Source organism: Struthio camelus, chromosome 5 (genome assembly GCF_040807025.1).
Source record: "Struthio camelus isolate bStrCam1 chromosome 5, bStrCam1.hap1, whole genome shotgun sequence".
Taxonomy (NCBI): domain Eukaryota; kingdom Metazoa; phylum Chordata; class Aves; order Struthioniformes; family Struthionidae; genus Struthio; species Struthio camelus.
Window position 1 is genome coordinate 58,918,086 of NC_090946.1, and position 60,948 is coordinate 58,979,033.

At 40.7% G+C, this 60,948-nt stretch overlaps 2 protein-coding genes across 5 annotated transcripts; one reads left to right on the plus strand and one right to left on the minus strand.

The window, feature by feature from the left end:
• Positions 1-23,747: 23,747 nt before the first annotated feature.
• Positions 23,748-35,289, plus strand: CIPC (CLOCK interacting pacemaker). 4 transcript variants are annotated; one of them, XM_068946650.1, is made up of 5 exons: positions 23,762-23,956; positions 25,479-25,572; positions 27,000-27,174; positions 28,088-28,257; positions 31,223-35,289. In XM_068946650.1, the coding sequence occupies exons 3-5, from the start codon at positions 27,102-27,104 to the stop codon at positions 32,090-32,092; spliced, it is 1,113 nt and encodes a 370-aa protein (XP_068802751.1). In that variant the 5' UTR covers positions 23,762-23,956; positions 25,479-25,572; positions 27,000-27,101; the 3' UTR covers positions 32,093-35,289. The 4 variants fall into 4 exon arrangements, with proteins under 4 accessions (XP_068802750.1, XP_068802751.1, XP_068802753.1 ...); XM_068946651.1 differs by lacking the exon at positions 23,762-23,956 and adding an exon at positions 24,256-24,510; XM_068946649.1 differs by lacking the exon at positions 25,479-25,572 and having other exon boundaries at positions 23,748-23,956.
• Positions 35,290-49,640: 14,351 nt separating this feature from the next.
• ZDHHC22 (zinc finger DHHC-type palmitoyltransferase 22) lies at positions 49,641-57,352 on the minus strand. Its single transcript, XM_068946653.1, has 3 exons — positions 57,059-57,352; positions 55,978-56,553; positions 49,641-51,648 (listed from the first exon to the last, which is right to left on the minus strand). The coding sequence occupies exons 2-3, from the start codon at positions 56,537-56,539 to the stop codon at positions 51,383-51,385; spliced, it is 828 nt and encodes a 275-aa protein (XP_068802754.1). The 5' UTR covers positions 56,540-56,553; positions 57,059-57,352; the 3' UTR covers positions 49,641-51,382.
• Positions 57,353-60,948: the final 3,596 nt, after the last annotated feature.

Sequence of the window (60,948 nt, forward strand, 5' to 3'; positions counted from 1 at the left end):
TAAATCTCATAAAACTACCCTTAAGTTTTTTTTTAATAGATTATAATTTTACAACTTTTTTCTCTTCTATGAGAGAGAAAGAGGTTGGTTCTGACTACCAATCCCTAATACTGGCTTTTAAAAATATAGTCCCTGACAAACTGATTAGTTTCACTGAGTTTCAGTTTGTAAATTCAGAATTCTTCCCAGTGGTGTTAAAAAACAGGTACAACATTTACCTCTACATAAATATTTGATAGATCGCAGTAACTTATTTCTGATTTTTAAAAGTAGACTGAATATTTTATTAGCAGCTCAGCTACTTCAAGATCTCTGAAAGAATTTAAAACTGGATACAAGGTAATGTTATTCCCTTCCATTAGAACCTCTTGCATGTCTTTTAAACTCTTCCTTACATCTTACTAGCTTAATTAGGGCTGTATTTCCCTTTTCTGGAATTAAAAATACTTATTTGTCTTGAATTAACACTTGAACTCCTTCACTTAACGCTATCCTTTACCATTTGTCTGGTTTGGGGTTTTATTATTACAATCCCTTTTAATGTAGGGAATGATTTTATACTTTAGCTCATATTTAATACTAAAGAAATAGAAATATCAGTCATAATAATTTAATAACAACATAAAATGTGTGTCAGCACAATGTGTCTTAGAAACTGCTCACTGCAAGATAGCATGATGATGATTATAAATATCAACTGTCCCATAATTTAAACGCACCTCAACTTTCAAATGCTCAAAAGCACACAGTTCAGGAAGGGATGAAGGATATCATGCTTAGTTCAAACTTAAGAGGGAATGTAGTCAGTCAGCTGGAAACTAATCACAAAGTTATAGTTAGCTCCTCAATCTCAGGAAAGACGCTACTGTTCTTTAATAAAATCAAATAGCAAGGAACTCAGATTTATTCTTCATCAATTAAACAATACTTTCTGAATCATAGTAACTGTCACATCAGGATAAGGCATCTGTTCAACACTGGAACACAAAACTAAGAAGGACATCACAAGCAACCTTGTAATGCAGGCCATCAGGGTCCACAGGAACACCCATGCTTCTTTCCTTTTTCCAAGAGTCACTCCCCAATATCTTACAAAGATAGCAAGGTACTTATATTACTCAAAAACTACGGTATCACAGAAAGCTATCAAGAAAGATTTCAGCTGCTTGTAATGCCATGGGTCTATAATTTCCCTATAATGACAGAGGATTTGTTAGGTGAAAGAAACCCAAATGATCCTAAAGCGAACCACTTCCCAAACTACAGGGAAAGTCAAGACCAATAAAAAAATGTTCTTTCTGACCTGGAATACGATAATTAATTTAACCTTGAGCTTCACAGCAAGGCATGCAAGACACCAGACTGACTGCCAGTGCACTAAATCTGAAATCCCATCAGTGCTGTGGCCAATCTCAACAGAGAACAATGAGGGAGTCAAAAACAACTCAGAAGTGAAGTTATGGTACCAGAAAAGGCGAGAAGAAAGTGAGAAAATTTTTCTTCTCCCCTGTGGGTAACTAACGGCATCTCTGAAGCATGTCATACATCAATTAAATGCCACAATTAAGTACAGCAATTACTATTCAAAGCTCACAGGACAGATGAAGAGAAGAAGGATCCTGATCCAGAAAGAGATGAAGAACCTAATTTGCTGGGATGGGTTAGCCCAATCACAGAATCACAGAATGGTTGAGGTTGGAAGGGACCTCTGGAGATCATCTAGTACGACCCCTCCAGCTCAAGCAGGGTCACCTAGAGCACATTGTCCAGGATTGTGTCCAGGTGGCTTCTGAATATCTCCAAGGAAGGAGACTCCACAATCTCTCTGGGCAACCTGTTCCAGTGCTCTGTCATCCTCACAGGAAAGAAGTTTTTCCTCATGTTCAGATGGAACTTCCTGTGTTTCTGTTCCTGCCTGTTGCCTCTCGTCCTGTTGCTGGGCACCACTGAGAAGAGTCTGGCCCCATCCTCTCAACACCCCCCCCCCTTCAGATACTTGTACACATTGATGAGATCACCTCTCAGTCTTCTCTTCTCCAGGCTAAACAGGCCCAGTTCTCTCAGCCTTTCTTCAGAGGAGAGATGCTCCAGTCCCTTAGTCATCTCAGTAGCCCTCTGCTGGACTCTCTCCAGGAGCTCCATGTCTCTCTTATATTGGGGAGCCCAGAACTGGACACAGTACTCCAGGTGAGGCCTCTCCAGGGCTGAGTAAAGGGAGAGGATTCCCTCCCTTGACCTGCTGCCAATGCTCTTCCATTCCTGCTCATGTCCCTCGGATCCTATGCTAAAACACGTTCTTGAAAAGACAATCAGTTTGCTTTTGTGGACACACCTGCTATCTACAGGACAAAAAAACACTCCAGTACTTAGTCTCTCCTTTTACCCAAGGAGGTATCTCATCACCAGCTTCTCTGGTTTCAGTCTCTTCCATTTATCAGCTTTACATGTCACCAACTATTTCCTGACATCCAACCAGCTACTCATAGCAATCAAATTTTCCTTCAATGCTCTTGCAAGAATGACAGCAAGCCAAATGCTGAAAACCTTATTTCACAAGCTTTACTTTCCAACTTCACGATCACACCTTGCCCGTCATTATTTTATCAAGCTTCACCTTGTCAGCCGTTCAGATTCCTTGCACCCATTACTCTGTTTGGAAGACAGTTCCAGAAGTTCATTTCTCTGATGGCTAGAGAACTTATTTTAAATTCCTCTCTAAATGTATTGTTGATCAATTCATACCCATCTGATCTTCTCTTTTAACTTTAATTGTTCTTCTCCCTCCTTGCTATTTACTTCCAAAAGTATTTCTAGAAAGCAATCACATCCTCTCTTCATTTTGGTCAGTCAAAGCAAGCCATGTTCTTCTAATCCCCTCTCAAAATACTTTTTTACCATTCCATTAATGAACCTTGGAGATAGTTTTTGCATATTTTTCAGTTTAAATTCACGCTTCTTCAAATACCAATGGTCAGACTGATACCAGTAATTCAGATGAGGTCTTAAAAGTGCTTTGCCCTAATCATATCAGTATTTTCCAGTGTCCACAGAAAATACCTTGCTGGCATACTCTAAAATTACAGTGGCCTTCCTCGTGGCTGAAAAATACTATTGATGCATTTACCATAATAAACCCAAAGGTCTAATTTCCTGCATCATTGTCAACCAGAGAGCCTCCAGCTCATAGCAGAAGTTTTTGCTTTTAGTCCCTAAAAGCACGACTTTGTACTATCAAATTTTTCTGATTTGATGATACCCATTAAAACAGTCATCTCATTCTTCCTATTTGATAGGCAGATTCTACTGAATATTAGCAATACCTTCCAACTGCAGGTTATCTGCAAACTTCATATACACAAACCTAGTTTTTGCAGTAAGGTCAGTAACTGGAAATATTAAACAGAATCAGTCCCAAGATCAATCTTTGAAAAATAGCATAAATAAACTCCCATTTTGTAAACTCTCCTTTTGTTGTAAAAAAATTGTTTACAATCTCTTTCAAAATAACCCATTCCAAGTCTTTAGCCTGTTTCTTATTCCAGTTCCTATCCTCTCCCTTTCAAATAATGATTTCCATGAAGCAGTTTCAAATGTTTTTTGCTTAAATCTAGATAGATTAGGTCCATTGCATTGCCCTTTTTTAAGAAGTCTGATATGTTATCAAAGAAAGGTATTATGTTAGTACGACATGATCTACCTTTGACGAAACCATCTTATATTTTATCCCATTTTCTATTTACCTCCATTTACATGATTTTGATTAATCCTTCCTTTCAGATCTTTTCTAAGACCTTGCACAGTATCTAGCTCAAAATAACAATCCTGTAGTTCTCCCCTCTCTTTTTAGAAACAGAATCAGTGTTTGATACTGCCAATCATAGGGTACCATCCCAGAACTGAAAAATTAATTGAAAATCCTTGCTAGTGGAGTTACAATTTCATGTGTCAGTTCATTCAGTGTTTGAAAAGATAATATGGGTCTCCAGTTGCATCAGAGTAAGAAGTCTACATTTTTCTTCCATATTGGTAATAGTAATTTTGATTAAATTATCATTATTTCCATTGGGTATACTATCATTGTCCATTGTATGTCCTCGTCTTTATTCTCCATCTAATTCTCAAAGCATGAAGATCTCACTTCTTCCTCATAAAATGTCTTTTCATATATAAATATAGTAGGTCATAGGTCCAAACTAAGGGAAGTATATGTCTTATATCAGTAGTATGGTTAATGTGATATAAGGAACAGGCTACATGATACAAAGCAGTATAAAGGAAACTCCATGGACCTTGTTTGGCTCACTACTCAACATCTGAAGAATATCACTGAAACCAAGAAAATTGCGACACAGTAAAATTTCCACTAGTACCTTCACCTGGAGTGCCAAGGTTGTTGCAATTTTTCTCTTTCACCTGAAGAAAAAACTATTAGTTTTTTTTTCTTTTTTTATTTCATGCGCTGGTAGACAAGTTAAACATGAGCCAGCAGTGTGCCCTTGTGGCCAAGAAAGCCAATGGTCTCCTGGGGTGCATGAGGCAGAGTGTTGCCAGCAGGTGGAGGGAGGTGATCCTGCCCCTCTCCTCAGCCCTGGGGAGGCCTCACCTGGAGTCCTGTGTCCAGTGCTGGGCTCCCCAGTACAAGAGAGACGTGGCGCTACTGAAGGGAGTCCAGCGGAGGGCTACCAAGATGATTAGAGGACTGGAGCATCTCTCCTATGAAGAAAGGCTGAGAGAGCTGGGCCTGTTTAGCCTGGAGAAGAGAAGACTGAGAGGCGATCTCATCAACGTGTACAAGTATCTGAAGGGGGAGTGTCAAGAGGATGAGGCCAGTCTCTTCTCCACGGTGCCCAGCAACAGGACAAGAGGCAACGGGCACAAACTGAACCACAAGAAGTTCCACCTAAACCTGAGAAAAAACTTCTTCACTGTGAGGGTGACAGAGCATTGGAACAGGCCCAGAGAGGTAGTGGAGTCTCCTTCGCTGGAGATATTCAAAACCCGTCTGGATGTGATCCTGGGCAATATGCTCTAGAGGTCCCTGCTTGAGCAGGGAGGTTGGACGAGATGATCTCCAGAGGTCCCTTCCAACCTAAATGATTCTGTGATTCTGTTGAGAAGAAAGGTGTGGTAGAGGAAAACAAAGCAGGGAGAAATCAGCTAAGTTTTATGCAGTGCAACATTCAACAGTCCACCTGATTGCTTCTCTAAAAGTACTTAGTCTTCAAACAAAAAAGTGAATATCTTCTAAAACACCCGTTTATAGTCTACAGTAATAGTAAACGTATTAGAAGAACCTAGAGGTTCACTGCCTTGCTATATTTGCTTCTTACTATTCCACATTGTTTGGTTTTTACTATTACTATTCTATGGGAGAGACACATTAAGTTCTTTCTCATGGAGTATATAGGCAGGAAAACCTTTCCTATGCTATTATGTGCCACTGAGAACAAGGAGCAATCACTGAAATTGTATGATACTTGCTCTATTTTGGTTCACTGTTTTGATATTCTTGCACCTGCCCTTTTTGGCCCATAGATATGTGAAACAAAATACAAAGTTCTCACTGTTCTTATCTATGTGCTCGGGGTAGTTTTCAATCATTCATAAGACAAGAGAACCATGTACATGATTTACAGAAATGCCTTCTCTTCCCTTTCATTCCAACAGCCCCAAACTTTCACCAAGCTCTGCTCTGCCAACCGATTACGCTTGGGCAAACAATGTAATTGATCAGTCTGGCAATTAGTTAAATATAATAGCCTTTAAGGTTTGTCCTAAGTTATCTATGACAGGACAAAGAAAGTGAAGAAGCAGGTGTATATAATTCTTTTGAAAACAGAAACAATCCCTAAAGGAAGTCACTTTTCTTTTACAATATTTTTAAAGCACTATACAGCCTTCTCAAAGAAGTCTGATTTTAGGATACTCTTTTCCTATTTGACTGCCTTAGCCTCTTTCTCATTCCTTTTCAGCCTCCCTGCTCCCATGAAAGGATCATGAATGTTGCAGAGACAAGCTTTCACAAGCTGGTAAATGCTAGCAGTAGGTTTTTTCATGCATTAGAATTAATTCATAATTGCATGATCACATAGTATTTCAGTGGTACTGTTCTGCTACTCTAGCCAGGACACTATGTCTTTCTCCTTCCTTTGTACCTTATCCATTTCCTAAATACCTTCCAATATCTATGAACATGTAATGGACTATCTCCTAATGCACAGATAAAATAGTTTAGAGTCATGTTTGTCCAGGAAGCTTATATTCTGTTATTTCATTTTTGGAATACATAACTTAGAACTTTAAAATTCTTTTAAAACATTCTTGTATGTAAAATACATTTTTTCTTAGATTCATAGGTCAGAAAAGACTTTTAAATCATTCAGTTGGACATTTAGCATATCATAATGTACTAAATTATTTTTTACTAAAGCATATGTAAAATACGGATCCAGTTTTGATTCAAAGGCTATTCATATGTCTTCAGAGAAACTTTTAAACCTTCATCTTAGGAGACGAAGAATCCACATCTTCCTCTGTAGTTTATTCCCTCACTGTTAAAAAATTCGAGTCTTGTTTCTAATGTAAAGTTGTATGGATTCAGGTTCCAGCACAAAAGGATGCTTTTGTGCTATGCTTATCTCCCCTAAGGCGAAGAGCCCTTTAGAATGTAGTGTTTTCTCCGCAGGAAAGTATCTGTACTTTGTAATCAAATCACCTCCAAATCTTTTATTTTTTTCTTTTTTTTTTTTTTTTGGATGAACTGAGCAATTTGGGCTCTTCAGTTTTCAAGCTACAAAGCATTTCTCCAGAATCCTTTCTGTGGCTCTATAGCCACTCAGAGTGCTCACTGCTCTTTTCAAAAATCAAGCCTCAGAAACTTATTCAGGATTCCAGTGCCAATTCCATATGCAAAATTTAAATAACTTCTCAAGTGGTCTATTTCCTTATTCAAATGACCTATTTTTTGCCACCTATTTTTTACTGTGGACTCTTGTTGAATCATTTGTTCACTCTGATCTTGAAATCTTTTCAGAATCACTGTTTTCAAGGAAACAATTCCTGTTCCAGTAGACTGATCTATGTCCTCTATCCTTAGATATATGATCTTGCATTTGGCTGTATTAAAATGTAACTTTCTTTGAATGGGTATAAATTAAACAGTCCAGGTGGTCCTATAAGACCCGGCTTCATCAGCATTTACTAGTTCTCCAGACTTCACATCATCCAAAAATTTTAAAAGTATCTACATTTATTTACAAAATATTGAGGAAAATACTGAATAGCATTAGACTGCCATTAGTCTACTGATAGCATTAGTATCAATTTCTGTCTGAGGCACACTTCATTTAATGACAGCGCTTATATTGGTAACAGTTCAACTATTGGCAGGTACTTTTCTGAGTTCCAACCTGTTCTTAAACCAGAACAACATGTGCCTTGTTGACACTCTGCAGGGTTCATTCTTAAATTGGAATGTTGTTTAGTACCAATTCAAATGCTTTATAAGAATCTGTATATATTACCTCTATAAATTAGTAAACATATAAGTGTCAATCAGATTTCTTTGACTAGACTGATTTTCTGTAAACCTACTTTGACTGGCATTCATTATATTTCTGTTCTTTAATTCTCTTTTAATAAATCCTGTGTCAACTTTCCATTATTTTGGCATAGATTGATGTCAGGCTAACAGAGCTATAATTACGTGGGTCAGTCTGCTTACCTTCCAGAATGTTAGCACAATCTTATTACCATTCCAGTTTTATGGAATAAATAATAAATTCAGGATGAATGCAAATTCCATCATAGGGATCTGTGTTGATCTCTATAATAATAGGGTTCTAGTCTTTCAATTCATAGCACATGCCTCCGTCAAAGTCAGGCTGCACTAACAAAATCACTGGCAATAACAGTAAACTGCAATATAGACCAGATAGTAGAGGGCAATGAGATTCTCTTTCCTAGTAGATTTCAGATACATCTTATGATAATGAAAGAATACTAGGACTCAGGTTTAATTTCATGTTCTTTAAATTAAGGAATTTCTTTTTATCCTTTTTGTTTGTCCATTCAATTTCTGCCTCCAAATACTCACTTCTTCTGTTCTTCTCACGTCTTGATAAATATTGTACTTCTATGTGGCCCAGGACCATCCTTTCCTATTCTTTCCTTTGTATTCCAGATAGGCTTCTTTCTCCCTCCACCATTTTTAAGACATAAAAGAAAAGGTCTTCCCAGTTTCCTCTCTGATGTCATGGTGCTCCTGAAGAACAATGTCTAGAAAAGTCATGGTCTGTACTGGATTCTGCCCAGAGGGCCTTTGGAAATGGACTATTCTTGCTCCTTTTAGCACAGAGTCCCATAAGGGGAAAGGAAGCTCAGTACAGACAGTGTTCAGTGGATTTGGCTGCCAGAATCTGACAAGCTTTTCCTGAATATATAAAAACAGTGATTTTCCGAGATTAACAGTTCAGCCAAATTCATTTGAGTTACCATACTAAGCTCACCAAACAGAACTGTAGCTACTTTACAAAACTGACATCTTTCAGAATTTAAGTATCTAGCCACTGTGATTCCACTTCCATATTTTACTACTCTGACACAAATTGTGATATAACTTCTTCCCAAATATGTCAAATAGAAAATCTGGACATCTTAAAAGGAGGAAGAAAAGTGGGCTTAGAACCTCCTTAATACACTTAGGGTTCTTTTTCTTAATTTAGACTCAAAATCTGACATTTGTTCTTATGATCAGTGATGCTGGTTAAATAATATTTCTCAGTATTAAAAAAAACCACCACCACCACCACCACAGAATGTTTTTTTCCTTGTGTGGTTCTAGTTGTTACTTAGATCAAGCTAGTTTTCCGCTGTGCCTGTGACAATAGACTTATACATCTATAACCTTTCTATCTCTCAGAAATGCTATTTAATAGGTTTTTAAAATGCAGTACCTCTGTAAAGCAAAACCAGAAATGTCTGTTTTGTTTCAATCACAGTTCACTTTTGGCTCAACACAAATCTGAATGCTCATGCTATTTCTGATGAAATTATAGAGACTTTTTAGATCTGATTCCCTTTGACATAAATATAATTTTATATGGCTTTGATGGTGTAAAATGGATTTACAGATGTGTTTAGGATATTTCATGCTATAAAAGCCATCATCTTACTGTAAAAGAAAATAAGGCCAACAATTTTGCATAGAGTTCCTCTGAATGCTATTGGGAAGATGGAGCATCAATCTTCTTTTAATCAACCAAACATGAGACTGATGATGCAGGACAGTATCTGAAATTCTGCAGTGTGCCATAGGACAGCATCAGATGCTACATTATTTCACAATTATATTTTCAAAGTATATTGAATAATACCCCACAAAGGTTTAAAGTGATTTTTAATGTAAATAGCTTTAATCTTTTTATTGCCATCATAAGAACAAATGAAGAGACCCTTTTTCTTGCTTTTCTTTTGTACTAGTAGGCAACAGCTCTAGTAACCTGGACACAATATTCTTTGATTTTCTTTTCAGACATAAGATCGATAGCATTAAGTAGGAACTCATTTTTCTCTATGGATACTCGTATCCATTATTGGATCATTTCTCATGTGCAACCAACCATCTGCTTTAATGTCAAAGTTGATTTTTTCAGTTGTTCCTTTAATTTTTTTCTTTTGTCTCTTCACTTGCAGTATCTGATATGAAACCACAAATTTAAATCTGTCTGAATGAGTATATTCAGGGCAAAGTGCTTCAATCACTTTTAAATTGTTCATTTTGTGCTACACTGAAGGTGATGTTTTTAGAAGAAAGGAAGGTTGCAACTTTCTATCAAGTTCAAGCCTTTGCCTTCATTTCTTTCTTTTCTTCCTTTTTCTTTTTTAAGGTGCAGTCACCAATTGATCTGTCATATTGCGGTTTTCAAAGATGAACTGAGAATGTTCTGAAAGGAGGATGCAGTTGAAGAGCTGCTGGAAGACCTCGAGTAGGGAATTACATTTTCATTGTGGCTAACTTTCAATGACACTGAAGACGTCTCACCTGGAAGATCATCAAACCCATGTTTTCTCTTCCACTTCAACAGACAAAGCTTCATTCATTTGATCTGGAGAATGTGAAGAAACTAATTTTCTTTTTGAAATAAGTGTGAATTCTTTTTATCTTGGGATTTAACAACTCTTTACAATGCTTACATTTTACTTCTGAAAAATTGGCTATTTTCATAACTTCAGTCCTTCTGATCATTTTTTGCCACCAAGTCTTTTAGCGTTAACTTTCTCAAATCAGGTTAATATGCATAGAAATTTAGTAATAACTGTATCTAAATCATCTATTTGTTATATTGTAAGCAGCTTTCACATTTACTAAAATAAACTTTAAAAATAACTACTTTTTGAATTTAACATTGTAAAGTACGAAAACCAGATATGTTAATCATGTTCTCTAATACTTTATTTTCCAGTCAAATCTATCCCTGATTGCATGATACTCTTATCTATTTTCTCCTTCATAATACCTAACATTTAACTCCATTCCTGATCTCCAGTGATTAAGAATATCATGTAACCATGCTAATGTTTAGTACCCAAAAAAGAGTATTTTATACTGCTATAATATGCATTTGGCAAAGATTTCATGCACAGAAAATGAAACAGGCATGAAGTAAATGAGATTTAACTTCCAGAAAAAAGTATATTTTGGGGTGTTCCTCTTCTGGAAAAAAAAAAGCTTATCTTTTTCACTGATGATCCAGAACTAGTTTTCTATTAACCAGTCTAACATTCTCTGCATTGTGACTTAGCACCATGTTACTGAGCTATGAAAATAATGCTCTGAGCTGTCATTTTTTAGGTAGAATACTGCTAAGGCCCTATGATCTCCTATGATGAGAAAATGAACTCTAAAATTCTTTCACTTTTGCTAGTACTTTCACAAGTAATGCTTTGCACAGAGTTTGCAATTTCTCCCTGGACTACAGACATGACATTCAGAAGTTTGTTAGGTGGGGCTAAGAATTTCTTACTAAATTAGAAGCTGGTTTGAAGCTGCAAATTCAGTATTTTAAAAAGCTTGTGAAGGAAAAGCATGGGGAAAGGGAAAATGAGGGTAGATTATAGATGATGGCAACCTTTACAGCGAAAATCTGGAAGTTGTTTTTGGTTTTAATATCTACTGCATATAACAGGATCTGTACCTGATTCTACATGGTACTTAGTGGACATGGAGAAAAATCACCTAACATTTGCATTATGCAAATCAGGATTCCTGTTTCCTTTTTAGAAAGTTTTATTGAACTGAACATTGGTGAAAAGTGCTTGGTTGCCTTCACTGTTGTCTAAAGCATTTGATATAGCCACAAGAATGAGGCAGCCCAGGTTGGAGAAGGGCAAATTTCTGATGCAGCTTGACATAAGATCACACTGGAACGGACTTTGAAAGCTCATGTCATCTATTTACTGTTCAAAAGCAGGCTAAGAAACATCAGTAATATTTCTAAGACTAGGTAAAGTGAACATAAAGATCTCTAATAACCAAGATTTGACATCATCTCTTGATGTATTCCAGTGCTTTACTATTCCTACTTCTAGAAAATTCCTCCCAATATTAAATTTAAATTTCTCTTGCTGCATTTTAAATCTCTTGTTTCTTGCCCTATGCATGCTGAATGTGGAGAAAAATGATTCCCTTCCTTTGTGGGGTAGCCTTTTATATATTTGAAGACGTTTCCCCTCAGATTTTTTTCCCGTAGACTAAACAACACCAGTTCCTCAAACTTTCCTCGTAAGTCATATTTTAGGTCCTGATCCCTCACTGCTCTCCTTCAGACTCACTCCAGTTAACTCACATCCTTTTTGAAGTGTAATGCTAAACACTAACTACAATAATCTAGGTGAGACCTTACCCATGCTGAGTACTGCAGAAGTATATTTTCTTATGTCTTACAGGTTATATATCTGTTTTTACACCCAGGTGAAACCTACTTTATCCCCCAAATCCTTTTCTGAGGGACTAGCCAGTTATTTCCTATTCCGTGCTGTTAAAGTCACTTAGTTGCACCTAAATATGAAACTTTTAATTTCTCCATATTGAACTGCATCCAATTTTCCAAACTGGCCATTTTGAGTTCAAACTGTGTCTTCCAACTTGCTGTGATCAGCCTAGTATCATTTGTAAATGGAATAAACATACCCTGTATTTTATCCCCAAGTCACAACTGAAAATATTGAACAGCACTAGACACAGAAGAGATGCTTGTACAACGCAGTTGATATATCCTTCCAGTGTGGCAGTGAATCATTGGTAACTACTGTCTGAGTATGCTTTCCGAACCATTCTGCATTCATCTTACAATCATGGCGTTCTTATCAAATTTCCCTGCTTTGCTTATAAGAATTTGTTATGTATGCATGACATAAAAAGAATGCCAAAAACCTTACTGAAGTCAAGATACACAATACCTATTATTTCTCTTTTGTTCACAGCCCTATTAGCTCATCACAGAAAGAAAACAGATTGGTTTGATGTGAGCTGCTTTTGACACATCCACGCTGGCTGTTATCCATCTCTTTGCTGTCCTCCAGGTGTTTACAAGTAACTTGTTAGATTATTCTATTTGTTCTACTATTCTTCTAGAACTGAAGTTAAAATTGACTGATGCAAAATTCCCTGGCTCCTCCTTTCACTCTTTTAAGAGGAAACGCTACATTTGTCCTTTTTCATTCCCTTGGAACCTTGGCACGCATCTCCAGGTTCTCAGAGATGCCTGCTAACAGTTTTAAATAGCTTTGGCTAGTTCTGTAAGTAAGCTAGAGTCCATTCTATCAGGCTCTATAACCTCTTCGTTCCTTAGTTGACCCAAAGTCGACTAGCTTTTGTTAATAATTGCATTAGCCACCAGATTACAGTAGACCTTTTTAGTGAATACTGAAACAAAAAAAGACATTAAATGACTTTGCTTAAGAAATCATACATTACTATTTTTTTCTTTCAACTGAGTACTGAGTAGTTTCTCAGTCTTTCTCTTCTTCCTTACAGAATTCAAGTAGAAACCCAACAATCATAAAATTTAATGTTCTTTAAAAAAATATTTTTAAAGCTAGTCACTTATAAAAGATTTCTTGTTCCTCTTAATTAAAACTTCTTCTGTGCCTTGCTCTTTCTGATTTTTGTCCCCACATACTTATGCATTCCTTTATACTAATCCTAGTAATCTTACATAATTTTCATTTCCTGTATGCCTCTTTCACATGTTTGAAGTCTATATATATGATTTAGCCAGAGGATCTCTTGCTATATTTGCTATTCTTTCCCTACTTGGGGATCATTAAATTCTGAATAACTTGATTTTCACCAAGAAGTGCTTAATTCCTTTATTCCTTTAAATTTTTCTTCCATTAGATCTGATCTTCCAGTATCCTGAGTTTGTTGAAGTCTGCTTTCTTGAAATTCTCTTTTTCTATTTTGCTGCTCTCCTTCCTCTCCTTTAAAAGGATCATGAATACCTTCATTTTGTGTTCACACAAGTTTTCTTTCCCTTTCTTACTCTCATCCACATCCTATTTAGCACAGGTATTCTGTAGACTGTATTCTAACTTCTCTAGTTGCTTTCTTTACTTTCTGTACCACAGCTGTCACCAGAACATCTCAAGAAATAGAAACAGACACTCTGTGACTTGCTATATTCCTTTTCCACAGAGGTCTAGGTTAAAATTTTTTTCCAGTTATTACCAAGTTCTAGGCCTTAGATGATTTGGCTAGTTTCTCAAAGAAGAAGACCCCATAAATGTTCAAAACCAGTTACCTGCACAAAAAAGCCAAAACTAAAACCTATTGTATTCAGTAGATATTTCTGGTACAGGATTTCAACAGATATACCTCCACCTCCCTCTCCCCAATCTCAGAACAAGTGTATATATCCTTAATATTAAAGTGTCTCCTGCCCTCTTGCTCTTTCTGAACAAGCCACAATTTATGCCCTTCTACTCATTTTAGTCATATGAACCATTCCAACAAGCTAGTGTTATGTGAGTTGAGTTGGACTTTTGTAGCAAGTATTCCAGCTCTTCTATCCCTCTTCATATACCTGACTCCTATCTTTGAAGAGACATTTCTAGATGTGAAAAGACAGTAGACCATTCAGGCTTCAGACTCCCCACTTAGCCTTGCCATCAAGGGAGAAAATTAGCGCTCACACTCATGAAACTGTTTTTATTCATATTTTTCTTTTATGTGGAATAGAAATTTTATGTGGAATAGAAACTGAATTTCATTCAGTTCTATTAGATAAAGCATCCAAATTATACAAAAAAAAACCAAAAACAACCCTTTTCCTGCTGTGAATTCACTACTAGGGTTTCTACTAGTGACTGTCGATCTCAGATATGTTTTTTGCTGCTATATACTACAAGAGGAAGTGGCACCAGTACTCCAGATTTAGTAGTGTTTGCTATATACAGAAGATTAAAGGGAGGAATGGCAGTGCTGAAAATTGGGAAATAAATGAGAAATTTCAGGTTATTTTCTCTGCTCTGTCATTTATGCAGGTATTGTCTTAATATGGCTATAATCCTAGTGAAGACAAGAGAGTTATAGTATGAAGCCATGTTAAGTGGTTGAAGTAAACTCTAAGATTAAAATGAAATCTTATTTTCTGATGATGACACTACTTTAGTGTATGAACTTTGGCAAGTCTTTTCTCTGTCCTTTAATTTTTAGATCCCTAGCTGTAAAATGGTTATGTTATCTACTTCGTAAGTGAGGTGTTTGTATTAAAGAATATTTATAAATCCATTAAGATCCTCAGACGATAAGTACTACAGAAAGCAAAGGATTATTATTAATAATGTCCACTCAGTACGGTGCTAGTACCTTGGTGATAACTTTATCCCTAAAATCACTAGAAGAAGATTTAAAAGCCTACAGAAAATGCTGAAATGAGGTAAATTTTCTCTCATCTCTGTAAAGCATCTTGCTGCACTGAGAGCTCCAAACACACATCTGTCATCTGGAAGCCAAGCAGGCCTTCCACGATTCCAGGAAATCAATTCCAAAGACTGTAGATTGTCAGTTGCTTGTACACTGGAGGCCATCCAGGCATCAGATTAAATTGTATGAGAAAATTGTAGTAGGCTCTAGACTGCACGTAATGGAGACCTCCACTGACCTTTCTGAGGACTTGGGAAACATGCATTGAAATTACCAGCAGGCCCTTTTGTAGCACCAAAACTGAATACTGAACTTCTCTTACTCATCACACAGGGTCATTCACAACTGAGCTAGCTCTGAAGAAGAAAAACAAACTAGAAAATGTAATCACCATCCTTTCTTCTTGTATAAAATGCACAGGAATACCAGAGCTGCATTCTTTGTAGGAAAAAAAAAAAAAAAGAATGAAAGAAGCTGGCATTTATGAAAGCCTCAGCCGTTAGTAGTGTTTAATGGGGCTTCTGTTGCTGAATCTTTCACCCCCTGAGAGATTTCAGCAGAACACCCAAAATACTAGCCAAAATGATTGCTGATGCAGAAGGCTGATTTAGAAATGTAACAGTTTCAGATTTTTTGTTCTATTCAGACTCTGTTGACTACCCTCTGGTTTCTTGGTTCCATTGTCTCTAGAGTACCCTTGACATGGCCAGAATTCAAACTGCTAATGTGACGCTTTCAGTGCTGCTCACTTGGAGGTTCAGGCCTTGGTATACAACTCTCATTGTCCTGAACAGGAATGTTACATGTACACCAAAATGTAATCCCTTTTGAAAGTAGGGTTTGTTACACCAAGGAAGGATAATCTACATATTATTCTGCTTGTTACTTCTGATCAACCTATTGTTTCAAAAACTGGGGGGTTATGTACCTGAACTCTGCTTTTCCATTTATCAGTGGCTTGGTAGGCAAGTAACTTCCTCTCGCCCCTCACTAATACTCCTACTCTATAGGAAAGCTGCAAGGCTTGACTAGTATTTGTAAAGTGGTCTTTTTTTGTTTTTTGATTGTTCATCTATTAGAAAAGATTTATAGAGCGTTTTAAGTAGATGAAACGTTAGTGCGCTGGTCGGTTTGGGGTTTTTTGGTATTTTGAATTGCTCCTTTATATTTACCATGACAGAAAACTGTGTGTTTCTTCTAATAAAAGATCATATAGAATCATATCGAAAACCGCCCATAACTTAAAAGTTTTGTACATTCCTCCAAAGCAGCTGTTAGAAAGAGCAGCAGACTAAGCTAATTTGGAGTCTGATAGCAAGGCTGTATGATTTAGAGATTACAGACACACAAAGAGGGAAACTGTGGACAGAAACTGCTCTTACCATTTTTGAATCTACCACAGACTTCCTCTATGACCTTGACCAAGTTTTTTAATTTGTTTCCTAATTCCTCATGCGTTATTCTGGAGTAATAATTTCCCACGTCAGAAGTGTCTGAGTATAAATTCATTGCTAAATGTCTTTTATGCGAAAACTTGTAAGTAATAAAATATCTTTTTGCTTAAGCATCAATTTAGCATTGACTAAGTACAGATTAACCATATTTATAACTTTCTGCTTTATCAGAGATCTTGGTCTGATATCTATGTATATAATTTTCTACCACTTATATTTTATGCTTTACACACTTTTCGATCAACTACAAATGACTACTTTTGGTGTGTGTCATTGTTGAATTAAACCTCCTAGGTTCTAGGGAGGAAAGTTAGGGAGAAAGGTATGCAGTGGCAATACTTGCCCACACACAAAAAGAAAATCTATGGCCTGAATGAATGAAGAAAGGAATGAAAGGCATATGATTACGAAGAGGAGAGTTTCAAAGACTGTTTTAGCCACAGGCCTTTTCATGTCAAATATTTGGCGCATGCAAGCTGTAAAAAGCAAAGCAGGAATTTCTAGGATCAGTTTCACCCCTTTGACTCATCCCCTTCCTTTGCCCATTTGCTCTCACAAGGCAGGTCCAAAGTGTGCAACAGGAAACCAAGCAAAAACAATACGAGAAAAACCCATTTTAATTTTAGCCACACAGCTGCCTCTGGGTTCTTTAAATACACTCACCTCTAAGTGCTTCCACACACTAAGCTATCCAAGTGCTCTAGACAGGCTGAGTCTCAACTGCAAACTCATTCCACAACTAATCTCTGTCTGGCATTGTTACAGCAATCAAACCAAGTTGGTCAAATGCCCAGTTGGGGCAAACTGGGTCCTTAGCCCAGTGCCCTTTGGTGGCCTCTGTTATGTGGCTTCAAGCGATGAGTTGCAGTCTCCAAGTTCTTTGGGCAGGGACAAGTTTTCAGATAAGGATTAAAAACAGCCTTTCTCCTTATCCTCTCCCTCTGCACATTCATGCACAGCATAAGAAACCAAAAATATCTTTTGAAGTCGTGCCTGTGAGTGACGTTGTGCCCTAGTATAATGTAACAGGTGACCTATTCTCCTTGTGCTAGGATGCATGCAGCCTTGTTGTCTGGAAAACTATCTGGGGAATTTAAGGGCTACCAAGAGAAAAATGGGAAATCTAAAAGCTCAGTCACAACACTTTAATTCTTCATCTTGGATTATTTTTTACCTTTGGCTTTTGAAGGTGAAACATAAACCATCTCTAAATTCCAGAGGTTTTTTACTGCCATCAAGTGGAGACTGTCCTAAAAATGTAAAATCGTCTTCCCAGACCCTTGCTCAGGGATATCATTTTTCCTGCTCTTGGCAAACCAAAAACATCTAATTCAGTCTTACGTCTATGCAGGGCTGGTCCTGGAGCCACAAATGCCATAAACATCTGCTAAATATTCTACCATCTTGACTATACTTTGCTTTTTCCCTGCTGAAGTAATATATTTGTTGGAAAAGCAGAGCTGCTTAAGAGTGTGACAGTCCGGTTATGCTTGCCATTTCTGATGTTCCAACACAGGTTTCCTTCTGTGCTCCACAGGAAAGTAGAAACTTTTAACATCAATGCTGTTTCATTCCATGCAGCAATGATACAAAGGAAAACAATGTTACAGAAGGGTATCACAAATCCAGTTATGCAAGCTACCTTAAGATCAGAAATTTACATTCTTCGGGCATTACTGTTCCCGCTGTACAATCCTCCATTTTTTCTGACCACTATAACATTAGCATTTGAGAAACCTGATAAAAATTTTAAAACTGTTCCAGAACATTGGAAATATAGGAGGCTACAATAATTTTAGTAAAATAAGGAGCAAGAGTATTTCCGCATTTCAGGAAATTCCAAAATCTAAAAATTCCAACTAAAACCAATTTTAAACAGCAAAACGGAAGATCACCAAGTTTGTTTTCCACTTCGTTTGTTTCTGCTTTTATATTGATCAACATTGTATTTACTACTGTAAAAGACAAAACAAAACATTCAGGTATTTTTTTCAGCACACCTTTCAGCAAAACTGACACAGTTGCCTAAGAGATGTTACTTTTGTTAAATCAATACAGTCTGAAACACAAACACCATCAGAAAAATTTCAAGCATCTTTGCTTATTTCCCCAAATACATGCAAGGACTTTTAAACAAGTGGCCTCATTTTCAAAAGTGCTGAACCCACCAGTAGCTCCTCCTGAGCTACAACAGCAGAAATCAGCCTTGCGTGTGGTTTAGGGATCTAAATGGTATCTTCTATCCATTCCATTATCTCACCGGAAAAAGGATCCTAATTGTTTCATTGTTTCTTCCTGAACAGAAGCTGGTAAACATACCCATGAGGCTCAGTAAGATCCATAACTGACTGCAGAACAAAAGCACTTTCCAGCAGGTACCAACATTCTCCTGCACAACAAGACCTTTTCTGAAAAGCTGTTATACGTTTTGAAAGCTGGCCTGAAGACAGTGCTGTAATCAAGGCATTGCCTGTTGCTGGTCTCATAAAAATCCATTCAGATTTAGTTGCATTATAAACCACTGGAAAAATCAGCACTGAGCAGCTTTTGTCTTGATCTGCTGCTATAAGCTCTCATAGTTCCTTTAGCTTTAGACACAAAATGTCTCACTGCAATAATCTGTGCAGAGTAGATTTCTAAATTAAAGGTAAAATGGATCCTTCTGTCGTCGTTTGGCAGAAGGGAATACACTTTGCCCTGGGAACCAAGAGACAGTTCTATATTTGTCTTTTAAATGGCTCTAGTAATTCTGCACTTTTCACAATCATATTGTTAAGCAAAGCCTCAATCACTACTAAGAGAACCCAGATGAATTTAGCCTTCTAACATCACAAGCCTACAGGGAAAGTAACTGACTCACAGTGGCATCTGAGCTTCTCGGAAAGCCTATGTCCAGTCTATAACCTTGGCTCCTCTGCCTGTGCTGTGAGATGAGGCATAGTACATGGATATATCATTGTTACTGCATCATATGACCTCTCTACTGACTAGCCTGTAGAAAATTTTATCCTTCCATGTGTAAATAAAATAGCTATTCCTTCAATCCTCACTAGCAGAGGTCAGTACTGAGGGTTTAGGGTTGAAATTATCTTCTGCAAGAGGTATATTTTTTTCCTCCCGCACACAAAAAAATGAATTCTTGCCTTTTCATTTGCTTTTAAAAGTGATAGGAAATAACAGATCAAGATCCTTATCAAAATAATATTCTCAGATGTAGTTTTCTGTTCTCAACAATTAGAAAATTACAGATTTGAGATTGCCAGTGCAGCCTTAATTCTGTTACCTCACACATTTATGTCATGAACCTATCTTTACTTACCTACTGACATCTTGTTTCTTTCCACCAAACAATGTGTCATGCAATAGACTATGTAAATGTTATTGGTAATAAATCAAAACTGTGTACAGAATTAGGCTGTTGCTTGTAGTACCCTTACCCTGTATTTGTTGCCCTCGCTATATAAATAATGTTGTTTTAAAGTAATATTTGGGACTATTGATTGCCATTTTAAATAAATTAGATAAAGCCATTTAATCCTGAAAAAATGTCCATAGACAGTCCTTGATTGGACCAAGTTTGACCTTCCCTATAATATTTTAATACAAAGAGACACACGACACCTAGTGGCTATGCAAGATAACAATACAGGAATGCATAGAGCCATATATAATTTAAGGATACAGATCACCACTCTCAGGTTCACAAAATTAAGATGCAATCGCAAAACTGAAGACAAGTTACAGTCCATACTGAAGAGTCAGTTAAGATGGCCTTAACAGACTCCACATCTGCGACACAGACAACCCCTATCACCAATATTTAAAATACAAACCCAGATAATTTTTGGTCTATGGGAAAATATAGCATCTACCCTACTCTGGGGCGAACAATAGCTCTTTTATTACAACAGTATAAATTCTGTAGATTTGCCCATTAGAAAACAACAGTATCATGAGGCAATCTCCCTCACTGCATAGCACTAAGTAAAACCATACTTCTGCACCTCATAGTTTTCCACTTATCAGAGGCTATATTGGAGATACAGATAGATAAGGGGAGGACTGTGCATGAGAAGTGAGGGCGTGTGAAAGGCCATGCAGCCCTCCAAAATACTCTGGACTACTGAAATAGTCTGTTGCTGCACAGATTAAAAGCAGTTTCTGGGGCTGCTCTTTTCCATAGTTTCCCCAAAACCTCAGTTGGCTCTACAGTCTAGGAGTTGCAAAGGTGGTATTGCAGCCACCTTTGTTCTCCTTCAACATAATACAGTACAGAAAAGAGTAAAGAGCATTAGAGATACTGGCTTCTTGTTTTATTCTCCAGATGCCATCTCTGTTAATCATTCTTTGTGGTTAAATGACCTTTATTCTGCACTCCCTAAATTTGTAGACATTTATGGTAAAGATACACTTGCAGATAAATGAATCTGAAAGACGTATATTCTGAAAACAAAACATCACTAGATAAAGGTGAAATGCAGAAGAAGAACAAGCCAGTGTTAAAAGATCTTCTCCAGAGAAAAAAATCTTGCTAAACGAACTCTTGCGTGAAACTCTATGACCTGGGATACAGTTCAGGTCAAGCAGATGATCACACAGTATCCCTTTCAGGCTTTGATATTTATAAATAAGATATTAACTATTAACACAACCTATATATGAAATGTCTTTTAAAACAGATTTAGAGGTTTAATGTTGTTTTAATCTACAACCACAAAGCTAACCCAAATATAACAATAAATGTGTTTGAGATTTGGTGCACCTCTGCTGAAATGTGAAGCAAATACTTTATCCACATCTATTCATTCTTTGGTTAAGATCAACAAAAACTCAGAGGCATCATTTGAACAATATTCTTCTATTAATGTATTAAAATTATAGAAATGAATACTAAAAGGATCAAAATATCATAAAAGTTAGATTTTGCTTCAATAAAATAACTGGTATAAAACCATACTTTTGCATGTATGCAGATTAATTTTGTATTTGCAGATTAATTTAATGTAATATAGTACCTACTGAAGTATATTTTGACAGTGATAGCAAAATAAATAGGTCAGGATACAAAGAAAAAAGATTGACAAACACCTAAACTTTCCAGTTCAGCCAATGTATTATGAAATCATGTTCTTATTCTGACCTGGCTACGCTTTACTTCTGTAGTTTGCCAAGTATTTCTTTCTACTGTTGTGTTAGGACAAAAGATTCTTTGTCCCGTAAGAGTTTATGGCATCCATGCATCATCACCTTTATTAATTGTTCAGTAACCACACAAGACCTATTATTTAACAGCCTCAAAAGATAACTACTTGCTTTTGTCCCTCTTAAAGTCATTCTCAGAAAGCTGATTGCTGCATCTTTTCCTGAAAGAAGTGATTCAATACATTTGGTTTTGAATAGAAAATGCTGAAATGCCTAAACTCAGTAAACACACAGCCATACTTCATCTTTTAATTCTTCTCCTTTTGTATGACCAAAATAAATAGGGAAGTGAATGAAAAACTAGTACTCATTTGCCAAAACACTCGCCTTCAGGATAAACAAACAAACCACAGTGCAATATATGAAAAAAGGAAAACATCCTGTTGTCACTGACAGTAATCACAGAAAGCACACGGTAAATGAAACCTTTTATCAATGAAAAGAACACTTGTAAGGAAAGGGGAAAGAGGGAAATGACACTAGTATTATTAAAACACAGAAAACCCACATTTTAGAGCAGGGAAAATTCAGCTGTTGAGGTTCTTAAATTTAAGGTTTAATTTAGCTGAATTCTGAGAGAATTCACATGATAAGGTGCAATTTATTTAAAGCAGAGGTTAACCTAGACTATCCAAGAAAAAGTCTCCAATTATAATATAGTATTTCAGTTTTCCTACCTGTCGTCTCTTGGATGAAGGCCTGGTATCATCCAATCTCAATTCTGCTCTGAATCACCTCAACTGAATGGCAGATTGTCTCTCCTAAATCAGTCTCTGATGAGCTGTTTTCAGTGAACACGCACATGCACTCCATATCCTTAGAAATTTGGTCTCGGTGGAGATCTGTAAGGGTTGTTTCTGGGGATAAGGCAACCAGGACCATGCCTGAGCACATATCATGATGCAACAGCGTTCTTAGCATGCTTTTCCCTCAGAACCCAAACCTCATAAATGGTAAGAGATCCACAGTCTAGTTATCTCACACCTCGAAGCACTGTTTAACTGCAACTCTGAGCCAACTCTAGTATTTAAATACTCAAAAAATTACATTCTAGGAATATGTGTTACTGGCGTTCTCTCACAGCACTTTACATTAGGAGGACTGGAACGCATTCAGTGTTGGGCTTTCAAAATGACAGCATCACTTCTTATAATACCACACATTTTTGTTTGTTTTGCATGTGATAGGTCTGTTCTAGGCTGTGTTGACATTGAAACGTCCTTTTCTTATCCAGTCTGGAATCTATTTGACCATGTTGACCTTTGTTAACAAGCATGTTTCAGGTTCTTTAACAATACCACCATAACAATGAAAACATTTCTTTTCATCCATTTCTGTTCAGAGAACTCACTGTGTGCTTTGCTCAACCCTTCTCAGTCCTGTTTCCTGTAATGAAGTGGCTTTTCACGACCCAAAGCAAAATATTCTGATAGACTTCTGGGTGCTGGTGGTGTTTATGGAGCTCTTAGGACAAGAAGAGGTATTCCTGTTGTATACGCTAATCTGGAAGATCTACTTCCTCCTGCTTACTGGGCCTTGCTTTTCTGCAGTTCATGAAAAGTAAATCCATGCATTTCTTTCACAAGCTCATATTTACCAGCCATGTGGAAGAATAAGGGGATCTTTTACTCTTCATTTGCTTATGATAGCTCCTCCTTTTGCTATTCTTTCTCTCTTTGAGAAAGCAAGCCTAAAGCTTTTGGAGCTCTTTGGTGCTGCCTTCCTCATTTCGCAAGTGGCTGTCAGTCTAACGATTTTTGCTGCCATCTCTCATTCTTGGCATCCGACAGGCTCTAGAGAAACCTAAACCCCTGTGAGGGAGCGGAACTGTATTCTTCTGCGCGATACTTGGAAAGGCCAGCAGCATCCCTGGCCTTCGTCACCCTGCCTCATCCCTTCAGGAGCCCAGGCCAGGCCAGGCCAGGCCAGGCAATAAAAGGTTCTGGCTGCCGTGGCGGAAGGCCAGTGGGAGCTACCCAAGCCGCCCTGCGGGCAGGGTGCTCTTTTCTGCCACGTCCCGGCAGGCAGCTGCGGCGAGAGAGCGCTCCCCGCCGCCCCGCTCCTTCACAGGCCCTACAACGGCCCGCTCCTCCCTCACGCCAGCCGCTCCCTGCGAGGAACCGCCCCGCCCCGCTTGCGCACGCGCCGCCACACCTCCCCCGCCTACCAACGGCCGCGTGGCCGCGCATGCGCACCGCCGTCACGCCGGCTCCGGCGACGAGCGCAGGCAGCTCGCTGTGCGCATGCGCACCAGAGGAGCCTGGTCGGGCAGCCTTCCTCTTCCGGGATGGTGAGGAGGGAGGGTTGTAGCCATGGTGACGACCGCGCGCATGCGCAGCCTGGCGGCACTGGCGTTGTGGCGGCCAGCACGCAGGTGAGGGGCGGCCCGGCCTGGCCCGGTGAGCGCGGCTGTGGCTGTGCGGGAGCGGCGGGGGTTGGGGGGGCTTGTGGAGACGCCCGGCCTCGCCGTGTGGCGGTGCTGCGGGGCGGCGGCTGCGACCCGACGACGGGGGTCGCTCATCGCGCCGCCCCGGCCGGACGGCTGCGCGGAGCCCGGGGGTCAGCCCTCAGCGAGAGAGCCCGGGCGCGGCCTCGAGGAGGAGGAGGCGGCGGCGGCGGCGGCGGGGGGGGGGGGGGTCGGGCAGCTGCCCCGGGGGCGCGGCGGCCCCGCCGGGGCGCGCAGGCCACAGCACGCCCGCCGCCTCGCCGGGGCGCGGCCCTTACCCGCCTCGGCCCTTACCCGCCTCGGCCCTTACCCGCCTCGGCCCTTACCCGCCTCGGCCCTTACCCGCCTCGGCCCTTACCCGCCTCGGCCCTTACCCGCCTCGGCCCTTACCCGCCTCGGCCCTTACCCGCCTCGTTCGTGTGGTTTGTTCGTATGGGGGAGAAGACGTGCCCGTCCTGCCTAAAGCGCGAGGCTGACGTATGGTGTGTTCTCATTTTACTTATTTCTAGCCCTCGTCCTGTTTCTAGTTCTGCTCTTTAGCTCTAGCTCATCAGCAGCACATACCCCTTTCTTTAAAATTTATTTATTTTGGAGAGGGATAAGTAACTAAGGGAGGGACTTAAGCCTCATCTTCCATTTAAACCTATCTGTACCATGAGTATTCAGTTAAAACTGGTCTCTTAGTGATAAGAGATGGTGAAGCCGAGTTTATATTTGTAATTTTTAATCTAGTTAAAATGCATGCTGCTTTATCAAATAATTCTGTTTATGGTATGTGGAGCAGGATAGCTCCAGACCAGTCCACATGTTGGTCTAATGTAGTTGACTCTGTCTCTGTTAGCATATCAGCAGATGTGATTGAAGATAAAAAGCAAAAATGAGGCAAAACATTGAATAAGTCCTTTTTTGTTGAGCATTATTCTGTCTTGTAGTTTTACAGATGGTTATGCTAGCATCTTAGCACTCTTACCTAAAGTGCAGAGTTCATTACTGGAGGTGTCAAGGCTCAAGAACTTGACCAGAATTCTAGCAATTCTTCTTTTAAGAAGAAACTCACCTTTTGGGGTAGATTGTTCCAGAATGTGTCTGCTGCAATATCATTTGAAGTATCTAGCACTGGATACTACCATTAGTGGACTGCTGGTCTGGATATTATGTGAACTCCTGAGTTCCTGTATTTGTATTTGAATTTATAGTTCTAACATCAACCACATTTTTAAATGATTTTTTTATAAGAAAGTAATTTCTACAAATAGTATTAGACCTAATTTCTGTGGTTCGTCCTGTCATCTATCTGGTAGCCAGAGTCTGAGCTACCTTCTTTAAGAAAAGCAGAAACTTTATTCTGTCTTGTTAGAGTCTACCTACCCTTAGGAAGCAGCTGAAGGTTGTGAAGAGTACATGCTATGGGCAGCCATAAAGTAACTATACATTTTTCTGGTTTTCATAGCTTTTAGTTTCAGCCTTCCAGCGTTCTCATTCTGAAAGGGTATGGGAAGAAGAGGCATTTCTAAGGCCATGTCTCCACTAGGAGTGCTTTGCAGGTATAGTATGTGTTGCACATTTAGCAATAAGGATTTCCCTAGCCCCAGCACGTTCTCTGATCTCCAGATGTACCCTCACTCTTGAGAGTGAAATAAGCTAGCAAAAGCAGAGCTTTGCAGGTTCAGCTGTATTTATGGTATGGGATTTGCGCAGCAGAGCTGACCTGTTTGGGGATGCAATTCCCTACCCAAGATAGCTGAGTTTATAAGACAGGTATGGCCTGAGCAACCTTAATTCTTCAACAAAATGTTGTTTATGAATAGCTTTCAGCTTTCAGTTTGTTTTGCCTTTTTGGATAGAGAAATGGCTCTAATGCATTAATTTTCTCTCTACATTTCATTTTTTAAAATCACTTGAGATGCTTCTGCTTCTGAAAGATCTTCAATTAATTAATTGGCAGTGTTTAAAAAGAAAAACTTAAAATGCACAGCTGTCCCACTTCACTTAAAGGAGGATTGATTTAATTACAGATAACAAGTGTACGCCTGATAACTGCTATTTTATCTTGGTCACCCATGGTCCTGAACTTCAGAGCAATCAAATAGAACTGGGCATTACGTTTTTGACAGTTCAATACAAGAAATCATCTTCCTATTTCCAAACTTTTATGCATACAGTAAGGAATTTTTAGTTGTCTAGTAGAATCCTCAACAGAGTTAGAAGTTATTTGTGCAGAGTGTGCTTTCTGGGTGAATCTACCAGGAATTACTCAGTAATTTTAAGTAGGAAACGATGCTACTTCAGGTAAACTCAGAAAGACTGGCTGACCTGTGCTCTCTACTCTGACTTGTTTAGCCCCTGAAGAAGGAAGCTGAGTAGGTGAATTCTGGCCCTTCTACCACATCCCTTTGATTTATTAGTTTTCACAGGAATAGTAAAAATGGGTTATAGAAGATCTGTACTGTAGTTCTGCTTCAATTGACTTCTTCTTTCCTATGCCGTAGTTTTTCTGCATCTTTGAACTGGCCCTTGCCAGCATCCATGCCGCATTTTATATTCTTTCCCTGTACTTGGTACAGGGGACTGAAAGATTGGATCATAGGAATTTTCTGGACACTTAAAAAATCAGCCTGAGGAGATGGAAAACATCACTGCAGAAAGTTTTATGAAGTAGTGTATCAGTTGATACTAAAGATTGTTACCTATCGTAGCCATTCTGTAATGGATTATTAAACACGCATTGAGAATTTTGCGGGGAATAGACTGTGGTCTTATTGGCAGCCCCTTGCTAACCTCTGTGATAAATAAAGCATGTGTGAAGCTGGGAGTTTAACAGAATTCTACAGATTGCTTAACAAGTCTAACAAACCTTTGATAACTAGACTACTATAAGGGCAAACATATCCTGCTTTGTAAACTTATCCTGGTGAAACTTTCTCCTCTGGATTCGGAGGAAGTCACTTGCTGTTTCTAACTATTTTTATAGTTCCTCCATGGAAAAGGTGTTGAAAACTGTCTCCCGCACTGTGGAAGCATGGAGAGAAAATAGTCACCTATTGAGAGCCTCACAGAACTATTCGGCAAAGTGATGGAAATGAAAAGCTTGAACCATCGCTTCAGCATGGCAGCAGCTGAGTCTGACAAGGACTCTGGATACTCAGGTTTAGAAAAAAGTCAACTGTTACCTTTCTTTCTGTTATCTTGCTCAGATATTACTTTTGTTGGTGACCTTTGACAAGTCTGTCTCTCATTAGACCCTCGCTGCTTGTATCTGGTTTTCTGGGAACGCCTTTGGGCGCAATGCGGGTTGAAAAATCATCCTACTATCAAATTTTTTGGAGTGGAGCTTTATGTAGTTATAAAGATCATCCTGTGAATTTTGAATGATATGGGAGTTTAAAATAAGCCTAATAGATAAATTAATAGATGAATCTCCTATTTCAGAGTGTAGAAGCAGAAATGGAAAGATCACTTCTAGTTCACGGCAGAGATGAGTGAACTAATGGATTATGCTGTCTGCTGTCTCCTAGGATACTACCAGCTCAGCAGTACAGCCTGATAAGCTAGAAAGTAATTTTTATAACATCAGTAAAATGTAGTTGCAGTGCTCAGTTTTAATATTCAACAAAACTATGCAAAGATTACCTTTAAAAGATAAAAATGCTTTTGTGAGAGGTGCCTGAGTTCCTGGGTTTGTAAAAAAGAGATTTTTAAGACACAAAATGACTGCAGCACAGACTATGGCTATAGCAATGCAGAATCCTATAATTCTTTCCTACATCTGGCTTTAGAGTTATCCTCATGATAGTGTGCAGGTCCTTGGCAATTAAATGGAAAGGAATGGAAAGTTTGCTTGGGAGCAAGCATCTGCATAAGAACTGGCCTGAAATACAAAGCCTTTTATTAAGGGCTGTTTAACAGCTGTCACGCTGTGGCTAATTTTAATGATATTTTAGAATCAGACTTTATTATTCTTTGTGGTTTGCTTGAACAGGAGCAGAACAATAAAACTGAAAGAAGTTAGCAGGCATACTGCATGTAAAACAACTAACAACTGAATTCTACACCTGGCAGATGGAAGCTCAGATTGCCTGAGTGCTATGGAGCAGACGGACTCGGAGGACGTGCTAAACGCACTGTGTTGGAACACGGAGGATGGGCCCTGGCCATGCCCAGTGACTACAAACAATTCCTTTCCTGCACTTTCTCCTATGGTTGTAATGAAAAATGTGTTGGTTAAACAGGTAGGGAAGAAATAACGTGTTGGAAAATACTACGTGTTCTTCAAAAAAGTTTTTTGTTTTTAACTATTTTCCTTTCGGGAAGAACGATACAAGTTGCTACAGCTGCAGTGCAGAAAGTAACTGGTGACCTGAAAAGTTCTGTTACTGAGAGCCTGCCATTTGGAAGGGCAGCTAAAATCACTAAGATGGAACAATGTAAGAAATGTAGTTCTACTACATCTGCTAAACCTCTTTGTCTCAAAGGGATTCCCCCACCCCCAAAACAGATCTTATAGAATGCTGTGTAAATAGCATCAGAGATCAAGCCAAAAAACTTATCATGAATGTATTTTTTCTTTTGAAAACTGGTGTTTTCTTTTTGCGTACTTAGATGCTAGATAGCTTAGACAGTAAAGTCATGTGATTCATTTTGCTTGCTAGTTCTTAAAGTCCAGGAAATGTTTTATATGCCATGGGAAGCCCTAATCCAAAATATTACAAATGAAAAAGTTTACATCTGTGTCTAAACTTGGCTATGGTATTTTTACTTCAGCAGTTATTTCTTTTAATTACATGTGATGGCTCACATTGTAACGATTACGTATTCCCAGCTAGATCTTCTACTATCATGATGTGTGTTGCTCCTCCAGCACATCTGTAAGATACTTAAAACATTCACAACAGCTTCAACAGAAGATGAGAGGTACAATCCAAAGTATTGCGTTATTTTAAAGCCTCTTGCTCATGTTTTCTGAGCAGAGTAAAAGTTCTTCAGCCCTTTTCTCTGACCAGAATATTTCAGAGAATGCAGTGGGGTAGGGAAGGATATAGGCCCTGATTTTTTTCTTTTTTTTTTTTTCTCCTGAATCTATTACAGCAGTAAGCAAAACTGATTAAACTCAATATTGTTAGTGCTTCAGCACTAACAGAGAGATGGGTTTCTGTCAGTGTGTGGCAGATCGTGCTTTTGTAGGAGAGTCAGTTGTGATTTGAGTGTTGTGCTTTATCTCGACAAGAACAGTTTTGGTTTATAGCCAGGCCTCTGGATGTGTGGACAAGCTCTCTAAACAACTGCGGAAGTTTTCATGTGGTAGGGAATGGACAGGCTTCACCTACTGATAGCCTTCGGACTGGAGCTCAAAAGTGGAATACTGATTCCAGTGGTAGTCTAATATTAAACTGTAGATCATGTTGCAGTCATGTTAAACTGAAGAATGTTTACTGCAATAAACAAAAGCAGCAAGTCTAAGTCAGAATGATAGTGAAGCGTGCATCTGCCTTTTTCCATTAAGCCTGGTTACCCCAGGTAGTCACGTTGGACATATTTTTAAAATGGACTTTTCAAAACAGTGCTCACTTGGGCTCACTGCACCAAAAAAAATGCAGCGTTCCCAATTACTGCTGTTTATTCGTTCCAATCGTGATTTCAATCAAGTGTTACCCTTTTATTTTGGTTTTGCATGACGAGTTTAGGGCTCTGCTGTACCTAGGTACGACACAAATGTACAGATTGCTCATTCTGTTCTCTGTTTACACAGCCAGGGTATTTCTATACTTTCCCACTCCTAATGTCTCCAGATACCGTTATTTTGAATATGTTTGTCCTTGCTTCTTTGAAAGAAGGAAATAACACTACCATTTCACAGATGTTTGTTCTGTACTCCTATTCCATAAGCATGTTGCCCACTGAACCAAAGGAATCAGATCTGTGTCAGAGTAACTAACTTGATCTCATCTCCAAGTATCAGGGTCTTGATGAGTTGATTATATTTACTTTTAATGAGTTTTAGCCCTTTGCTACGGTGAATGGACTTCAGCAAAACATTTTATTTGCTAGCTTAAAGTCTATAAGATGACTGGGTGAAAGGAGACGGATTTCAGATGGGTCAGTGTAGTGCCAGAAATAAAGTGTTTCAGTGCTAGCTAAAACCTGTGCCTTTAGCAAGCCTACCAGTAGCATTCTAAGTGGTAAGCTTTAGGAATTAGAAAAGGAGCTGACGCTGTTATGATTATACTAGTATAATTGTAGTGGTGATGGCTTAAATATACACCAAGTAAGACTTTTTTTTTCAGGAAGAAATAGTATCTCTTATGAGAACATTTGATAGGGTTGGAAAAAAGCGAGCATACTTATCAGCCAGGAGATCTAGTGATGATCCCTAATAATATAGTGAAGGAGGAGGTAGTGTCTTGTAAAATTGATCTGTCCCCTTATATTGAAGAATGTGAATTGTGGGAAAGGCCAAAAGCTCAGTCTTTTTTCTTGAAATATAATGCTTTTAAGGCTTATCGATGCACCCTGTGTTACCAAAGGTGTGGAATTCAACTTCTCTAGGCTTACAACAGGCTGCTTTGCTTAGGCTGGTTGATACAGCATTTTTTTTTCAACTTCATGGTTTTAAATTCATTGAAACTGTGTATTGTATTTAAGTCTGCTAGACTTGGTGAACAGCTGTCATCTATTTTAAATAACTATTTCAAAAGCTTGCAGTAAGAATAGAAATGACAAGTTTAGAGTTGCTGTTTTTCAAAAGAGAGGGAGTTTGAATTGTTCTTAAAATGTCAGTGCAGCATTTCTTTGATTCAGTTAAAATATTTCATAACTAAGCGTTGTGGTTATTTTTCAAGGTTTCTTTGCACTTATTCTACCCTAAGGCTGATGATAATTCTACACCAGCATTGTACAATGTAAGCATGCACTGTAATCCTTACATGCACAAATTCAAATTTCATTATTTTTAAGTGTTTCTGCTGTTCCATAATAAATGGATTATGGATTACGGCCTTGATTCTACCGCCAAATTCTATCTTCAGAGGAAGGGAAGGATGAGTTTGATGGAGAGCTGTTCAAAAGGCATTATAATGAAGTGTTGGTATCAAATAGTGTGAAGAACTGACACAGATCATCTGTTTTGGTTGAGATTTTTTTACTCCTTTTCTAGCATATATTGTAATAATTCTGTATTTCCTCATTTGTGCTTCTCAGGGGAGTTCATCACAGCTCCAGTCTTGGACTGTCCAGCCGTCGTTTGAAGTTATTCCAGCTCAGCCACAGCTAGTGTTTCTTCACCCATCAATCCCACCTCCCATTAACCCTCGCCCTGTTGGAAAGAAGAGAAGTGACTCCACTAATTACCTGCCTATCCTGAACTCTTATCCCAAAATAGCACCACAGCCCTGCAAAAGAGATCACTCCTTGGATCTAGAGGAAGGTGAGGAAACCAATTGCCATAAACGCCTCTGCACTGAAGCACCCAAGGTGGAGACTTCTCCCCTGTCAAGGAGCATGGGTTTGCCCACTAGTCCTTTTGGCCACCTACCAGTTAGCTTTAAGTCTGCTCAGGATTCTAACCAGCAAAGTTCCTCAACTCTGACAAGTGGAAAAGTGTCAGCTCTTCCCAGTTTCCATCGTATTTCCACTGACACACAGAAAGTCCCAGGTTTGGCCCCCCTTTTGCCTTTTGGAACTATGCAGGCAACAAAATGCACCCCTTCTGAGACGACAGCACAATATATGATGCAGTCTGCAGTGTGGAGCCCGCCATTGGTACCAGAGGAGGTTTGTGCTACCCCTGAGCTGCTCTTGCAGCAGCAAAGCAAGTGCAGACGCTTTCAGAATACGCTGGTTGTGCTACGCAGGTCAGGATTGTTGGAGATTACCTTAAAAACCAAGGAGCTCATTCATCAGAACCAGGTGACTCAGGCTGAGCTGGATCGACTAAAGCACCAAACACAGCTTTTCATAGAGGCAATAAAGAACAATGCTCCCCAGTCCTGGGCAGAGCTAGAAGCGTCTCTGACAGGATCAGATAAAGCTGTTAGCAACGTTGAAGATTCCACTTATCCCAACATGTAGTAAAATGGTACATAGCTGTTGTTCAAGCTATTCCTGTGCCTCAGATTTCTTGTCTCAAACTTTTACTTGAGCATTTTCTGAGACGGAGACTTAAAACAAACTTGCAAAGTGTCATGCCATTTACGGCTTGTCTTCAGAATCAGTTGTGGGACTGGAATAGCAGATGGGATCTTGACAGAATGGGTACTACTACTTCAGTGTAACCTTCAGCTCCATGTTAACTCTGTGTACTTCCTTGAACTTGGGAAGTTTGGATGTGTTCTACTGACATGTTCCCGTTCATGCTGTGAAAAGACAGTCATTTTCAGTACTCTTCAAGCAAGCATTTTTCTATTCCCATCTTCAGATAACCAATTTTGAGAATGGGACAGCAGAACAAGCCCCCATATCGGGCCATCATCAGCTGCAAGTAGATGAAGGAAGGGAGTTGGAGTAAGGAGGGGAAAAGGGCTGATGGGGAGGTATCTTTAGACTGATCTACTGTCCTTTGTTGTAGCAGAGAGTCTTTCTGTTGGGCTTATAACACTTTTGAATTAGTGGAGATCTGCTTGTGCTGAAGCAGCATTCTGTATTCATTACAGTCTTTGACCAAAGCAATGAGAGTCTGAGGACCCATCTGAAATGACTTGTTTCTATGAGTCTATTTTTGATTTAAGTCTGTAAAACTGGGTATATGAAAATCATGAGGCTGGCACTGGAAGTGTTTGTTCCAAAGCCATATTTATTTGCATTACCTATTAATGACTAGCAAGTGCACTAAGCAAGTGGCTTTGGATTTTCTTTTGGTAGCTAATAGATTAAACATTGACTGTTGTTATTTAAAAGACTGCAGTAAGTTCTTAATGGGGTACAAGAAGGCAGTCATTCACCAGGGTTAATTTGGCAAGCTTAGTTAGTTAAACATTATTTAATTTCTCCTTAGCTTACAAGACTCCTTTTTTGCTGTGAAATGAGCTTACTATGTTTAAAAATGGAAAGAGGTGAAGAGAAAAAGAGTGTACTGGTCTGCAGTGAAACAATTCGTTCTCCCATCTCTTCCCCCCACCCCTTTTTTATTTAGAAAAATCAGATGAGTGCATCTGTTCAAAAAAAAGAAAAGTCAGCTTGGTTAATCTTAAAAATTTGATCTACCTGAATTTGGATTTTTCAAAAATATTCTCCTCCACTTAAATAGCCTGCTTGCCTTGAAATATAGCTAGCACCACAGCGTGCATAAGATGTTAGGCCTTACTAGTAGAGATCCACAGCAGTCATGTTGCAAAAGCTGTTCTGCAGACATTTATTTCATTTCAGTTTATTTAGACACTTAACTATATGTCAATCCCTCCAATCTGAAGGCAGTATGGGTAAGAGGAGTTATTCTCCTTAGAGAAAGGCATTCTAAGGAGTCTGGTTGTTTATGGCGATATGATTGATGTGTTCATTTCTGCTTGAAAATACTTTCAAAAATTTTGCAGCCTAGGTGACTGTATATTTTGATGCTCTGGCACCTCCGTCATCTATTTCAGTTTCTTAAGAAATCTGGAAGTAGAGTGGATCTCTTCGTGCTAATTTGTGTTAGACCCTTTCATTTTTCTGAGGCCACCAGGAGTTAGTATTGCAAAAGACCTTTGAGAATGTTTTTTGTAGTCTTCCTAAAATATGTGCTTTAGAGAAATTGTAAAGGATTTCCCCTCTTGATCACCTTTTTAGACTCATGAACAGAAATTTTATACATGCCTCAAGAGGAGAAATGAGTCACATTTGGCACTAGCCATAGGCCTAAGAGAAATTTCATAGCAGGATTTGCCCTAAACCCCTAGCTGAGCGGTAGCAAAGTAATAGCAATGCCTTTCATGCTATCCTGTCCACCTACTGAAGACTAGAGCAGTACGTGAGTGCAGTTAAAGTCTTCATGGACTGTGCTCTGTCATGTGTTTTTTAAATACACTTGCTTCTATTCTATGTTATAGACCTCTCATAAGTCACAGCACAGCAATATCGAAATCTGTCCAGAGAAACCAGAAGGCAGCTGAGTACGGTGTAATGTTGGCCATGCCTGATCTAGCTCTTTTGGAACCAATTGTGATGTCTCTGCACTGAATGGCATTTGGCAGGACAGATGTGGCAGTACCTGGGGCTAGTAGCAAAAGGTGCCCGAAAAACAGGAATGTTTCGTCTGATCTCCTTACAGGAAGGAAAGGAAACGGTAGGAGAGAGTTCCAGAATAGATCGTGATTCTGAACAGGATCTGGAGGTGGCCCGACAGAGATGAAGTTGAGGAGGAACATTAGCCTTTTTGATTGGAAACCTGTAAGCACTGAACTTGCAGATTTTTATTTGACTTTTGTGTTAACAAGCTAGTCTGGACTCAACTGTACTGGTCTGAAAAGTCATTCAAATTGCGTGCTGTGGCCCTCAGTTGCTGCTGACAGCTAACACGCAAGGGTAGCTTGATGGGTCAGATAGACTCCTGTTTTTCTATTGAGTTCTAATAGATGTTCATTTATTTTTTAATTAATTCTGCTGCTCTGATTGGAATGTAAACATTTTCTCTACCTTTCAGTCCATTGCCAGCTCTGAATACAGTAGCTTAAGAACTCCATTACAGAGCATGACCTTTTTGCTAAAATTTTATGGAAACAAACTATGAAATATGAATGAAATAAATTGTATACTTGGCGAGTATCTGGCTTATTTTAGTGTTGTTACACTGCAGAGCCCTCAGTCCCAGAGTGTGCTTTACATACAGCTCCACAGCAGCAGTGGGAGAGCGCAGGTGAAAAAGTGATATGATGATACAACCCTGTGAAGTGTGTCATGTGAGCTTCAACAGTGACTTATGTATGAATTAAAGGGTTTCTAGGAGAAGCACAAATAAAGGTGGGCTGTACAGAAAACTAAAAATACATTATAGTGGGTGACCATTGCCATAGATCTGTTCATGACAACCTGGAAGAATTTTTCCATCTCTTAATTGTTATCTTTGTGTGATGACTGTACATCACGCTCACAGTCTGTGCAGAGTAAACTCCTACACTGTATTTTAATCCTGTCAGCCAGATATGCAGTTTTACATTGTGAGGTGAAGATACCTGTATCTTGGCTACTGAAAGAATTACTTTTGAGTGGAAAAATTTTATCCGTTCTCTTGAAGGAGAACATTCTCAACTAAATCTGTATAACAACTTCTCAGTAAAACACATTTTTCAAAATGTTTCAGTCTCTTTGTGGTCTTTTCTTTGTTCAAAGATCAAATTTACAGTGAGAACTAGACAGTTGTTCCCAGAATGCCCAGAAGCCTTGTGGATGGAGATTCTGGTTAAAGTTCTTTCTTTGAATTAGACAAAGCAAGAACTTGAATCTCATTGTTTAACATCCAAAATGAGTGCTTTCCGTTGAAGTCTTTTTATTCTGGAATGGCAATCTCAGTGTTTGCAAATCTTTTATTCCTAAAGGATATAGGTACAGTTCAAGAAGGAAATTTTCGGCCAAGATCATTTCACTCTCTCCTGGCCAGCTTTTCCTTTGCATCATGAAAACTATTTGCATGTCAGGCCTATTCACCCTTATTTTACTGAGGCCAAAAAGGCAGATTGCTGCTTTTTTTGTCACGTTTTTTTTTCTGTTATGTCTTTCCTTGTGTGACACTCAAACAGTCCAAAGGGAGCAGGACCCTACCCGAACCTGAGCTGAGGAATCTCCTAGCGGGCGAAGTTTGTCATCCACTGAGGTTAAGTGTAGCTAGCTGTTACTGTTTGCTTTCTCATGATTCCTGGCACAGGAATGGGGTGGAGGGCCTTCATACACAATGTTACGCTCTGGCCATGTATAGATGATGCCACCTTTCAGGGAGGGATATATACTTAGCTTTATAATGCAACTGTGTAGCCCACAACTGTATTGCATGATCTGAAGTGCATGTGACTTCTAATCCCTTTTTAAATTTGTACCTGCTTTGAGGTATGTCCATGAGAGAGAGATAACTTTTCCAAAATAAATTCCTGCAATCTGAAGGCAAAAGGAACCACCGAGTGTTTAGTCCACTCTCCTGTAGAGCGCCGTTGCTGAGACTTTCTCAAATTCTTGTTCGAGCTGAAGCATGTGTTTAGAAGAAACATCCAGTCTTGATTCGAAAACTCCTAGTGATGAAGAATCCACCCAAGTTGTTCAAAAGGTAATTGCTCACTGTTGAAAATGTGTTTCTTCTACTGAGCCTGAATTTGTCTGCTCTCAGTATCCAGCTGTTGGATCTTTTGCCTTTTGTCTGCTAAACTGAATTACATGCTGTGACATCGCTGTTTTCACTGTAGGCATTTACAAACTGAGCAAGTCACTCCTCAGCTTTCCTCGTTAAAAGTAACTGATTAAGCTCTTGAGTCTTTTCAATCCTTTATTCATCTGCAGGACTCTTATTTGGATTCTCTTAGATTATTTAAATGTACTTTTTAATTGGACTACGAGTGCTCAAAGCAAAACAGGATTGATAAAAGATCTCTAGAATGTATAACCCTTCCCACTGCTACTCTTGCCTCATTTTTGTAGCAGTCTTGGCCATCACATCAGATTGGAAGTCTAAACCATGGATTTGGATCTGCTGCTTTTGAGGTTAGTGGACCACTGTCCTGTAAGTACATTTCTGCACTCTTCTGAACGCAATTTGCAACCAGAAAGCAAGAGAAATTCTTTTTGATAAGTGATCAGTCTGATTCTCTTCAGCCTGCTTCCCCTCTCCAAATTTTGTCACGTGTAGTTTTTATCAGTAATTTTATGTTTTATTCGAGTTATTAAGAATAACATTAAATAATGTTAAGAGCAAGAACAAATTTTATACTGTTCTCAAGATGACACTAGAAGATACTGTTGTTTGGGTTTCTATGCAATGAGAAACCATAGTTTTAATGCATTTCCCACCATCCAGTTACTTTTGTATCATTCTGGCTTTTATGTCATGTGACATGTTAAATGCCCGACATCAGTATAATATCAATCTTGTTTCTGTCCTCAACCAGTTTTTTATTTTCAGTTTATCAAAATAATGTCTCAAATGTATTTGACAAGCTCTATTTCTTATAAACCTCAATAGCTTCAATTATTTTTGCCTTCTGTTTATGTACCTAACTAATCAATATTTATACTTTATTCCGTTATTTTCCCCTGCCTGTCTAGCCCATGTTCATTCAGATCAGTCCATCTACAGCGTGACAGGCTAATGTGATGTCAGTTCATCCTTCCCCATGATCCTTTGAAATCTTTCCTGGTGGTCTGAAATTCACTGGAAACAGTACTGAGGGTCCAGAGAACTTCCTTGTCAGCTCTGGTTAAATTTTCAATCACAATTTATTCAGACTTGCTGACTTAAGACTGTTTAATAAGTGTTGTTTAAAATGTCCCAAATTACTGTTTGAAGCAGAAATCAAGCTGTTATCATGATATGAGAGGAATGCATCTGGCTTTTTTTCTAATCACTCAACAGAAATTTTTGTGAAATGCTTTTGCCATATTCTGTACTGCAGCTCGGTAATTTCCATCCGGTAGTGGAGCAGTGCCAGCATGAAGATTTCTTCTGCATCTAATACGTTCTAAGAAATGGAGGAAGTGAGGTTTTTCAGGGCCCAAAGGGGGTTGTTCTGTTCTTGTTTTTATTGTGATTCAATTAATTGAGTTGGTTTAACGGAGCTGGAATGCCTCTTAGCATGCCCACTTAGGCAATTTTACCTTTTTCCATAGCTCTAGTAGGTATTCATATAGGCCACTTAAATTTCCCGAGACAGAGAAATCCAGTAGCAGACAACTTCCAGGACAGAAAACTAATGTTTATTGTTTTTCAATAGATAGGACTGTTTGGAAAGTGTATGTGTTTTCAGTGGGGAAACTCCCATGTTTTTATTGGAAATGAAAATGTATTTTGCCTGGAAGCTTAGTGTTTTACAGCAGTAGTCATAGCATTCTTTTTTTTGGTGAGTTTCAAACACTATGGAAATACTCTGAGGACTGTGGGGATGGGGGAAGATATTTCCCTTTACCCTCTTCCCCTTCTGGATTGTTTTGGGTTGTCTGTACGGGAAAGAGGACCCCAGCTTTGAAGAGTGGTCCCATCATTTCATGCTGATGAAGCAGAATCTCCTATAGACAGCCAGAACTGCTCAATCTTCTGTGATATGGCAAGAGTCTAATAGAAAGTTCCTGAGTAAGTGAGGATGAAACAGCATCCCCTCAGATAATTCTTAGCTCAATTAATGCAAATACCACTTTTTCACGTGCTGTCCCTAAAACTTCTAATTAGGAAAAAAAAAAAAAAAGGTTTTGTTTGGTAGAAAATATTGCTGTACCGGACAGAGCTTGTCCTGTATTTGCCAGAGGCAAAGAATTCAATGGAATGATTATTCTGTGAGAAGAGCAATATTTAGTGTGGAGAATGTGAAATATGAGTAGATGCTACGAAAGCTATTTTACCTAGAGTGAATGTTAATGTCTATTCATTGTTTCATGCTAAAATCACTTTCCAGTCAGAAGCTAACAGCAGTGTCACCAGCAGTTTCTCAAATATACTTTAAAAAAAAACGTGAATCTTTGTTTGCTACAAAATGAAATTCACTTAAGTCAGTTTTGGTATGACCATGGTGTTCTGAAGTCTCAGGATGAGTGGTCAGGACAGCAGGATCTCAGATGAAAGGAAGAAAGTCACAACCATGACACATTAAAATAGACCACAAGAATTAGAGTGCTCCCCATAAAGATGGGGGATTGAGACCATCATGTGAAAGACACAATTTACAGATAATAAGGTACCAGTTTGAGGACCAGATCAGTATTAGCTGCTGGATGTATATATAACAATACATGAAATTTTGCATGGTCACAAAATCTGTGTCCTATCCAAGCTAACTGCTGGCATCCCAATCCTTAAGGTACTTATTTTTTGCACCTTTTATTTTCTCCATGTATTGTCACCCATGCAAATGTTAGTGTTATGCAACATGTCCAGACTGGGTTGGAATTCAGAAAATGATAATCTTTTCATCAAACTGAAATTCACTATCTCATCTTACTGTTCAGTATCTCATCATTGACTGTGGAATTAGCTTGTAGCATATTTAGAGGATAATGCTTTCTGAGAGCACTCTGAATGTGGGTTGCTGACATCGGTTGCATTAGAAACAGCCTGAAACTTTGCAAATATTTATTTCCGCACTAATTGCACAAGTAAGGCAACTCTGAGCTTGAAGATTATCACCTGAACACTGAAAAGCTACCAGAAATATAATAGGAGCTGTGGCCAGTCCAAAGTGCAACAGAAGCAGAGAGGTGAACTGCCCAGAGGGTCTATTGCTGTAGTGCTTGTGGACTGCAACAGCAGCACATTGGTGGAGATTGTCACAGTTAGAGAGGTGATGCCATTTAGAGCGAGATGTTGGTGCACAGATACACCAATGGACCTTGCTGGTTTCTAGCAGTTCCAGGTAATGCTTGGCTTTCTGAATATATGCCACTCAGCCAAAGCCAAGCAATCTGTTCCTTTGAAAGGCTGGGATGCAAATCAACATCAAAAATGTTGCCCTGCTCAGAGGAGACACTGATGCACTGTCTCTGCCTGACACTGGAGCCGGTAAAATTATAGGAAGTGTTAAGCTTTATTGGAGTTTCTAAGGCTGGCTTTTTTTTTTTTTTTTTGGTAGGTGCTTCTCCAGCACCTAAACACCTACAAATCTGAGACACTATGGCCATCTGATGTAAAGGTGGTTAGTTTATCAGTGGGTTTAACTGGGTGAGCAGAACCAGATGAACACCAATAAAATAAGGATTGTGAATTACTGGGGGTGAGATTACTTCTCAGTATCACTTTTCCTGTTCCATTTTGTTAGCATGTCTGTTTACCCATGGATGAAAGCCTTAGGGCAGTACCTGCAGGATTACTACATCTAACTGTACTGGCAGCTAGTGCAGTAACAACTAAGCATTCAGTAACCCTGCAAGGATTCACTACTACTACTTAGAAATAATGACAATAATTGTAGACCACTGCCAGCATCTCACATTAGTATGAGTAGGGGAGGAAAATGGCCCATTGTTCTCTGAAACTTAGCTTAACTTTGGGAATGCTTGTATAATTCCCTTTTCACACCCTCTTCTAATGTAAGATCAGTCTCACACCATTTTCGAGTAACTGGGCTACTGCATTCATTGTAGGCCCCTTTAAAAAAATGAATGTGATTAAAAATAAGCCTTTATTTGCCTGACGTTGTTTCTGTTTGGAAGGAGACCAAATATAGTAACACCCAACTCTTTCTATATTCTTCCCATACATTTCCATGGTGCCCAAGCTTCAGGCCAGAACTACTTTAACCTGAGTGCTCATAATTGCATGAAACTGATATTGGCAATTATGTTCACACTTAATGTCCAACAGGTTGTATCATTAGCAGTGACATGTCTAACATATGCTTTGGGTTTTTTTTCTTTTTTTGAGATTTGGTCTGGTCTCTTTAATCTCATAGAAGATCTTGATTTACATGTCATTTTTCTGATGTGTAATGTCAGCTTTCAATCTTGTTTTAGTAATTGTAATTGATGTACAGTATTTTCTTAATGTGACAAAATGTTTATTTTAAATTATACACTGTTCTCAATGCACTGTCATTTTTCCATTCCTTTTCTTTTGTCTAAACGATCCTATCAGGTAGAAGATAAAATAGGAGGACTTTGAGAGAGGAACTGGTGGCCATATGGCTGACGCCTAAAATCTCAGCAATTTGAGGGGATGAAAGTGGAAAAAGATGAAGAAAATTCCATGAAATTAGTACTGCGAGTAGGCGACAGCTGTTAGTAAAGGACAAGAGGAGCAAAGGTAGAAAGAGAAAGGATACTGAACAGAAATATTATGAAGGATTTTCTCGCAGATACATGAAAATACATTTTAAGGTAGCTATGCATATGCATAATGTCCTAAACCTGTTTTTCAGGTTTCTCATTAGAAATCTGAACACTGTATTTTTAACCATAAGGATTACTTTTTTGCATTTGATCTGGATGTACAAGCTGACATGTATCCTGATGGTGGAGATGAACTGACTTGCTGCCCTTGCTGAGCGCTTGCTATTTCCCTTGCTCCCCTCTGGTCAAAGAACGCGGTCTAGGCCGATGTTCATGGCTTTAGTCCCGTGAATTGCACCCAGCTCAAAAGCACTTTCCACCCACATTGCTGCTGCTGCTGCATGTAATAATTTAAACAATAACATATGGTTGGAATTGAGATGGCCCCAGGCTCTGCTCCTTGTCTCACCTTGGGCAAGATGCTTTGATTTTTCTCAGCTGTAAAATGAGAAAAACAGTACTTGTTCCCCATTACAAAGTGCTTTAAGCTTCTCACATGAGAATTTCAATATTGGTATTTGCAACAAGTCATGGTTGTGGGTTGTCATGAGTCTGGCACCGGATTTTCTTAAGGTTGAACATCTATGAGGTTACACTAACTTTCATTTTGTTTCATTTTAATAAATGAAGCTGTTCACTCACTGGGTTAATTGCCCCTAATGTAATTCCACAGGTTAGTAGAGAGGCAGGTTCCTTAGGGCTTGTAAAATTGGGAGGAAAATGTATAAGGGATTTAAACTCATCTCTCTCTATACAAGGAAAATTTGGCAAATATCTCATGGTTGATAACACTAGGGGAACGGAGAGAGTGTTAGCTGGCTGCGTTGCAGATACAGAAACCCTTTTGCGGTATAAGTGGGCATCTGTCTTGCCCACACACATGTATTACATTATGGTCCTGCATGTCCCTTTCCTCTTCAGCATGTAAGCCTGTCTGTGGCACTGTAGTAGCGCAACATACGAAACTGGGGTCAAAAGCTTTGAAGCTTATCACGTGTTATGCTTTCATATCTAAAAAGTTACTGTATTTGAAATCAGAAAAATATGCTGACTGCAGTCCTGGAAGACATTGAGTAATGCAGTCTAATCAACACAACTCAGAAACACATGACTAAAATTAAGCATGTGAGTAGTTCAGCTGCAGTTAATGGGACGATGTCTATGCTTGAAGCTAAACATGTTTAAGTCTTGTTTTCCTGGACTGAGCTGCAGCGCTCTGCAGCCAGCAGAACTGACTGTATTTTCATTACTGTTTCTTCATCCATGCACTTTCTGTCCTGCTTGTTTGTACAAGCACACTTACACACTTTGCAAAATTTTGCTAGAGAAACACACAGATTTGTCAAAGCCTGAGGTGAAAAGGGGCAGGGATTAGGATTTGTTTTTATAAGGACTTGACTTTTGAGACAGCTTACCTGTATAAAAGTTTCTGATAGCACCGTAATTTGCAGTGCATTAATGAGCAGAATTTTTGTATGCTTGGAAGAAACTGCAGGAGCAAGGTCTTGCTACTTATGCACCTGCGTTACCCAAGTGATTTAACGTTCCACCCAAAATTCACGTTTGTTAGGAGGATCTGACATTTAGCTACTTAACTGCAAAAGGATTACTTTTTATGATGTATCAGTGGAAACTTCTGATCACCAGAGTGAAGCTTCTAATGCCTATGGGGAGTGAAAATCCATAGAGCCTCTTAACACTTTGACTTCAGTGTAATCCTTAATTTTAGGCTTGGATGGAAATATAAATTATGTATTGGTTAGATTTCCACTGGGGTTTCAGTAAGTAAATTTTATCAAATAAGCATGAAAAGTCATTCTGGGTGATTCATGAATAATAATAGCTGATCTAATGAAATGTCTACTTTCTTCTCCTTAGTGTTTTCCAGATTCTAAGATAGTCTCCCATTTCTTCCACCTACATTTTTTTTCCAAATGACCTGTTATGTTTTATGAAAAGTATTTCCCTCTCTTAGATTTGGAGGGAGAGGGAGATGGAGGTGGAGGAAGAGCAGAGAAGGGAAAGAAAGAACTCCCTAAAATGATTTCAGAATTATTAGAAAGTGATCTTAAATCTATTATTACATCTCAGTTTGCATATATTTATGTAACTGTTGTATTTAATGGTCCCAATATTTCCAGAGGTTCTGAATGGGTAGTGTTTCTCACTGTCTCAAAATAGTATTATGAGAACTTACCATACCTAACAGTTGATGCCGAGGGAAAGAAAATACAGATTAAATGGAAATATAGACGTGTTTTCCTCCATCTACATACATACACAGTGGTCATTCTGGAAGTGCTTGAAAGGGTAAAAGATGTTAACAGCTCAAGAAGTCTGGATATCTCTTAGTCATTTTGAAATGCTGAGAAAGATCATTATAACTTGTTATTGAATGAAAAAATACTTTCGAGATGTAAAATTTTTAAGCTCTCTGCTTTCTGTCGGCAGTAGTTGCAGCATTTACAAACAAGCTATATGAAAGTCACGTGCTCTAATCCCATACTTATAAAAAGAAGACAAAGCACTGTGTTTTATGCCTTTTTCAACATATGCCACCTATATAGAATTGTTTTATTTACCTAATTATTTGTATTTCAGATTACTTCCACTGAATACAGCACTATGGTACTAATGTGTTGAACCCAGCTGAGACGGCACAAAGTGCAACTCAGAATAGAGAAGTCATAATCATATGAAGAAGTTTCAGCTCAGTAATATCCGTATCTGGCCCCCTCTTGACTTAAGTTGTGTACTTAGTATTGCCTATGGTTTTAGCAGCTGTCTTGGTAAAAAGTGGCAGCTTCTCTAGTTTATTTTTTCCCACTGTTCTAGCAATACCAGGCTGTTCCCTATCCACTGAGCTTTGCTCTCGTCGATTTACAGCTCACTAGTCACAAGGATTCCAGCTTTTCCAGTGTAAGCTTATCCTGCAGTTTAACAGTGAAAGAACTGCAATCTGGAAGCTTTTCCTGAAATTTTAACTTATGATTTCATTTTCTTAAATTGAACTCTTTGTTTCCAGTTACTGGTGGTTTATTCAATCCAGAGAATTATTTCTCCCACCCTCCAACATATACATATTAGATTGCCATTGCACTTTCCTCACATTCACCTTGGTTTTAATTACCCATACCAGGCCAATATAACCATTTCTTCCTCTTACAAATCCATTTTTCAGTTGTTTCATAATTTATGGCTTTTCTGGGAACTCAGTCTGCTTTGACTAATGAAGGCAGAGCTGAATACAATATTCTATGTCTTTATTGCATCAGAGCACCATAGAAAAGGTTTACAATTTTTTTGTTCCAAGTTCATTTTCATACGCAGTCTGAAACGATGCCATCTTTTTCTGTAGGCTCGTATTTAGTTTGTCCAACATCATGCTATAATTTGTAGGCTGGATTGGCACACTCCTTTGCATATTACTCACTTTTCTACTCTTTTCCCTTCAACATAATTTATACCTTCCTCTGAAGTTTGTCCTTTCTCACAAGATACTAATAGCTGGTCGGATGATGCTGGGCCGTGTCTGGCCAAATTGGTTCAAAATGAGTACTTAGCGCATATAGCCAAAGAGAGAGTGTCAAGGGAGAGAAGTGGTGTTTGCCTCCAACCTAATTGCAGGAGTTCTTCTACCCCAAACCTGGGTCTGATAGAAAGCTTCTGTGTTATATATAAGATCCTTGCTTGGGCTAAGGGGATCTTAGTGTGCAGTTGACAGCCTGGACAGTAAAATTCCTGACTGACTTGATGGCATCTCTGATGGCGGCCGGCTCTTGCTGCAAGGACATAGACTCTGCCCAGGCTGACTGTGCCTGCCGGTTGCATTTTTTTGTATAGACAAATTTCTGAACAGCTTCACATCGCATGACTACCCTGAAGCAATGGGGTGATCTGAGGTGGCTGTGGGCTGAATTCATAACCTGGAATATGCTCCAGACCTAAGAGCTAAGATCAAATACTTGGAGCCGGAAATTGGATCTTGCAGTTTGATTTGAAAGTTCAGCTCTTCTCTTGGGATGAGAAACATATGAGATTTTTGTTTTCTCTTCAGAAGTTAATGGAGGCTCAGGAGTTTCCAGAGGTTTTAAAAGAGATTTTAGGTCTGCATGAACCATATGGCTGACAGCTTTGTACTTTGTTACTACCTTTTATTTTCTGCAGTTAGCCCCATCTTTCCCTTATGCCTTCTTTCACGTTAGTTTATTTCTTGGATGATTAGTAACAATTTAAACATAAAGGAAGATGGTTAGAGCACTGGTAAAATTGCAGGTTAGCGCTTACTGGTTTAGCGAAATAAATAGATGAGTCCCAAGCCTTTTTTATGCACTGTGTTGTGGACTTGCACCAAGAAAAAGAAAAAATTCATTGCTCTCACAATAACACTTGTAAAATTTGAATCAAGTTTTGTTTAGCATAATGAACAGCTTGCTTAATCAAAGTTGTCTCAGTCAAGTCCTCCTCACTGAGTGTTACAGGTGTCCTCTGGAGCAGAAAATCATAGTATCAGTACATGCTGCTGGGAGGACACACAGTTGTATGAACCACTTTTATTTCACTGGGCACTGGATATTTTGAGGGAAGATCTGGTGACAACCTTGAATAATCAAACTCTCAGTGAAGAGTAATAAAGAACTGGTACCTCCTTATGAAAGCTGTCAGTATGCTAGAGGGACAGTTTCTCCAAGCCTTGAAGGAGCTTCCATTGCTCAAAACAGTGATCTTAGCATTGATTGCTAGCTGGTTCTTATCTAGTGAAATAGTTTCTCCTTTAGGTAATGTTATTTAAAAGTTTTTGTCAAAGTACCTTTCATAGCCTCTGGAGTTTTTGGATCTGCTTGACTTCAGCAAATCACCTTTGGACCTACAAAGACTGCTCATGTACTGGCTAACAGTGTCCTCCAAGCAGTCACAAACCGTTAAGGGTCCTGGCTGATGATGCTGCATGTGTGCCCTGTTTTTTCTGTCACTGACCAAAAAGCTCTTCTGTCATCTCCAGCAGTTCTGGCTGATAATATCATTCCTTGATATTCCTTTGCCTTCAGGACAAAGCCGCACTTAGCAGTTGCCTGCTAATTCCCATGGCACTGTCATGCACGGTCCACTGTGTTAACCCCATTGCTCAGTGCAGGTATAAGACTCTCGAGGGCGTAGGGATGGCCACCAATCAATAGTATTTTCAGTAAATGATGATACACAGGCTCATGTCTTCACCTCTGCTTGTGCAGCATAAGCAGCTGAAAGGTTGATCTGACATCTAATGGAATTTTTCCAGTCAGGTATGATAATAACCTGGGAATGACCAGTGATAAAGATAGACTGGGCAAAATAACTGAAAAGGTGCTAGAAGCTATGCATTCCCCTAAGCTTGTAGATGTATAGTAATCACAGGAAACCCAAATTGGTGACTCTTCACGGTCAAAGCTGATTAACAGCAACATCTGGAAAATCAGTAGCAGACAGATAAACTTTCCCATTTCCATTTATCTCAGAGTAATTCTTCTCTTTCACATGCAGAGTTTGCTACTGTTATTCACTCCTTTGTCAGTTTATACATAAACTAAAGTTGCATGCTCTGCATGTCTTTAATTGATTTTTTAATTCTGGAACTGCTGTTAAGGTGTCTGTCTGCATGTTAAATGAGGCACTGTGCAAAAAGCAGATGACGCTAGTGTTTGAGAGCTTATATTTGTTGTTTGTAAACATCTGGGGAGACTGGAAGATACTGGCTTTCAAAGCCTTGTGAAACTGGCCTGTCTGAGCTCTGACACCACTTGCTGGCTAGGGTCAGTAGGATAGCTAATGCTAAAATCTCTTCTGTGTAATGAAGAAGAGGCTGCTGGCTGGAAGGCTGGCTGTAAGAGGTCTGAAGCACAAATTATTCTACGTTTGCTGACTTTTGGGGCAAGCTCCAAGGGCTTGTTATTCCTCTGGCTTTTTGGAAAAGAGCTGGAAAAACAGAGAACCCACATGTGGTTGTGTAGTTATTAGAGAACACTCTATTTTTGGTTTATAGAGGCTGTTTGACATTGCATTTCCATCGATTCAAATATCTAGCAGGGCACACAGACTCCATACACACTCTAAGTTTTCTTCTCCATTTATTTTGAATAAGTAGGTCTCTGCACCACTCCAAACACGATAGTTCTGGCTAGTCTTTAAATATCTCTGAGAGAAGTGTTAGTATACAGATCCTGTTGTTGCTACTTACGACTTCTACCCATTCAGCTCTGAGCTCCTGCTTGCAATATCATTTGTTTTTGAAGTGAGAAAAGCCCTTTCAGTTCTTCTGGGGCTTCTTTTTTTTTGTTTTGTTCTGTTTTTTTTTTTTTCCAGAAAGTGATTAGTAGTGAGTTTTCCCAGTCTGGGCTTTCCTTGTGTCATTTTAGTCAACAGTGAATGAAGATAACTTGAGTTGTGCTGTCATACTCCTACCACCTGCCGGATCTCAGTGCATCGTTCCTACCAACATCAAATTGCTTCTGCTCTCGCTTTCTCTGATTGCTCTCTTCTGACTGTTATAAAGATAGGAGCCCTAATCTCTGACCTTGGATTTTCTTTCCTTCACTCTGGGACTGTCTGTCCTCCTCCAGCTCTTTCCTTATAGTTAATGAGTCTCCTCATTCATTTAGTCTGTCTCTTTGCAAGTATTTTTAGACTGTGATCATCTCCCTTCAGTTGGCTATTTCTTAAACAAGATAAATGCTACTTCACACAGTCTTTTATCATATCTTCCCTCTGCCTTATTACTTGAGACTCTCTGTTTTTTAACTCTATATTCTCTGAAAATATCTAATGAAGAGCTTTTGCACGCAGCCTTTGAGGACTGCCTGACACTGTAGGTGTGAAGAGGAACACTACCCACTTATTTTTGAAAGGGTTTCTTAATATATGTAAGTACAGCCTTAGAAGGGCTAACTTCATAGTTGCATGCCTTAGTTTGTTCCATACTTTCACTGCAAGGACTTCTCAGGCCTTAAAGATGGCATTATTTCTTCAAGTAGCCATGCTTAAGATAGACAAGCCACTAAGTAAAATTGTCTTATGTCTGTGCAAGTTCTTAGGCAACAGGGAGCTTTTCCTTCATCTATTAACATTATCAGGGAAGAACTGATGCTCGTCTGATTTTTCCACAGCCCAGAGAAGCCCCAAATATTTTGTTTTTAAAAACGTTACAAGTAGTTAAACATTGTCACAAGAAATCATGTTTCAAAACACGTTCCTATTGCAGCTGTTCTTTAATAACATACAAATAGTAAGTAATGGCTCTCTAAGCACAGAAAATGGGAAGGTTTCATTGTTTCTCTTTGTAATATTTTAGAGTCATCGAATAGATCTAGCTGAGAATTTGTGACATTGCCACTGAGCTCAGCCTTCATTTACCAATTCCTAGCTAAGAGCAAAGCAGTTGCTGTGAGGAGGGTGCCTCCCCCTCCTCACAGGGGGGGAGTTTGGAGTTGTTAAGCCCTGTTACATTTTCTTCCCAAGGATTTTTGTAAGTGGATATACAGGTGTGACAGGGAATGGATGTCAGGGCAGCTGGATAATTAAAGAGCTGCTCACAGCTGTTCTGCAGAACCACTACTCTACTCCAGTCCACAAAGCTGGGAATGAGCAGAGTAATCAGCCAATATACAATGTTACTGTAATGTTACATTCTTACAGCTCTTTTCACCCCCAATCATCATAATTGGAAAGACTGTATACATGCTGAAGTCCCACCACTACCGCTGAAACGCAATACTTTGCTGCAGAGGAACTGTTTAGCCTGACGGACTTATGGTCGGGAACACAGGTATCCAACGGAAAGAATAATTGTAGGGAATTGTGCTGTGGTTACCCAAATTGGGACTCCCTCCATCCTGTGCTTTAGCAGGGACTGAGTCTTTGCCAGGAGGGCAGGTGACCGCATCCTTGGCAGAGGGACCAGGCACAATCCAGCACTGACGTGAAGACACAACAGGCTTCACAGACAGTTGTGCTGTGTGTGGACTGTCCTTGCAGAGCACCCCACCAAAACTCAGGGCTGGCCGTGCTTTTCTCAGCACGAGGCACCTGATGAGCCTGAAGCTATGTGTCAGCAGGCTAGAAGTACCACAAACTGCCCGAAACTGCAGTCTCAGTCCAATGACAAAAGCAGAGGGCACGAATGTCAAAACATAATTTCTGCTGACATGACGAAGCTACTGGCTAAGGTGTTGGAGCCTATTGCCTCTAGAAAGATGTAAAAAAGAAGTTGGACCAACTAATCTGTGGAATAAGAATAATGCTGGGAATCCTTCCAAGGTGAGGTATATGGCATGAAGTGCTGGCTCAGGTTCCAATGACAAGATGACTGTCTGTTCACCTTGATGTCATCTTACCAATAAGGAATAATTGATTTCAAGATGCTGTTGTGGATGATGATAATAGCTTTAATTCTTCTGTAGCTTTCATTTGAGGCTCACATTGTAATTTAAAAATAGAAATTAGAGTGCCTGCAGGATGATTATTAGATGCATTTTTAGATTGGGAGTTAATGCAGAAAGGGTGGCATGACTTGTCCAAAATCATATAACGAATTATTTGGAAAACCAATAAACAAATCCTGACTTTTTCCTCCAACATGAATATATGTGCGCTGTAACAATTGTACTCACCTCCATGTACAAATTCAGCTAATGAACTGTTAAAAAGCACAGTACAGCTGGTGTAAAAAGTCAGAACACTTTTTATTGTTCACTGTTAGCATATTATACACAGAAACAGTGGTGCATTCGTATGAACACACACACACATAGTGTGGAAGAACTTATATACTATATGTTTTAAGTATCCAGCTGGGAGAGGGTCTCAGTATATTGCCATGATTACTCCACTCATCACAATAGACTTTGTTTGTTACTGATCCAGACGCGTACACAAGTATGAAGCTGTGAAGGACATATACAAAGCCTATAGGAATGAATGCCTCTGCTCTGCCGTGTGAGAAACATGAGAATGAAACCGAGTGTGGTGCATCCATCCACCTGGAAAGCACTGAGAGCATTTTTTGAGGAAGAAAATTCGCTTTTCACTCTTTATCACCACACTTCCCAGACTATTAAAGAGAAGCAATGGCTTCCCACCCAGCCCATGGAAGCTGATGCAGTTTGCCAAAACACAGGCTTCTTGTTACAGCTGCTGGGGAGTCCAGTGCTATGATCCTGGCAGAGATGTCGTGGTATCCTTTCTTAAGGCACCTGGTAGTGTAGGATCTCAGCACTGATCTCATGGGCTGTTGCTGGAAACCAACGGACTCATTAGGCTGATTAATCCCTGTAGTAATTCCATTAACCTCCTTAATGGAGTTAGAACATGGATGAAAATACCTCTCTGCGGCAATGCGAGAAGGAATTGCCCTGGAGAGCCTATAAAGGTGGTGTGGCAGGGACGTCTGAGGTAAACATTTTTGGTTTTGTTTTTAGTGTGAAGTGTTCTGATCAGCTGGAAAACCTCCCTGTCTTCTGGGAGTCTCCACTCTTCATAGCACAAACAATGCAGGCGTCCTGTCTGGCAGGGTGATGCATCAGGGCTCACGCGCGCCAGCAGGGCTCTTGGCACCCTCCTCTCGGCTCCGTGCATGTGCACACTTCCCCCTCTCTCACTCAGCCTGCCATGACGTACAGCTTCTCAGATATAGCCTTTTCAGTCACCTTGGTGGTTTTCTTTCCTTGTGTCTCCGCATGATGATTTATCTGCTGGCTGCTCTCTGTCAGAAGTGCAGCTTTGCTGGGACTGTGTCACTGGGCAAAGGGCAGCTGAAACTAAGTAGCAGAGCTACAGTCCTCACTTATCAAGTGCAGAAATGGAGAAACTTTGGATTTCTCTTTGTTTTCTCCTCGATTTTCTAGCTTGTGGAGAGAAAGTCTATCCACCTTCCTAGCCATGTGCACAGCCTGCTCCTAGGGTAGCTCACTTACATTGCAGTTCTATCACTAAAGGCTTCTCAGTATCATAAAGTTGCTTTAGGTATGTAAGAGCCAAAGACACCCTACAAAACCCTCCCAAAGAACTCCCTGTTCTTACAGTCTACCACAACAGCCCAAGCTCTCTGAAAGCTCCTGCTGCAATTCATTAGGGAAGGTACAGGCTGGCTGATGGGAGCTGGGGGCCGGAGAAGTTGGGCAGGAAGCCATAGGAGGGGCTGACTGATTTTTCTGCTAGTTCAAAGACTGTTGCCATGTACACAGGTGCAGTGATGTGACTATTAAGCTGCAGTATCTCTTCATCTACATGGTGTGTGATCTCCTTGTTAATATGCTAAATTTATTCTGTTAGTTAGCCAGTCCTTTCCTCCCACAGAGGCTGCAATCCCGAGAGATGGACTAGTCCAACTCTTCAGAGATTCAGAGAGAGTGGGAGAGAACAGGGAAGGTGTTGTGTGTATGAGATGCACACGCACCCTCTGGGATTTTATTTCTCTTTCTGCCTATGGTAGTCATTTCCAACATTCAGCACAGGGATGAGAAGTCCTAGTAGCCACCTCTTCCCAAAGACCTCTTGCAGGTTCTCCCTCCAGGGTCGAGCTCTTACCACCATCCCTTTCCGCAGCTGGTACCGTGTCTGCCCCCGTAAGATCAGCAGCATCTGATGGCAGCAGAAGCCAGCACAGGCCAGGCCGATCCCAAGCCAAAGGTAGAGCATGAGGATGACAAACATCTCAGAGCTAAGGAGAGCTCCTGTAGGTCAAGAGTCAGGAGAAGAGAAGACAATAAAAGAAGCATTTTTAGACACATCTCACGTATCAGTGTAATAGCCCTCCAAGAGCATTCAGCCTGGAGAAGGGAAGAGCTGGCTATATTCTCTAGCAGCTGTCCAAGTGGGGAGTTAACTCTATTAACCTGTTTTCTTTGTAGTGTTCAATGTAATGAACCTTACTGGGGAAGTACTAAAACAGTAGTGGTCTCAGTAGGCTTCTTCCTTTGCTCTTAATGTGAGGATCTAGATTTCAGAGGCAATTTCAACCAGGAATGAAACATTTTTTAAAGACTTCAGCACTATTTCAAAGACTGGTTAAACGATTTAAGGACCTGCTAATCACAGTGAAACTAAGATTTCCCGGATTCCTTTTGAAAATGACTGCGGGCCCTACAGCATTTAGATTCTTCCAGAAACCTTAGTGTGTGCAGTAGTACTAGGCACAAAGATTTGGGATTCACCACTGTATATGTATATATAATATCTTAAAATGAAATGAATCAATAATGCCATTCCCAGCATTGAGCAAATGCAGTTTTCATATGAGTGCATGAAAAAAATAGAAAAATTTCCAAAATACAGACCAAATTCCTTTTTTAAATCTGCTGCTAGAATGCTCTGAATATTTTATAGGGCTGAAACTCTGAACTCAACAGTTTTTGTAACATATATTTGTATTGAATGTTTTTAAATTAAAGATCATTCTGTGGGCCCTTCTCTCTACAATGATGTTAGAACTCCTTCTGGAAAATAATAGTTATCACTGAGTGACCTTGCAGTGCCTAGGCAGATAAAAGCCCTTTAAAATAGTACTGTATGTGTACATATGAATGTGTACGCACTTATTTTGTATATACTGATATATTATTAAACACCCATATTTACACACTGGCAAATAGAGAGAATGAAATTTGTGCTAATTCCTGCAAGGTTTAAAAATAAGTAAAGCTCTCAAATGCTCCCTTCTGGAAGAACGTGTGACAGGGCAGCTGCAGGCTCTGGGTCTTCTGCACCCGCAGGAGCCCCTGTAAGGAGAAGTGCAGGACTGCTGCCTCTGGCCGCACAGGAATCCCTGCCAGAGCAAGGATTGTGTGCTTAGTAGAGGGTGGCTGCCTAAAATAAGTACACGGCTGCTTTAGGTTTTAAGTTTGATACAAAGGTGGCTGGATAAACGTCTCTTGCTTCTCTTACACAGAAAGCCAGAGTGAGTGATGCTGCTTGGCCTTTCAACCTATGAATCCCAGCTTCTCCACCTCACAGCACTGCAAGTGACAGGTCGGGACGGACTGTGACGTTCCCTCCAAGCCGTGAGCTTGGCTGGGTCATCCATTTCAGGATGATTTGTAAGGCGACCGACTAACGCCTGGAGCTTTCAGAGGTTGTCCTCAAGACTAGAAAAACATACTGGTGTCAGTCAGTTTGCTCTCTAAATGCAGCGTCATCTTTCCCTTCCCATCATATTCCGTTCGGTTCATTGGGCTTCATATGCAATATAGCAAGGGGAGAGCAGACCCTTTAGGATGATGACAAATCCTCATACCAGTTCTGCTAGAATAACTCAATGAATTAGATAGGAACGCCAGAGCAAAACATAAGCTTCTTTGCCCTTCTTTTACTGGGCCAGAATGTGACAGAGATTTATTCCTTTCTACAGCTGATAATCAGATGGGAACTTGGAGAAAAATAGCTGTTTTCTTTAGAACCTTATAAATAAAGCTTATAGCTAGCATGGCTATAAGCTTTATTTCTGTGTGCCCTGCTGAAATTCAATATTGAGCAAGAAATTAACCTTGTCTCCCCTTGCAAATGTTAAGCATCTCTAAACCATGTTTTCCAGATATAAGGTTTTTTAACCTTATTTTCAGGTTGGCTGCGTAAAACATTTTCTATCATTTCTTTTTGTGGCTCCAGTCTGACCTGTATTGTTCATTTGTCCCTCATTATCACAGCCCGTTTTAGTCTCAGATGCACTTTTGCTCTAACTGACCTGATGTGATCTCAGGTTTGTTGCCATACATTATCTATGCCAGAAAAGCTGAATCACAAAGCTGAAATTACAGACTCTGTGTCAGATTCTGAAATCCATGCCGGAGCACAATCTGGCAAAACTAGCCAGCTGCAAATTTTCCCAGTATGGAGGCAGGAAACATTTAGTAGACATAAGACCAGTAGATCCACCATTCCGTTACTCTCCTCTCCTGTCTCCAGTGTAGAGGACATACTGTAGAAAAAGAAGACAAGTGTGTTTTTTCTCTGCTATAGTAGTTCTCTCTTTGGATCCCTCAACAATCCTTAAGTAATAGTTGTGTTAGCTGCATAAGAAAAATGTTGTATGGATGATCCTTCCAAGTAACTACGCCAGACTGTGTTTTTCTTTCCTAAATTGGAAGTTAAATGTGCTGGTAGAAACTCAGTAGGCCCTTCTTCCCAAGGAACCAACACTCTGCTCGCTGTCTGTATATCTCTGTGTGAGGCAGCAGCTTTCAGCTCCAGCCAGGCTGGGAATTCAATGGGAGCTGGGAGCTGTCGCCTCTCGAGGATGTTCTGACACCCAGCTTTCAGCCCCGCACCCAGCCCAGTTGTGTCCCACTCAAATCCTGCCCATGTGCTGTCTTTGGCACTGCGCGTTGCTAATACCAGAATTTGGTCACTTCAATGACTCCTCAAATGTTTGCCAGGACCCATTTTGGTGCAGATCAGCCCATAGAATCAGAGAGATATAACTAATTCCTTGATAATCTCCTTCCACATCCCTGCTCCAGTCTGCTGTGTTGAGCAGAGCTTAGACACTGGGGCAAATTATGCCCAGTGTTTTTAATGTTAGTGGAGCTCATGCAACGCTATTTACAAAAATTGTTCTACTTGGAAAAATGACTCCATAAAAATGTCATGGCAGGATTTCCTGTTTATTGTCTCTCAGTGATTACCATCACAAATCTGCCAGTTTGCCAAGTGGAGAGATATTTATTTGTTTTCAGGTGGCAAACCTGCAAACCCAGCCTGGAATCCGAAAAGCAAGCCGGGGCCTCTCTGGCTCTTGTACCACCAGCAATGAAGATTCCACACTTGAATCATAATCAACACTTCTGGTGATGGTGCATGAGCCAGAACAGATGCCAGACCCTTATTGCAGAGCTCAGTTGAATCTGCAAATCTAAAAAATACGGAATACCTATTTTGGTCTGTAAAGAAAGCTGATCTAAGTCTGCTAGGCATGAGCTGCATACGGGGAAAAATTACATTCTTCTGCAGTCACTTTCAGGGCAGAATAACACACTAAGCTCTCTGCATAGTCACTTCTCAGAGATCAGGCTTTATCTACTGTCAGGTTTTATCTAGCTCTTAGGTTTGGATAGAGAAAGGATTGAGGCTGGAGAGTTTGGGGGACATGCTGAAAGGTGAAGGGACAAGGTTGGAAGAGCAGAGGAAGAGTTGTGGGAACAGGATCAGGAGGAGGAAGAGAAGGGTTTGGGGAGATTTTTGGAATAGCAGGAAGAGAAAGGAAGGTAGAAAAAACGGAAGGAAGGGTAAGGGATGGTGAAAGGAAGAAAGGCATTTGCTTTTGGTGCAGAGCTCTTGCAGACAGCAGGCACACGGAGAATTTCTACCTCTCTGTGGAACCATGTCCCAAACTGGGGTCATGAGAGAGCTTGCTAATCATGTCACTTTAACTTTCCTGTTGGTTTGTAGAAGTTAACTGTTGCCTGAGCATGAATCCTCCTGTACTGGAAGGATGACAAGGTCTCAGTAAGTTTTTACTGCCAGGATATAGGAGGTGGGTGACAGTGAATGCAGTGGCTGCATGGACCCAGATCAGGAGAGCACTAACATCTCTACTGGGTTATGGGGATCCTGAAGACCTGTAGGATATGAAAACCTACAGACCACCACCGCCACCACCCACCTCTGCCTGTAGGAAATGAAAAAGATGCCCCTTGCTTATAGGGCAATGGCTGAAATCTTCTCTCTCCTCCTGTCTAATTGCAACACACTCCCTGCATGATCAGCCGCCCTATTCTGCCACTGACAAGCTGGTTATGGTTTTATAGAGTCTAATGGGTTATGAATAGGGCTGTGGCTGTAACCTGCAGTAGGTCCCAGGCTTTATTTCAGTTGAAGCAAAATCTTTTGCAAACACTGTCTCCAGACTCTAAACAGGGCTTTACTGAACACAGATAATTCTCGTTCTTGCCCATTCCCCCGTCTGCCCACCTAACCCCCCACTGCCGGGGAAATAGCATGTCCTCCCTCACACCCCAGGGGCTCAGGAGGAGGAACATGCTCCTTATCTCCAAGGAAGGAGTCCTTACCTGAAAAGAACTGGCTGATGGAGTGAGGCAGAAGGGTGAGGAAGGCCAGTGGATTTGCAAAGGACATGGAGAGTGCAACAGAAATGTAAGCCATGCCTGCCACCAGGGAGTCGAGGCAAGCCAGGGAGGTGTAGAGGCAGAACATGATGAAGTTCCGCATGTTCCTGCTCCCGATGCAGTTCCCTGTGAAGAAACAGTGGTGGTCATGCCTCTGGGTGACTCTGGCACACAGTCTACAGAAGTGAGTGCTGGGCAAGGCTGAGCCAGGGGACCTGCTTCCATCCAGCCAGTCTGCCACCACTTCGGCTCCTTCACCCAAGTTTAAGCCCTTGCCCAAGTCCTCAGGGGAGCTCTGGATCACAAGCACGTAGTTGCCCAGGGCATTAGCTGAGAGGAAGAGGAAGAGGGCCCCATGCAGCAGAGCAGGAGAGAGAAGTGAGGTGGTGGAAGGGTCTCTGAACATGCTGGGGATGAAGAGAAAGATCTGGAGGACGAAGGTCACTAGGGAGATGCACAAGAAGTAGGCTGGAGCAACAACATTGAGCAACCTGAGAACTAGCATTGCGGATTACATTCCTGCAGGGGAAAGCGAGGAGAGAACAAGCATCACCGCTTCGGCTGCACACTTCATCCTTCCATTTCCTGCCGGATCTCCGGCCCCGCTCGGCTCCGGAAAATGCCCTCCGGGGGCCGCTCTGCCTCGCCGCCGCCCCACGACACCGGCAGGGCCGGGGCGCCGGGACAGCTCGGGGGCAGCCACCGCGGCCCCGGCGCCAGCCCCCGGGGAACTTGCAGCAGCGATGCCCCGGAGGGTCTGCGGAGGCTGGAGGGGAAAGCAGGGCTCCCGCAGTGTGCCGGCGGTGTGGGCACCGCTCTGCTCGCCTAGCAGAGTCCCTCTGGCAGGCAGGGTCAGTTTTGGTATTGCATGAGAGGAAAAAAGGTGGTGCTGGAGGAAGGGGGAGTGAATTGAAAGGGGGGGGGAGGAGAAGGGGAGGGGGGGAGAGGTTGCTCTAATCCACTGCAATACGGATCAAATCCAATGCTCTAATTTATCCTTTAAAGCCACGGATCTACAGATTACCTCGATGACCGCTGCCCTGCTCTGCACGAAATTAGAAAATGGACAAAACAGCTGGTCAAGTGCTGTCCGGCTGCAACCTGCGGCGCTGGGCTCCCGAGTCGAGGCGGTCCCAGAGCACAGCACGTCGCCGCCAGCCGGCCGGGCATCCCGGGCCCCGGGCGGCGGCCGGCCCCGGAGCTCTGCAGGCGCAGAAGAAAGCCCAGGGCGGGGAGGGGGGGCCGGGGGCGACCAAACGCAGGGAGGAGTTAGCCCGGTCTCGGTGCGGGCGCTCGGCGCCCCGAGCGCTCCCTCGCCTGCAGCCCCAGGGTTTCCCCGGCTCGCCGGTGTCCGCAGAGCCCCGGCGGCCCCGGGGAGGTCGGTCCGGGCCGGCCCCGCGGCGCTGCGGGGTGCACCGGTACCGGGGTGCCGGGCGCCGGCAGAGCCGCTGCTGCCGCTCCCGGCCGCCCCAAGCCGCCCTCTCCCACCCCCGGCAGCCGTGCGGGAGCACAGCTCCCCGGCCCTGTTCTGACTCTCTCTCCTGCTGTCCCTGCCCCTGTCCTTTCCAGTCCTTGTCCTGCCCCTGTCCTCCTCTCTCTTCCTCCGCCTCTACCTCTCCTGTGCTTTTCCTTGTCGTCCGCTGTTCCTGGCCAGCTCGCCTTCTGTCCTTGTCCTGTCCTCTCTGCCTCCCTTAAACTGCCCCTCAACTCCCATCTCCATGCCTCAGTGCCCGGCTCTGCCCCTCAGCTCCCGACTCTGCCCCTCAGCTTCCAGCTCTGCCCCTCAGCGCCCAGCTCTGCCCCTCAGGGCCTCCTGCGGGCCCCACAGGGCCTCTCCCTGCCTCTCTCTAAGCACTACCCAGGGGACTCCATGCCCTCAGGTAGACTCTGGGGCTTTGGGATCCTGCCAAGTCCCATTGTGAGAGCAGGGAGGTGAGAAGGTCCTACCTGCTTCACCCACAGGGAGCTCTTCCTTCCCACACTGATGGGAATAAGGGGAGGCCAGAGGCTTAGACGCGTCTCCTGCTGCCTCAGCAGCCGCCCACGTGTGGACCAGCCTCTGAGGCAAAGGGAAGGTTCAAAGCCTCCCTGGGTTGTAGGGAACCCTTGCACAACGGTAGGCACCTAGGAAAGGCTTTGAGCTGAGCAGGTGGTGCCCAGGCGGCATGGGATGCTGATAGGAGCTGTGCAGACATGTGTTTGCCCTCTGACAGCCACATGCCCTCTTCCCTCTTTACCCACCCACACGCTCCTTGTACTGTCTACACAGACGCAGTGCACAGCCTCACACTCTCCTACACACCTACATGCTGTACCCTCTCAGCTCTGAAGAAAAGCATCTCTGTCTTCCCCTGAAGAAGAGGCATCCATGACAGGAGAAGGAGACGGAGGAGGGCTATTGGGCTGCAGCTTTGCCCCTGGAGATAGTCAAAATCTGCACTAGTCACAAGTCAAAGAAAAGTGGATTTAACCTGATCTTAGGTCCTAGGCTCACTGACCAAACCCTCAGCACACCGAGTAACAGACTCAGCTTCTCTGCCAGAAGGTGCAGAGCAAAATTAAAGTGTGTTTCACGTCTCAGTTTCTAGGGAGAGAGACCTGGAGGAGAGAGTGGCTGCGTTTGTCTCTTGCTCCTGCATCAGTGTGGAGGTTACTGACAGCAACTGAGTCCAGGTTTCTTTATCTGAAATAACTTTCTCCCACAGATGACTTTCATGATTCAACGCTTCTGAGAAAAACAGTAGCAATAATAAAAGGAAGTGCAAACCAAGCCTGTAGGCACTGGATCTGCAGTGAGAAACAGCTAAGAGACACCTTCAGCAGAACTGGAGGGAAAGCTGCTCGGAATGAATCTAGCTTTCACTCCCACCTCCCTCATTCTCTTGTCACGACTACTGAGAATAAAATTCCTTCAATAGTCCCTCAACTCATCAATTTAAAGTAGATTCAGCCTTGAAATAAAGAGACATGACCCAGCCTGGATTCTATCTTCAAATAATTAGACAGTGTTTTCTCCATATTTTAACAGCTTACATCAAAATAAAACAATTACCCAGAAACCTTTTCATGCAATGAAATGTTCTTAGACTGAAGGGACTGCATCTTATGAATGACATTAATCCTGCCTGCATAGGAGCATCATAAGCTGTAGCCAAAGGTACAGAAAAAGGAAAAAAAAAGGAAAGGAAAAAAGGTAAAAAGGTAACAAGAAAAGAAGAAAAAATAACTTCTGTTTTCCATTGGAATGGAAAAATGGTGAAGCAACTTATCCCTGGTGTTCTCATTAAAATGCTCTTGCAAATTGATGCTTATGATTTGTCACTGTCAAAATACTGGCTTCATATTTTAGAATATAGTAAAAAAATCCTCTCTCAATGCTGTTGTGCTGATATGATGAGATGTTGGCAGGATGGGGGAGAAGTTGTCTGGGATGAATTTGCCTATGCATGTGCATGTGTGTATATAAGAGAGATATGGGTAAATAAGGAGATTAGCGTAAGGAGTAAGTGAATAACAGGAACAGTAGTTAATTCAGAACACACATTAAAAATAGTAATATTTACTTCAGGAGTTTGAGTTTTCCCTGCTGTAAAAGCAACATCATGAGAGATGTTAAGCTCCATGGCATTCAGAAATGTTATCTTCCTTTCCCTCTCTGGGGAGACAGTTTTCTTGGACAGAGAATCAGGCTGTGTCTCAGAAGATGAACTGTTTCCTCTGTCCTGCTTTTTAGCTGAGGACAAATAACTTTACCCATATGTCAGGATTTTATGTCACTTGAATAGAGATTATTGTGCATGCCTCTCTCTGGAAGACCTTGAAAAGCTAAGCATGAAGAACACCTATAAAAGCAAGTTATTGTTGTTATTACTTATTGTGCAGATGTTTTCTAGAAATTAGTTCAACTAGTTCCTCACTTTCATCCTTCAGCTTTAATGCAGCTGAATCACACTACTCCACCAAACCATTAAACCCTCTCCCCTGCTGGCCAGTTGTGTGGTGGGGGTTTTCCAGTAAGAACACTTTCTCAGTATGTCCCCTAGGCAAATAGGCTGGGAAGACACTGGCATTATCTATACAGCTGTCGGCCAGCTGATTCTATCATCTGGTAGTCCCATTACCTGGGCCACACTTGGTTATGATGACCAGCAGATGAAAATCTTTGCAGCTTTATCCCTGGATTCCCTAGTTCCTTGTGCTCAGCCATTTTAAGCCAAATAAAATGCAGTTCCAGTCATTCCATGCTCTGATGCACCCTGCTTAGAATCTGTCAAGGTCTCTCTTCAAATTGCATCCCAAATTATCTATCCTTTCTTCAAACTCAAAATGTGCATTGCTTCAGATAGCCCCATTAGTTTAGCATTCAAAATACAGCCTGATGGTGATTTTCTCTGAAATGACTAAGTTAGTATCTGCTATTTGCTGTTAAAGTTTGAAAGAAATGAATGCTCTCTGTGGTAAAAGCAGTACTGCTTCCCTTAAATTAAGTATAAACCTCATGAAGTTCTTATGGGCTTTTTCTCCCTCTTCCCCTCCCCTCCTCCAGATAGTTAACTTTCAAAATTTGATCACCATATCTGGAGAGGTTTCCTGTTTGGTGAGGCAAAGGTGGATGGCCATGAAATGTGGCAGGCAAGGTCTGACATCTTCCATTTAGCAATGTAACAAGTACAGCACGGATGGCCACAGAGCTACCTGCCTTTGCGCAGACCAGATTCAAATCTGCCTAGGTGGAGACATGAACACTGTGAGGCAAAGAGATTTCAGTCCTTACCTTATTCAACTCTTTGTTATACTGCTGAGTTTTTCAGGAAGGACCTAACCTTCCTGAAAGAAGAAGCCAGTACTAAGCTCCTATTCATAGTGAGAAATGACTTTCAGAGATCAACTCTATCTATCCCAGTTACTCCATCT

Excerpts from the sequence above, each read along its gene's own strand:
- CIPC (XM_068946649.1), top strand. The coding sequence starts at position 27,102 with ATGGAAATGAAAAGCTTGAACCATCGCTTCAGCATGGCAGCAGCTGAG. Across the intron at positions 27,175-28,087 it reads CAAGGACTCTGGATACTCAG|ATGGAAGCTCAGATTGCCTG; the intron begins GTTTAGAAAAAA and ends TACACCTGGCAG. Across the intron at positions 28,258-31,222 it reads AAAATGTGTTGGTTAAACAG|GGGAGTTCATCACAGCTCCA; the intron begins GTAGGGAAGAAA and ends TGTGCTTCTCAG.
- ZDHHC22 (XM_068946653.1), bottom strand. The coding sequence starts at position 56,539 with ATGCTAGTTCTCAGGTTGCTCAATGTTGTTGCTCCAGCCTACTTCTTG. Across the intron at positions 51,649-55,977 it reads CATCAGCCAGTTCTTTTCAG|GAGCTCTCCTTAGCTCTGAG; the intron begins GTAAGGACTCCT and ends CTTGACCTACAG.